The following is a 59260-nucleotide window of genomic DNA, read 5'->3' on the forward strand; positions in this document are numbered from 1 at the left end:
AAGGTTGAAATGAAATGAAACACATGAAAATGATTAAAAAATTAATGCTGAATCCGACAATATTTTATTGATTACATACATATGTACTATTGAAATAAAAATGAAAATGGCGTGGCTCAATGCCATCCCTTCGCCACAACTGGGGACGCTACTTCCAAATGAGGCATTCCGGGAAGCATGCGCCCTTCGTCTTGGTTGCGACGTTTGCCACCCTCACAAATGTCCATGCGGAGCTAGCGTGACATCAAAAGGCTATCATGGCCTGAAATGAAAAAGTAGTGCCGGTCGTCATTCTCGACACACTGCTGCCAATGACGTGATTTGGAGAGCACTCCGCACTGCTGGAGCCCCCGCTATCAAAGAGCCACCAGGGTGCTCTCGCCAAGACGGAAAGCGCCCAGACGGCCTAACATTAGTACCGTGGGCAAGAGGGAGACCCCTTGTATGGGACTTCACATGTTCGGATACCTTTGCACCGTCTTACCTCCCTCAAACGTGAGTTCATCCTGGTGCGGCAGCCGAAAAGGCGGAGGACGCAAAGAGGAAAAAATACGAATTCCTCCAGGATCGATTCATCTTTGTACCCGTAGCCATCGAAACAATGGGAGTGTGGGGTAAGGAGGGTCTGTCCCTTATCAAGGAAATCGGATCGAGGATCACGATCCTCACTGGGGAGTCCTCATACAAAGGATGAGTATGGCAGTGCAGCGTGGAAATGTTGCTGCAATTTTGGGATCTCTTCCAGCCGGACGAGAGCTGGATGAGATTTTTTTACTGTAGGACTACGAAAAAGTTTTTTTTATATTTCGGATAGGGCAATTTTGTGAAGCGCTGGGCGTTTAGACTTTTCTCAAAAGGAATAATTGTACACATACATACATCTCTGCGAATATAATCTATACTAAAATGAATAAATTAGAATAAAAATAAACCGTAGTAACGTTAGAAGTAGCTCACCCTGTAATAATGATTTGGTTATAACTTGCCCCAAAGGTGCAGAAAAATGCAACAAAATAGATACATAATTTTTATACAATTATGCACCAATGGTGCAGAAAAATCCAACAAAGAAGATCAATAATGTTTACGCAATATTGCACCAATGGTGCAGAAAAATTAAACAAAATAGATCAATAATTATTATGCATCGAGGAAAGTCCAAAAATTGTGCATCACTGGTGCAGAATTACCTACCAATGATCAACGATAATTTTGAAAAATTTATGACAAAATTGCCTAATAAAATCCGCCGAGTAGTATGCATTATTGGTGCGTTATGCATCAAAGCCCCCAATTCTTTCGCATCATTTGGTGTTTCCGATTGTCAGATACCAACGGTGCTATTAATTTATGAAAAAATGGACCAGGGACATTTTAATTAGCATCAATTGATGCAAAAAGGTCGTTAACAGACGGACGGACAAGAGGAATTCAATAGCTCCCGTGCTACGCAGGGTGAGCTAATAAGTGTTCCAATTTGCCACATCTTGCCAAAATTAAGCTAAGGGGTTTTCCGGGATTTGATAACCAAAAAAACAAACACCATAACCTATGAAACCAACAGTTTTTGTGTCACAAATTCTCGTGCTGATCGGCTTTGGTAGTTACAGTAAAGTTTAATACAGTCAACAGTAATACAGACACGCAATCGTGCAATAACATTCATTGATAAAATTTGTAAGTTTAGAAATAGCTTCAAAAATTACTGAATGATTTGAATCCAGAACAAAGTTTGAATAAATTAAATAAGTAAAATTGGGCTATTAATTTTCGTTACTTAAATTAATTTTTATATTTATTTGTCTGTACATGTACTAAAATAAATACATATGTATACCTTATATCAAAACCAATACATACATACCAATAAACTTGTACATATCATTGCGTATGCAGTAAAACTGCCAATTATCACCTATCGGTCACATACTATTCCAATGCATCATTTAGTCAGGTGGTAATATTTCTTCAAATTAATTTATACTTTTCTGTCTGCGTAATTTTGCTACATTATAATTTATACTTAAGGACGAGTAACGAAGCGGTTTGCGTTGCGCAAAATTGTTGAAATACGAGCGGTGTCAAAGCATCCACAAAGTTATTTCCGAACTGAACCTTGACGGGTTGAAGGGATTTCACAATCCTTCTGTGCGTTTTGCTTTGCCCTGGGGACAGCTGAGACACCCACTTTCCCGTTTTGACAAACATGTTAGCGGCAAAGCTCAAAATCAGCATTGTGACACCAAGACACTCCAAATAGAAGATAAAAAACATTGCAGAACTGATAACTTTGCTATCTTTAAGCAGAATGACGAACACCAAGCAACTCAAAATTTGCGAAACTGGTAAAACGAGAATTATCGCGGGAAGGATGCGTTCCCGAAGCGCGCTATTTAAAATTTTCTCCAACACTTGTAATTCCCTATAATTCCGCAACCATTTTTCGACACTGTTAAGTCTTCGATCCAAGAAGAAGGATTTGCATTCCGTGTGCAAAATTAGAATTCCGGTGACCAAGCTAAATGCAGAGTATTGGAAGGTCCCCATGAAAATCGAGCATGCAATGATGTACTCAATCAGAGCTACGACAAGTGTGCTTATTGTTGACACCATTTTCTGGTTACAGATTAGCATCGGTCCCAATAAGGGGGTCCTGCAGGGAATGAAAACGATCAGAATGGCGATAAATAAGGGATCCAGAATGCAGGACAATCCAAAGAAGTTACACAAGTGTTTAATGGCCATCTCAAACTTTGCGGGAATGCGCTCACTTACCTCTGCAAAAAAAAATTTGTTTCATTTATTGCAATTTTTGGGATTCGCAAAATATGGCTTCGTAAATCTCGCCAATCGAATCTTGCAAATCTACTAAAAACAACTATTTTGATGTTGACTCCTGTTTCCATGGGTTTCTGCAATTTCTCTTGCTGGTGATGGTGAGGATGAGCTTGCGAAATAATTTTGCGAATAAGAACATGCCAAATTGGGTATTCGCTTAAAAAAAGTCCGAGGGTTTTCCAGCAAAACTTTAGTGAAATCTCGCAAATCTCACAAACCCTCTCAAGCGATGTTGTAATTTAATGCTCAATATGCGAAGTTTGACGTGAACGAATATTCTCGAAAATACCGCTACGACCAGGGTTCGCCACCCCGGGTTTTTGTGGGTTGGGGTTTTTGGGGTTTTTGTGGGTAGGGGTTTTTGGGGTTTTTGAGGGTTTTTGGGGTATCAAATCTCCGGAAAAACCCTAATGCTTAAAGGGGTTTTTGCGGGTTTTCGTGGGTTTTTGTGGTTTTGTCCGGGGGTTTTGTAGGATTTTGAGGCAGATTGAAACAAAATCCCTTAAACTACAACGTAGATCAATGCTAATTAAATTTTCTGAGTCATCATGAAATTTTGAGAATTTTCTTGTGCGACTTGAATTTCCAAATATCATTACATATTTCCCTGTAACACTCCAAGTCAATGATAAGTTATCATTTTAACCGTTATCATTGATAACGGTTAAAATTGCATGTTGAATTCGTATATTAGATTAGTTTTTCTCTAATACATAATTTTAGGAATTCTGGTTCAACCTGCCCCAAAATCTACAAGAACCCACAAAAACCCACAAAAACCCAAGAACCCACAAAAACCCTAAAAACCCCGGAAGAACCCACGGGGTTGGGTTTTTCTACAAAAACCCCGGGGTTTTCCGAACCCTGGACACGACCGTTGATTGACGCAACCAATCATATGCAAATATTTTTCAACGGAAATGTGATACTGACTAAAATCTAAATATATGATGAATACCTCTCCCGAAAGCGTCATAATTTTGCGAAATCGACCTGTTGTTTAATTCCATCGGGACGAGGTCAATATAGGTCTCAAATCGTAAAATGAGACATAAGATGTAAAGGCCAAGGATCATTCCGGCACTGGACTTTTCGACCAGATCAAATTCTCCGAAGCAAATTAGCAGGGTTTGCAGAACAACATAAACAATGTGCAGGAGCAGCCAGGCCTTAACTTTACCATGGTGTTTGACATCTCGAAGTACGATTTTCCCTTTGTTTTCGTCCCATTCGAAGTATGACGCGGAAAATCTTTTCGCTAGGTTAAGGTACCGTTTCAGAAGGGGAATTAATACTCGAACGATCATATTTCAAATAATTCTTGAAATTATGTTGAACAAAGTTTGGAGCGTAAAGTTTAACTAACGTTATTTACTCAGTTTAACTAGCTTAACTGAAATTATAAGTGTTTTTCCGAAGTTGTCTTGCCAGGAAGACGGTCGAAGCAGAAATTAATTATTAATATTTCTCTGAAAATATTAATAAATACAACCTTGTTTGGCAATTCACTCGATACATTTGTTGAGTTTGTGTTAGCGACGAGTGCTTGTACCCGTCAGCTTTGGTATTGTTTCGGAAATAAATAGGATCAGTAATCGGACAATCATGTTTGGAATATTACTGCACTCTTAGAAAACTGGTATTAAATTGTTATTGACCGGAGTACATTGGTGACTCCACCAGCACGGTAATAATGGGTATTACCGTTTAATAATGTTATGGTACTGAAAAATTTACCACTCAGAAACCAACTATGTATTACCAATCGGGTAGGAAATTAATGACTACAAAATCAATGCCAATATGAAGTACATACCTACTTGATAACTCAGATTTTTAACAGTGTGCTGAAATTTATTTATGTCAGAATGACAAGAGGTTTAAACTGACGTCACTTGTTTATCTGAGGTTGCTTTGTCGCGATGGCTTCGAAATCGTAATTTATTATTGAAAAAGTAGATAGTTAAGCATGTTTAGAAAGCTAAATATTAATTTAGTGTACATGTTGTGTTGCAAAAACATACATACTTACATTGGCTGCCTGTGTGTTAACGACTGGTGATTAAAGCTTGCATTACAGAGTAGCAAGCTGGTAATTTTGTGTCCTAGCAGGATGTATTAAATAATTTTAGATTTCCTCATTTGACGAAATTCAGATTGTTAAATACATACATACAATCGATTGCGACTCATCTGCATATTGATGTACCTAAGATAAGCTGACCATATATGTAATACTGAAGAATACGTCCTTACAGGAAGTCTACACTATTTTATCATATACGAATTTTTACGTTATATAGGAAATATTTACATATGTATGTACATACTTAGAAACACAATAGATTATCTGGAGTTTGGAGTTTTACGTAAAGCGTGTACTTATATATGCATGCATGAGCCTCATGTCAAATCATAAATTAATCTTGAACAAAACAACAATTACAAATTTGTCGACTTTATTCAGCTGATAAGTATTTATTTATGATTAATATTACACGCTTCAAATTTGGCGTGGATATTTCGCACCCAAGGAGGAATTCTAAAACCAAAGTGTTTATCTTTGCCAGACTTAAGTATCTGATCTGGCACCTTATTTCCGAAACTGCATGAGAATAATAAAAAACGAAAAACTCTGTTGAAACACCTGAAACATTAAATTCAGAATATCATACAGCTTTTAAAATTTCTATTGATTTTGACATTTAGTTAATTACCACGCACCCCCAAAATTAATGGGTTGTTTAACTTTACATAGCTATTGAAGGAAACCTCCGTCGGATGATTTGTCAACAGCTTGGAAATTTCCCGTAACTGAAAAACAAATATGTACAAATTAACGTAATTATAAACGCATGCATGTTTCTGAAAATATGTACGAATTTCTGAGAAAAAAATGGGCATACGCACTTCTTTGGAATAATCTGACCCAAACGGTTCTTGCTCCTGTTTGAGTCCTTCCAAATTAAGTATGGATGCAATCTTTTGTTCCTAAAAGATAAATACCTAATCCAGTTTATCTGTCACCATGGCAACCATTTTATTTGTCACTCACTTCCCTAGTTACCCTCACTGCCATCCAAATCTTCACGTAAAGTCGACTCATTCCGAACGCTGGCAGAATGGAGGTGAACGCCAAAGTGATCAACTCCTCGGTACTGTCGCCCAAGGAGAGATCACTCAGCACGGTAACGAGTACAAAGAATGACGCCGCCGTGGTGTGCATCGTCATTAAAATTGTGACGAGTTGCTGCGTCGCCAAGTAATCGCCACAATATTTCGCGTGCTGTCGAAGTTTGATTAAAAGAAGGTGAATTTTTTTAACAGGTAATTGGCGTCGAGGAGCATCGCTATTTTTCTCGAGGTGACTGCGCATCTTGAAAATAATTAATACATGCGTAATTATTTAAGTATGTGTCATGCTAATTAGTTACTGAAATTGCATACCAGCAGAAATCCGACTTGGAGAGATTTAAGCATTAAAAGTGCCTTGGAATCTTCAACGGCATAACAAATGTGAGGAAGATAGCTGTAAATGAAGCTTATCAAGCAGTGCAGCGGGTATCGGATGTCGAATAGCCAGAGCATATTTAGACTTCCGAAAATCAGTGATGGCACAAATTCAAACAAAGGAATAAAATAGCGGGAAAATGTTGTAATTTTAATTTTATCCCGGTTAAACCCAAGTTGTAGCATCTCGTCCTCAATGACATTCCAGTTATTCAGCCACTCCGCCAACTCCGGATACAGAACTAAAACAACATCCGATATGCAAATATGTTGCCAACTATGACGCATTGTACGTACAAGCTTTTACGCATTAACAAGTTTATTTAGATGTGAGCGAAGTTTGGCTTGGATAGAGTTTTCTATTTCATTTATTCCGCCAAACATTGGAAGCTGGCCTAATTTGCAAATTATTATACTGTGACAGATGTGAAAATTACACAAAATTTACATAATTCTTATTTATTTCAAACTCAATTGTTATCTACACGCTCAATATCTGTTCGAAATTCAAAAGGTGGTTGTGGTTAAGGTAAAAAAAAGCACGTTATGATACATATTTGCGGACAATTTCGTTTTGTCTATACGATTGTAGTTATCATTCAGAACTTGTCTCTTTCTTACAATTAATGAAAACATTTTTTATGCAAAGTGGTTTTTATTGAAAATAAACCATGCAGATGCGCATTCTATTTTCCTTATTTTCACTTACTAACAAGGCCTTAACCGTATAGTCGATTATCGCTTGGTTACATAAGCACACAAATTTTTTGCTTATATTCATCCGCGTTTCTCTCCCTAATCCGACATAGATTTTGATGGGCTTCATGGCTTTTAACCGCTTCCGATGTATTTTTCCCGCCACCGCGCCCACTCTTTGGTCAGCATCACGCATTCAAAACCTGACCAAGTCAGCACTAACAATGGAACCTTTTTTCAAGCTACACGAGATAAGCTTCGTGACATATGCTAAAAAATCAAGCTAAAAATAAGAAATGACGTGGTACTTATCTTTCCGTTGAATGGGCACTTTGAGGTCAAATATTTGAGGGCAAAGTTCACAGTAGCGGCCTGTTTTTTCTCAAGCGGGCGAGCGGAGGAGTGAAAATTTTCTCCTTCGAGGTCACTCCGCTCCCTTCACTGTCGCGTTAGTTTCGTTACTAGTATGCATTTCCAAAAATATACAACGAAATGTGGCAATAAAAATAAGTCAACTTTAAGGATTATGATTTCTAATTAATTAATACATTAATTAAATAATTAGACGCAGTTATAATTTTTAGTAGTCATCTCTGCGAGGATAATATTCGATTTATAATTTTAATTTATAATATAAATAATAATATAGATATATCATCAAAAAGATGGAGTACCAATGGGGTCACCAGTCTCACCAATTTTTGCGGAACTTTTCATGGAAAGTCTTGAAGATGAAATCTTACCGAATCCTTTCATCCAATTTTGGAAAAGATTTGTAGACGATACATTCGCAATAATCAAAGGAAGAAAATCTCGGGATATTTTACAGAAATTAAACACGTTTCATGAAAATATCAAATTTACTACAAAATTAGAAGAAAACAACAAGATAACTTTCCTTGATGTGTGTCTTGAAGTCCAAATCGGATGGAACATTGAGTCGAGAAGTTCATCGTAAATCTACACACACCAACAGATACTTACATTTTACATCTTATCACCACATGTCACACAAAGTATCGGTTGTAGATGCACTAATCTACCGCGCATTAAAAATTTGCGATCAAACATCTCTGGAGGCGGAATTGTCATTTGTAAAGAAGGTTTTACAAAACAATGGATATCCGTCAACCCTGATTCAAAGAAGATCCGAAAAAATGAAACAAAAAATTCAAACAAATTGTTGTACTCAAACCAGTCCAACCCCAAGATTCATACTACCATTCACAGGGCCTACTACAAGTCGATTAACAGACTTTCTCAGACGAAAAACCCAATTTGAGTTTGGATATACACCAGGAATCAAACTTCGGCATTTGTTAAGTAGACATAAAGATATTAAAATTAAACCCTCTTGTGGAGTTTACAGAATACCATGTAATGACTGCCCAGAGAAATATATTGGAGAAACCGGTAGAACACTGGAGATTCGCATCAAGGAACACAACCGAGATATTCGCATGATGAAGGATACATCTGCTGTTGCACAGCATATTGCTAACAATCCAACTCACACAATAAATTTTAAGGAGGCGAAAATAATTCATCATGAACCGAAGTATTTTGCGAGGAAATTCAAAGAAGGACTGTACATCAACGCTGAACAGCGTCCCATGAATTTAAACGATGGAATGCAACTTAATCCGATCTGGACCCCTACTCTCGTCCCTTTACTTTAAAAAATCTCCATAGGATTTATTTAAATAACAACTAAAATGGTGATATTTTTCTTGTCCACTTGTATTTTGATTTAAATTTCAATATCGCTCCCTGAAGAAGATAGCAGCTCGCTGTCGAAAGCTCGGAACAATAAAACATTTAAAATGTCATCCATGATTCCCGTTCAAAACTCATTACATAAATAATAATAACTTATTGAACCTATCGGCACTTTTTTATTACGGATCGGTGGATAGTAGGATTTTAAACAGAAAATATAAAATTAGATGAATGTATACACCAATTTACGAGATTGTGAAATTTTGTCAAAAATAATATGCATTGAATGAAGTGCGAGCGTGCGAGAGTGACCTCGAAGGAGAAAATTTTCACTCCTCCGCTCACCCGCTTGAGAAAAAAACCTGCCGCTACTGTGACCTTTGCCCTCAAATATTTGACCTCCAAGTGCCCATTCAACGGAAAGATAAGTACCACGTCATTTCTAATTTTTAGCTTGATTTTTTAGCATATGTCACGAAGCTTATCTCGTGTAGCTTGAAAAAAGGTTCCATTGTAAGTTCTGTACATTGAGCTGCAAATCTCAACGCAGTGTTGAAGTTGGTTGTGAGTAGGACGACTAGAAATGGAAATACTGGGTATAAGCTTATCGGCAGATAAGTCCTCATCCGTACGGTGACCACGTTACAGACAATTATTGCGAATCCACACGCGACGAGCAAAAACAGTGCAATGACGGCAAGGTATGGACCGAATCGGGCGAATCCGATGGCAATCGTGTTATACATAATTATGTAAATCCTATACGAAAAGAATGGTAAATATTAAATTCAATTAAATCTCCTTATTTTACAATAATTGTTATTAAGTAGCTCCTTATTGCAATCGTTTTGTCCGTCCGTCTATTCATAAGCAGTTTATGTATCTATCTACAGAACGAGTCAACATAATTAAATGAGGCTTACACCATTGTGCTTCTAATTCTTTGTTCTCGGTAGGTTTCGAAAATGTGGCCAATCGACACAAACCCCACAGCGCCAAGGGATGTGGTCCAAAAAATTAAATTTAACCCTAATTTTCGTATGGGGGGTCATTTTGTAGAATATTTCTCAACGAACTCAACGCCGTCAATAATTTCGACCTCATGACCGGGAGGGTTAGGTCAAGGTCAAAAATCATTATTGTCATGTTTGATGTTTGATGTTCTCATAGGAAATTTCAGTCGGCCTGACGCTAATTTTGGTATTGGTTTGTAAGGGTTTATTTCGTTAATTCCCATACCAATTTTTTAAAATTTGTGGGAATTTTGGGTGTAGTAGAGTATTAATTAAAATTTAAGAGTATCATTAAAATGCTCGATCATGCCATCCATATGAAGCAGAGGCCGATCAGGCCGACCGAGGCGACTGGCGGGGTCGCAGCCGGTATCGACCTCTTGGATTCATAAGTACTTATATACATAAAAATGTCCACATATGCCTCACCTGACATTCCGGATCCAAACTACCCCCTCACTCCCAACGACGTCATAATCCTTCCGCAACATTCGAATATTATGCTGCAAGAACCACGCCGAAAAGGTCAATATGCACGCTACCGCGAGCCATATCTTACTCGCAGATATCACCGCGGCCGTCACCATGACCATGGAGAAAGCCTTGAACCCTAAAAACCAGACGAGTTGATACCTTCTCCAGTCAGGCCTGAAATATCCATCCACCACAAAAGTGAGAGGATCTAAACCATTGACAACTGCAAAAATTGCAACTACTGGCGCCAAGTAGAGCCCAAACAGTGGAACGTATCCTAAAACCTTTGCAAGCAATGCCTCTTTTGAGGTCAATTTATCCCGATAGTTTTCTGCTCTGTGGTGTAAAATATTTTCACGAGTGACTAAAACCTCCTCCATGTTATATAGCAAATTTCCAGTGTGTACGATTTCCCTGTTAAAGAGGAGGCCGAAAAATGAAGTTGGAATGACCCCACCACATCCGAGAATAGCTGCGGCGATGGACAAGAGTTGGGTCGGGGTGGAAAATTCATCTTGAGCAGGATAGCGACCAAGTTGCAAATATTTTTGCACGATGTAGATAAATTGGGCGAATTTTGGAACAACCACAAACAATCCCAGGATAAAAACGCATTCGATTCCCCATCCTATGAGGTCTTTAAAGGTACGCACGGCAACGATGCGGTGGGTCTGTCGGCTCCAAATTATTGGGAGTTTTGGGAATTTCTCGAAAGTTTCGTAGTATGAGTCGACAATTTGGTGAATGACTTGTGCCATTTTGTGGGGAGAATAGTTTTCATGTCAATAATGAATAAATGAATGTGACCATGGGACATGATATGCTACAGTGCCATTGCTTCGAAGAAAAAAGGTTGATAAGCTAATTCTAATACGTAAATTGGGAGTTTGCCTCGTTCTAATTCATAGCTTAAATTTAGGGTGAGCTTTTCTCTGGTAATTGTAGATACGATTCGTATGATAGAATGTTTGAATTTTGTGAGACAATAGAGAAGTTGATTCGCTTTATCTCAATGTGTATTCGATATATTTTATAAGAATTTAGCATTTGAATTAAAGTTTCGGGTATAATTCACCGTTGCAGACTAGAATTATATATTTATCGGTACGTATGATTCGTTTATGTACATATTAAGAATTTCAAGCATAACCAGGTTTTAAGAAAGCCTATTAAAGATTTAGTTAATTATCGTAAGAAGAATAATAAAATAAGTATGTATATGTAAGTAGATTCAGTTGCATAGAGGTACAGGTCATAAATTAAGTTAAAATTCTGACGGGCGATTTTATATTTGTATGTATGTAAATTAGTTGGGCGAAGGTTCCAATTTTCATATCCACTGGCCCATGGGACGCCACCATGGGTTCCCATGGATTACTTTTGGTGGGGTTAAGAATATAAATTAATTAATCACGATTTTCTAATGCAAAATTCGTATTGCACAAAAAAGTCCTTTATTGTATGTGTACATCAGTCAGTACAAGTTTTATTTAAATAATTCACTTAAAAATGTGGACACAAAATGTGGTATAGTGTCACACGTAGGTATTGATTGCTCATTATTAAACTTTCTACCGCTTGGTTGTCAAAATAACACCGTCCTTAAAAAATTTGCTATGAATATAATAAAACCTTAATACCGAGGTATGCACCTATTAGTACACGGCATTACTTATTAATACTTATTACTTATTACTTGGTAGAGTCATATTTGTATGAATATCGACTGCTTGATATTATTTTAATATTGTATTGTATTGTATTGCTTTATTTCAGCACTCATTCAGGCCAACCGGCCCATAGAGCACGACAAAAATTTTTACATCATTTAACAGTAAAACTGGTTACAAATCAAATTCTAATTTTTCAAAAACAACAGATATTACGAATTTCGATTCATGAATTAACTAACCAATTTGACAGGTTTTAACATTCTGTTCAAGTTACATAGCAAGATGATTACCATTACAGTTTACATGACAAATTTCCTACAGTTACAGATCTTAATATGTTATAACATTACAACGTAATATCTAACATCGTAACCGGAGACATGTGCTTTAAAATACCAAAAGTGCAATTCATATTCTCAACAAATTTTTGTGGTGGTGCGAAGTTGCTCATAATGTCAGTACAAATCACGTTTTGCAAAAATACATAATCAAGTAAAGTAAGTATCCAGTTGTGGGCATCATCCACAAGTCGCACTCGGCATATCCCAATACAGGCTAAATACATACAATGCTTAATTCTCAAAACGAGAGCAGTTCGGTCGTTTGTAATTCGTTGTACGAGTACAATGAGCAAAAATGCAGACGGTGTCAGGTTTAACATTCCAGGCATGGTGAGGTCAGAATCCCAATATAGTAATCATGGTAATGGACCACCCCCAGCAACCGAAAGAAATGATGGATGTCAGGTTCCATGGGTGCGACCGGGCGTCCCCAGAGACCCGATGGTTCCCAACGGATGACCCTTTGAGCGTCCCCTCTAGGTCGAGGTGCGGAAGGCAAGGCGTCCCTATCCCCGCCACACCCTAAAATTCACTGCAGTTTGGTTGAGTGGCAGCCAGGGAAGATTGACATAATACAACGTACAATAATACTTCGTCACAATGCAACAATTATAACAATGACGTTCTATTACAATTACAAAGATTCATGTAAAAATACTCAACGCAGCTTTTCATGGGATAAATTTCTCACCAAAATATAAGTTTCGTGTCCAATATTTTGTAACAAAGTTGCTTAACAATTTCACATGTCACTATTTAGTAGTATATGATCGACAAGATAACATTTCTAAAATTCCAAAATAGTAATTCTTTTCGTAATTAATTAAATAAATTAACTAAATACGCCCACTTCTGTAGTCAAGTAAGAGAGTCGGAGAGAGAGCAACCTCACACCACCACGTCTCGCACACGTCTCTATTTTAATATTGGATTTATATATAAGAGCACATGAATAAGCCTGATTTAAAGTGAAGTATAAGTAGACAAGTTATTAAACACGTAAGTAATAAGCTGGATAAAATTCACCACATCTAGAACCAGTGAAAATGGGCGTTGTTGGATTGTAACGGGGATCATTTTCAAAGGGGTGGATTTGAGGGGAAGTACGAGCTCCATGAGGCAAAATGGATTAATAAAAAAGAGCAAAACTTATTTTTATAAGTACCATATTCTGGCTTGGGATAAGAATGTGCTTTGCTATTTGGCAAACTAGATACTTTCTGAATGCTATGGCAATAGTAAAAGTTGGGAATTCCAACTTGACTTATTAATATTTCTACCAAGTTTTGTTTTCCGCACCGAAATCATGGAGATGCGCATTCTACCGTACTTTCATTATGTTCAACTTAAATTGTAACAAAGCCTTCACCGTGTAATCGATTATCGTTTGGTTATATAAGCACACAAATTCTTTGCTTATATCCATCCGCGTTTGTCTCCCTAATCCGACATATAATTTGATGGGTTGCATAGCTTTTAACCGTTTCCGATGTATTTTCCCCGCCACCGCTCCCACTCTTTGGTCAGCATCACACATCCAAAACCTGATCAAGTTAGCACTAATTTCTGTACATTCAGCTGCAAATCTTAACACTGTGTTTAGCACGATAGTTAGTATAACGACTAAAAGTGGAAATAGTGGATACAAAGTTATCGGTAGATAACTCCTCATCCGCACGGTGACGACGTTGCAGACAGTTATTGCGAATCCACACGCGACGAGCATGAACAATGCAATGACGGCGAGGTAAGGACCGAGTCGGGCGAATCCGATGACAATCGTGTTATACATAATTATGTAAATCCTACGAAAAAAGTGACAAATAAATATTAGAGTTAATTAAATTTCCTACTTTTATAATATTGGTTTTTTCGTCAATCAGTCATTTTCCGTGTACGTATGTAGTTTTTAATGTTGTTCAATTTGCGGTACAGTAGACTAATAGCCCGCATCAAACGCGCACATTAGGATGTAGCTTCAGCGAGTATTTGAGGACAATTTATGCGCGAATTCAGTTACATATATCTAAACATTTAATGTGCCCAAACATTTAGTTTCACTCCAATTACCGATTTTGCTTCGTCTCACTTCACCCCAACCATCGATTTTATTTGATCTCATTTCAACCCAGTCATCGATTTTGTTTTATCTCATTTCATCCCAACTTATGGTCCTATGTACATATTTTTTGGCCACCTCAGTTTGAAAGCTCAACTCTTTAGAAACAACATTTACTATGGAACTTGAGAAGATGCTCGAAATTAAGAGAATTAGGGGAACCGCAAGTTCGAGAAAAAATTCGGTTTTCCCGAGGGATCAACGCAGTAGACGTCAAAACTGCCGTTGCAAAGCACAGAATCTGGTCGAAAAGTCGAAAACTCGCGAACTTGCTCCCATCCGAATTTTGTGCCGCACTACTGTTGTTTCTAAATACATACTTATTACATTGATCATCTTTCAAACTAAAGGTAAAAAATAATCTGGGTTGAACATGGTTTGCGTCCCCACGCATTACATATATACTCACCTAACATTCCGGATCCAAACTATCCCCTCACTCCCATAGAATATTATACGGCAAGAACCACGCCGGACAGGTGAATATGCACGCCACCGCGAGCCATATCTTACTCGCAGAGATCACCGCGGCCGTCACCATGATCAAGGAAAAAGCCTTAAACCCTAAAAACCAGGCGAGTTGATACCTTTCCCAGTCCGGTCGGAAATATCCATCCATCACAAAAGTGAGTGGATCCAGACCTTTGGCAACTGCAAAAATCCCAAGCGCTGGCGCCACGTAGAGCGCAAATAGTGGAACATATCCTAATATCTGAGCAAACAGTGCTTCTTTTGGGGTCAACTTATCCCGATAGTTTTCTGCCCTGTTGTGTAAAATGTTTCCACGAGTTACTAAAACCTGCTCCATGTCATATATCGAATTTACAGTTTGCACGATTTCTCTTTTAAACAGGAGGCCAAAAGATGAAGCTACGATGGCTCCACCACCTCCGATGGAGGACACGGCGACGGACAAGAGTTGAATTGGCTCTTTGGTCGGCATCACACATCCAAAACCTTATCAAATCAGCACTAAGTTCGGTACACTCAGCTGCAAATTTTAGTGCGCCGTTTACCAATATTTTGTGATTAGAACGACTAGAAGTGGAAATATGGGATACAAACTTATCGGCAGATAAGTCCTCATCCGCACGATGACGACGTTACAAACAGTTATTGCGAATCCACACGCAACGAGCACAAACAGTATAATGACAGCAAGATATGGACCAAATCGGGTGAATCCGATGACAATCGTGTTATACATAATTATGTAAATTCTGTACGAAAAGAATGATAAATATTAAACTCAATTAGATTTAAATACTAATTTTATAATAACCACCGTACGTAGGTTTTAAATTAGCTGAAATTCGCAGTTTGATAGACTAATAAACCGTTAAAACAAATGTAACCAAGGGATGAAAGCTGTTTTATCGGTCAAACTGGACGCAATTGCGTTTGCCCGTACAAAATCTGTTAAAACTTACATGTCTGACGTGCTTTTCACAATTCTGACATATGTATGAATCAAAGTTAACAGTTTAGGAGCTCAAAAACGGAGCTCACCATTGAATTCGGGGTTTAATTTAAGTTCAAATTGATATATTTATGCAATTTGATCTATAAGTGACATTTCTTGACCTTTTCTGACTTTGAAGGGTATGACCTACAGTGTCCATCTTAGGACTCTCCCTTTGCGTTAGAAGATTACGTTCAAAATTTCAAATCTTTACCTCTTTTCGTTCGAAAGTTATCGGACCAAAGGATAGAAGGACGGACATGACGATCGTATAAAGGTACATGGACTCACTTTTTTGCATCAACTTTTGTCCGCCCACTTGCTTAAAGATTTTGAAGGGTCAAGAGCTTTTCATGAAATGTAATTATGATTTGTGGAAGCCTGATTAAAATTACTATAAAATGCAACATCTACCTTTAAACTTATGTACCAAGTGTTGCAACCTTTAACATATCGTAGTAATAGGGAGGACTCTCCACATTAGACTCACCTGACATTCCGGATCCAAACCACCCCCTGATTTCCAAAGACCTCATAATCCTTCCCCAACATTCGAATAGTATGCTGCAAGAACCACGCCGGACAGGTGAATAAACACGCCACCCCGAGCAACATCTTACTCGCAGAGATCACCGCAGACGTCAACATGATCAAGGAGAAAGCCTTAAATCCTAAAAACCAGACGAGTTGATACCTTCTCCAGTCAGGCCGGAAATATCCATCCACTACAAAAGTGAGTGGATCCAGACCGTTGGCAACTGCAAAAATTGCAATCGCTGGCGCAAAATAGAACGCAAATAGTGGAACGTGTCCTACAACCTTTGCAATTAAGGCTTCTTTTGGGGTCAACTTATCCCGATGGTTTTCTGCTCTGTTGTGTAAAATGTTCCCACGAGTTACCAAAAGCTGCTCCACATCAAATAGCGAATTTAATGTTTGAACGATTTCTCTGTTAAATAGGAGGCCAAAAAATGAGATCGAGATGGCGACACCACTCCCGAGGATAGCTACGGCAATGGACAAGAGTTGTATTGGGCTGGCAAATTCATCCTGATCAGGATAGTGGCCAAGTTGCAAATATTTTTGCACAATGTAGATAAATTGGGCGAATTTTGGGATTAAGACACACAATCCCAGGAGAAAAATGCATTCGCTTCCCCATCCTGTGAGGTCTTTAAAATTACGAACGGCAAGGAGGCGGTGGGTCTGTCGGCTCCAAATTAATGGAAGTTTTGGGAATTTTTCGAAAGTTTTGTAGTACGAGTCGACAATTTGGTAAATGACTTGTGCCATTTTATGACAGGAATGGTTTTCATGTGAATAACTATATGGGCGAGTAACTGTGTTTGTATAAATTTCTCCAAGTCTGTAATCATGGGATACATAAGATACAATGTGTGTCGTTGGCAACGACACACATTGCATCGAAGCAACGACTCGTTGCTTCGATGCAAAATATGTAGTTTCATAAGTTAATGCTATTTAATACGTAGATAAATTGGGAGATTGTTCTAACATTTAAATTAAGGTACTTTTCCCTGATAATTGCGATATACGAATGTTCGAATTTTGTGGGCAATCCAATCGCTTTCTCCAAATGAGTATTCCATAAAATTTATAAGAATTTTGCAATTCAACGTTTCGGGCATATCTTTATCGTGATGTGATAGAGTAAAATTAAATATTTACATATATATTTAAGTATTTAGGTCGGTGAAGGTACTTACATATGTACATTTGGTAAGTACATAGATAACTTACTGGATTGGACATGTTTACGAAGTCTTAAGTCTGTGACCAAAAATATGTGTACATAGTTTGATAAGTTAATGGTAATACGTAAATTGGGAAATTGGACTTGCTCTAATGCATAGTTTAAATTTAGGCCCTAAATTTTAGGGTGAATTTTCCCCTGGTAGTTATAGACACTAATGTACGGATTTTGCGAAACAACCAACTCGCTTTCTTTAAATGAGTATGTATTCGGTAAAATGTATAAGAACTTGGCATTTGAAAGTTTGAGGCATAAATATATTTATGTATGTATTTATCTTTATAGGCTAAAATTTAATATTTATGTATTTGTGTAGGTACATATCTGTGGTAAGTAGGTATAACTTATTGGATTGGACGTTGACAGACTCATTTACTAAGAATTTCAAGCATACAGTAAGCAGGTTTTTAAGAAAGATTATTAACGAATTACGAAAATTATGATTAGAAAAATAATATAATATAAGTAAATTCAGTTGCATAGAGGTGCAATCCCCAAATGGCTTTTACATATATGCTCATACTTATTAAGTTAATTTCTGATTTAGGATTTCTTATTTTTGTAAAAATTAGTTGGATTAGGAATACATATTTGCACCTGTCTACATACTTGTTTTTATTCGTAAGTAAATTCTTATGAGGTGTGCGAGTTGTAAATTCACGTTGGTTAATTTATGAGTGTGTGTATGTTAAGTGTAGCGCAACTTGAATTAGTGTGCACCAGTTTCTTAGCATAAAGCTCTATGGTTGTGTAAATGATTTCGTAGTTAACTTCAATTGGTTAATTTTATATTAATATTAACTGGTTTATTTATGTTTCAATTAATTAGTACATACAAACTGTGTATGATATTATTTCTATTAGTTGATTTGGGGTAATGTGATACAACTATTTCTGATAGGTAACTTGATACAACTACTTTGATGGGTAATTTGATACAAGTAATTTGCAATCTCAATTTCCCATTTGGGGCAATCTGAGATTTGCGATTCACTCTTGTGCAGAACAACCCTCTGTTACAAAAAGATTAAATGGGCGTTACGCGGGCTTTGGTCCGTGGCTAGCTTTATACTGCAGAGCGGACGGAAAAGCACCCGTGTATGCTAAATCTCATAGTTCATTCCAGCTAAAATAAGTCTATTTCCGCATTATATACATAAACACAATAGTTTGTTCATCATTGGAACAAATGCATGCATACATTACATACTACCATTTCTACCTGTTTAGCAAACTACAAAGCTGGACAACTCAGTCTGCATAAGATGAGTTTGCACTCTGCTTGACATCACTGCCAGTGTTCTGTGTTGCAAAACATTGATTTGCATGCTTCGGTTTGCTTCTACTGCAAAACCAATGTAAATTGCGTTCAATCTGCATCTTAAATGCAAACTGAACACAAAATGCAAACTACACATTACAACTCCAATTGCATTCATATTCCTACATATTAGGAATCTGAACAATACTTAATCTTGGATACATTTCTCCCTCCTTCGTCAGCCAGGTAAATAAATTATTTAGTAGACATTGCTCCCATGCAGATTGGTGAGGTTCTGCCCGTGCAATTACATATTTACATAGTAGAATCTGACGACATTGCGAAGTCGTCACGAGGCACGAGACAGTCGTGAACTTTGAGAAGTGCATTTTAGATGTTACGTAAACTGGTCAAGTTTTCCTGAACAAAGGATTTCTTCGCAGCGTGACACTCCAGTTTTTCCTCAAGATTACGCTGTCCAATTAAACACTCGTGAAATATTTTTACTAGTTCCCGTCAATCGGGAAGAAGAAATTAAAGTAAATTTTTCAGTTGAATTTTTGTTAATTGTCGGAATGGCTGTTCAAGTACGGAACGGTTTTAAAAAATATGGGCGTGGGGAATTCGTACTTAACAACTTAAACGTTAACATCGGTCGGGGGGAAATGTGAGAAATATAAATAAATTAATAAATAGTAACAATTGTATCCAGATTAATGAAATCTATTAATTTTGAAACGATTCTAGCTTTGGATTACTCGGAGCGAGCGGTTGCGGGTAATCGATAATTATTTTACTTTGGTATCCATTGTATTTTTTGAAAAATGACAGGAAAGGACAGGATTTCTCAACAGTTGTGTACACTTTACATGCATATTTCGATATTGAAACTGATTTAAATTATCATCATTTGTTAATCGAATTGTGGGCGTTCTCAGGTCAAAATCTTGGCAAATATGTGGCATCGCAACTCACTTAGCGAAACTTATGAAGCAAAAAAAAATTCTATTATTTTCAATTTCTACAGCGTTTAATAGAGAGGATGAGTTTGTGAAATAATCTTGCGAGATAAAAACATGCCCAATTGCTAGAGAAATTTTGCGAAATCTAACAAATTTCCCAACTTTCTAAGTTATGTTGTGGTATGCTCAATTTTCGAAATACAAAAATATATGCGCGATAGTGGAAAGTTAACATGTGTATGCTATGCGTGTATATTATACAAGCGTGAATGCCAATAAATGGGCATGCACTCGTCGAATTTCGAAATGTATGTAATTAAAATACAAAGAAGTAGTAAAAACTTTAACTACTCATGATTTACGCCAACACTCGATTCGTAAAAAATATTCTTGTAGTTTCTTATTTTTTCTCTTCGAGCTAATTGTAAGATTGGGCTTACGTGTGACTTTGCAAATCGAAATTACCCAGGGAATGTTTAGTTCCTGCGAGGACTCTAACTGAACACAGTTAGAGTTCCTAGAAAGTGTATTTGAAAAACAGCCACCGCAAAACAGAAAAAAAAGTGAGATTTTGGGAGCACACACGATTTCGTGCATTTTCTGCCAAACGTGGTGGCTGCAACTCTCACCGTCACCACCGCTCATGTCCATATATCCTGGCATCAAAAAATTACGTTTGCAGCACATAGGTGGCGTCCGCACCCCTATTTGGACATATTCTCTCCAATTTCGCCAATTTCGGAGTCGCGTCTCCCCAAATTTGATGCTCTAAATGGCGGTGCCGACGCCACCTAGGTGCTTCCAACGTAATTTTTTGTGGATATGAGCGGTGGTGCACCACCATCGTGGGGCGAAGCACACACTGCTTGGGCGTGCAGCAGCCACACGCGCTGCGTTAATACTACCAATAGGGGGTCAGAAATCGTACCTCTATCGTGGCGTTTTTCCTTATGGACTTTCCACGAACCCTTTCTGGCTCACTCCAAATAAAAAAAGCCAGCTGGGTTCGTCGCGGGAACTAGGGAATGTTTACAAAGTTACGAAATTAATTTTTTCTAATCCTACAAATGAGGAGTGTATACCCACCCAGGTGAGTGCATGTATTTATGGTTATGTTTGTCAGATTAGGCAAACTATGTATGTGCCCGAATCCATGATAACATTTTGCAAAATTGCCTCTGCATTGTCATACTATATACCTAGTTTGCCACGAATTCTTTTGACAAACGTTTTGTAGTATATAAAAATAACGGGGTAATAATTTTTATTTACAATTTTCCACATGGATGCATAATATACCTGTATATATTATAAAAATACAGGGTTTCAAAATTTTATCTTCTGGAGTACATAAACTTAAAAAATCTGACGGGCGGCCGATCGCTTGGAGCACGCACGGTTTCCAATGGAAATTTGTCACACGCCTTGAGTTAAATTTTTTTGAGAACTTCTGCACCAGTGGAAGTTTTAGTCCAGGCTTTGGTCTCAGTTTTAAGCCATAAGTCGTAATTCAGATGATTAAGGTCTGTCATTGCCGATAAAATTCTTCTGACCAAATTAAATCGATGAAATGAGCTCATAGCTAATTTTTGACAACTTTTGCACCTTATTACTCAGCAGTGACCTGTTTTGAAATCCAAGTTCCATTTTTGAATAGGTCGGACGTCAAAGGTTTTTCAGTGGGTTTGGAAGCTTTGTCCGTATAACTCTTCACTGTAACCCTTTCTGGAACAAAACAGCGTCTCGCGTTCTCCTGCCCACTTGTTCTAATCCAAGCCATCACAGAGCTAGGGGGATGAGATCTTCGACATTGTCCTACTCCCAGGGGTATGTATGAATTTTGCCATGTGCAAATTCTGCCACTTTCCTTCCTAAATTTACGCAGAGCTGACGATAAATCTGCAAGGGAAACCATGCGTGCTCCAAGCGACCGGCCGCCTATCAGATTTTATAAGTTTCTACACTCCAGAAGAGGAAATTTTGAAACTTTGTATTTTTATAATATATACAGGTATATTATGCATCCATGTGGAAAATTTTAAATAAAAATTATTACCCGTTATTTTTATATACTAAAAAATGTTTGTCAAAAGAATTCGTGGCAGACTAGGTATGTAGCTCACGTATTTAATTAATTCCCAATTTATTTAATCCTTAATTATTGCAACGTCAATTGGTATTTACATAGCAATAAATGTGTAGGAAGACCACCTTGCTGTCCTGCATAGTCGGGCTTCGTGAACTGGACATGGGGGAAATTACCATTTTTCCTCGTGGAAACAACCTTGCTCAAATTCTGGGATACATGCCACAGGTTTTATAATCTGAGAATCTTTACGAGCTTATTATTTACTTAAATAATTCCCACAGGAAACGGCGCTTCTGAACTTGTTGACAATCGTAGAATCGCTGCGGTATTTTGGAATTATTTATGGCATGGATGAATCTGTAATCAAGAAACGAGTCGATTTTCTAACAAGTTTCCTTGATCTGCGTAAAACAAATAATTTAGTGCATACTCTGAGGTGGGGAAAATTTCCAAAACTGTTAAGAAAAGTGTATTCATGACGTGTGTATAAACGTAATTTATTGACTGATACATAAATATGTAAATAAATATGTATGACAAATGATGCAGCGGTGGACAGAAAAAGCGGGTGTCACTGGCCATTGCGATGATTCATAATCCACGAATTCTTGTCCTCGATGAGCCTTGCGTTGGATTGGATCCTTTGTTAAGACAGAGGTGCATACAATGATTAGCTTATTAGATAAGCACTAGATAAGTATCTATAGGTTCATTATCTTACAGGATTTGGGGATATTTATCTGATATTTCAAAAAATTATGAGGTCACCATAATTGTCTCGACACATTATGTAGAAGAAACTCGACACTGCGATACGGTTAGAAATGCGTATGAAAATTAACGTCAACTTGACATAAATTTGTAATGTAAATTACAGGTCGGTTTAATGCGAGGAGGTCGATTACTGGAAGAAGATAACCCTAAATCATTATTAAGCAAATACAAAGTTGCAACCATGCTAGATGCGGTTTTGAACTTGTGTAGACAAGACGAGAGCAATTTATTAGATGGAAAAATTGAATCTCAAAATGTCACCAAATCGATCTTGAGTGCTAGATTGAATCGTAAAGCATCGAGATTTAATGATCTCAACGCCATGTGCTCACCACGTGCTAAACCAAACAACGCTAAAATTATTCACGCTCTTAGCGTCAAATGGTGGACTCGGCATCGTCGAGATTGGAGGTTAATAAATATTTGTCAAATACTTGTAATTATTAATATCTGTAAGTTAACTTATTGGGGCAATTGATGCGGGGCTTAGTAACATTGCAAAATCTGTAAATGCTGCATGTAAAATTACTCATTTTTGTTGTTTCTAAGGAAAGTTAACTTTTGAATTTAGCATTTGCATGCAAATTTTTGCATGCTCAGATCATCTGAGTAAGTTTGCAAAACGTTTTGCAAAAAAACCCCCTGAAAAACGCCCCTGACCTGAGTCAGATCAGGGCGTCTTTTTATTTTGTACAAGTTTATAGAATTATTTTATAAAACTTACGGATTTTACAAGTTACCAATGATTACGTGAATTGACTAATTGTTTTTACACACATCAGGTTATTATTTGGAGAGCTGGTTATTCCAATCTTGGTTGCGCTAACGTTTGAAATTATCGCGGGAACGGAACCACACGGAGTAAAATTTGGGATAATCCACAATGATCCCAGTTTCAACATAGATGATCCAACTTGTAACTACAATAACGAGACAAAATGTTTCGAGAACGTGGGCATTTGCGACTTTCTGCAGAACTTTGACACTAATAAGTTTTCCTGGGTAAAAAAACATTGCTTGTCGAGTATTGAATTTTAACTAATGTACGAAATTTATAGATCCATGTAAACTCACACCAAGATGGCATGAGTTTAGTGGAAAGGGGGAGAATTCTTGGGATGCTGGAGTTTCCCGGGAACTTTACCATGCACATGCAAAATAGAGTGTTACAGCGCAATTTTGCCGATAATGAGGCGATTGATGGATCCACGATTTCAGTTCGGATGGACGAGTCAAGTAAACCTCTTTGATTTTACGACAAAAACAATTGCTTAATTGCACAAATATAAATGAATTTACATGTTATGTATTTATGTTCTCAGACAAAATATTGTCTTTTTGGGCAAGGAAAATCATAATCGACAAATATCTCACTTTCGTCGAAAGTATTGTTGCGGCTTGTTCTTTCAACGTGAGCATTGCTCAACCAGGGCTGAAGGTTAGCGATACCAAACCGGCGATAATCATTCTACTTTAGAGTAATAAAATATACTTAATTTAATTCAGTTTACCGCAATTTATGGAAGTATCGAACTGTTTGACGTCATCTCCTATATCAAACCTGGTGTAATACTTCTGTAAGTAAATTCTGTAGGTAAATTTCACAAGTTTTGCAAGTTTTTTGGGAATATTCCAATCTAATTTATTGTTGTCTCGCTGTTGACAGACACATGTTCATTTTGCTAATGGCACTCGTCGTGATTTCGATGGAAGACCGAGTCGCTGGCTTCGAGGGGAGAGAATTTATTTCCGGAGTGCACCTCTGGCACCGAATTATTTCCGCTATTTTGACTCAAAGTTGCACGATTTTGATACAAATTGGGATATTTCTGGGGGTCATGTACAATTTTTATGGTGTCGAGATCAAAGGTTCGTGGGTACTTGGAGTGAGTCTGATTTACTCTTGTGCCATTACCGGGTTGATGTTGGGTACGTAACTTGAAGTTATTTAAATTTAAGAGTGGATTATGTATGTTTCAAGGTATGATTTTCAGGTGTTATGATTGGGGCATTGTGTGACAAGATACTTGACGTTATTTTCATGCTAATTCTGGTTCTTCAGGGTCAGTTACTTGCGGCAGGTAATTATGACCTTATCCATTTTCGTACAATGTGCATAGGAAGCGCGACCTATAGACAGAGATTCTTTGAAGTTGGTGATGATTTTTTAACCGCAAAACAATAATTGTCCGCAGAATCAACTTATTTAATTCCCCTGCCTGAACAATCATTTGAAAAGCGACGACTAGTAAGAAATCATTACCAAAGGTTGGCATTATGTGACAGCGTATATAAATAATGATTATTGTACCTGAAACACAGGAGCCATGTGGCCACCCGAAATGGCGCAGTGGATTGTACGTCAACTCTTTGTGTTCGTACCTATCACTCAAATGATTAAGGCGCTGAGATCAATTTGTACGAGAGGATGGGGGATTACGAATCCTGTCGTGGCCATGGGCTTCCTACCCGTTCTTGGCTGGATAACAATTTCGTTGGTTGTAATTGTGCTTGCAGAGCGACGGAAATATAAATAAGTAGGTGGATTAACATGTACACATTTTATGCAGGAATGAATTAAGACGATTTGGCAAGCTAAATTGGCCTGAAAGCTTATTTCTGACAAAATTATGTTTAAACTACCGGAATTAATTAAAACAAGTGAAATAAGTATTGTCTTCCACATCCGAAATCCATCCGAAATTATGGAGATTTGAAAATTCTACTTTGTTTATTTTCACCTTAAAACTTAAACTGTAATAAAGCTTTTACAGTGTAATCGATTATCGTTTGGTTGTATAAACACACAAATTCTTTGCTTATATCCATCCGCGTTTGTCTCCCTAATCCGACATATAATTTGATGGGTTGCATAGCTTTTAACCGTTTCCGATGTATTTTCCCCGCCACCGCTCCCACTCTTTGGTCAGCATCACACATCCAAAACCTGATCAAGTTAGCACTAATTTCTGTACATTCAGCTGCAAATCTTAACACTGTGTTTAGCACGATAGTTAGTATAACGACTAAAAGTGGAAATAGTGGATACAAAGTTATCGGTAGATAACTCCTCATCCGCACGGTGACGACGTTGCAGACAGTTATTGCGAATCCACACGCGACGAGCATGAACAATGCAATGACGGCGAGGTAAGGACCGAGTCGGGCGAATCCGATGACAATCGTGTTATACATAATTATGTAAATCCTACGAAAAAAGTGACAAATAAATATTAGAGTTAATTAAATTTCCTACTTTTATAATATTGGTTTTTTCGTCAATCAGTCATTTTCCGTGTACGTATGTAGTTTTTAATGTTGTTCAATTTGCGGTACAGTAGACTAATAGCCCGCATCAAACGCGCACATTAGGATGTAGCTTCAGCGAGTATTTGAGGACAATTTATGCGCGAATTCAGTTACATATATCTAAACATTTAATGTGCCCAAACATTTAGTTTCACTCCAATTACCGATTTTGCTTCGTCTCACTTCACCCCAACCATCGATTTTATTTGATCTCATTTCAACCCAGTCATCGATTTTGTTTTATCTCATTTCATCCCAACTTATGGTCCTATGTACATATTTTTTGGCCACCTCAGTTTGAAAGCTCAACTCTTTAGAAACAACATTTACTATGGAACTTGAGAAGATGCTCGAAATTAAGAGAATTAGGGGAACCGCAAGTTCGAGAAAAAATTCGGTTTTCCCGAGGGATCAACGCAGTAGACGTCAAAACTGCCGTTGCAAAGCACAGAATCTGGTCGAAAAGTCGAAAACTCGCGAACTTGCTCCCATCCGAATTTTGTGCCGCACTACTGTTGTTTCTAAATACATACTTATTACATTGATCATCTTTCAAACTAAAGGTAAAAAATAATCTGGGTTGAACATGGTTTGCGTCCCCACGCATTACATATATACTCACCTAACATTCCGGATCCAAACTATCCCCTCACTCCCAATGGCGTCATAATCCTTCCCCAACATTCGAATATTATACGGCAAGAACCACGCCGGACAGGTGAATATGCACGCCACCGCGAGCCATATCTTACTCGCAGAGATCACCGCGGCCGTCACCATGATCAAGGAAAAAGCCTTAAACCCTAAAAACCAGGCGAGTTGATACCTTTCCCAGTCCGGTCGGAAATATCCATCCATCACAAAAGTGAGTGGATCCAGACCTTTGGCAACTGCAAAAATCCCAAGCGCTGGCGCCACGTAGAGCGCAAATAGTGGAACATATCCTAATATCTGAGCAAACAGTGCTTCTTTTGGGGTCAACTTATCCCGATAGTTTTCTGCCCTGTTGTGTAAAATGTTTCCACGAGTTACTAAAACCTGCTCCATGTCATATATCGAATTTACAGTTTGCACGATTTCTCTTTTAAACAGGAGGCCAAAAGATGAAGCTACGATGGCTCCACCACCTCCGATGGAGGACACTGCGACGGACAAGAGTTGAATTGGGCTAGAAAATTCATCCTGATAAGGATAGTGGCCAAGTTGCAAATATTTTCGCACGATGTAGATAAATTGGACCAATTTTGGGATTGATACACATAATCCCAGGATAAAAACGCATTCGATTCCCCAACCTATGAGGTCTTTAAAATTAAGAACGACAATGACACGGTGGGTCTGTCGGCTCCAAATTAATGGAAGTTTTGGGAATTTTTCGAACGTTTTGTAGTACGAGTCGACAATTTGGTAAACGACTTGTGCCATTTCATGAAAGGAATGGTTTACATATGAGTAACGAGTATGGGCGAGTAACCGTGAAAATTTTCACCAGTCTGTGACCATGGCATAAGAGACATATACCACGCACAATGTGCGTCGTTGCTTTGAAGCAAGATATGTAGTTTTATAAGTTAATGCTATTAATAGCTAAATTGGGAGATTGTGACTTCTTCTAACCTTTAAATTAAGGGTGAACTTTTCCTTGATAATACGAATGTTCGAATTTTGTGAGCAATCCAATCGCTTTCTCCAAATGAGTATTCCATAAAATTTATAAGAATTTTGTAATTCAACGTTTTGGGGCATATGTTTATCGTGATAGACTAAAATTAAATATTTATATGTATATTTAAGTATTTTAGGTCTGTTAACTTACTGCATTGGACATTTACAGATTCGTTTACTAGTCCCAAGAATTTTAAGCATTACCAGGTTTTTGCTCATGCTCACAAATTGTAAATGCTCACATTACCGATAATCCTAACAACGAGGAGGTGTGAGGTGGTTATCGCCGATATCCACCGGACTAATTTTAAATTGTTCACGCTCAAAAATAAGTGGACCCGTATTTTTTCGTTTTCCTGAATTGGCATGTTTACGCCCTTGGAGGGATTTTCAAAAAAAATTCAGCCAAAATCAGGATTTTTAAAAATGTTGTAACTTTTCGAATTTTAACCGGATTTCAAAAAATAAACCCAATTTTTGTTCAGAATCACATCCCTGATAATATTTTTTTTAAACTTTTAATTTAAAAAAATATCGTTTTTTGGGTTTCTAAAAATTCAGAAATAGCATGAAAATATCAAATTTTAAAAATTTTTAAATGAATTTTTATTATCATGGATGTATTTCTGAACAAAAATTGGGTTTATTTTTTGAAATCGGGTTAAAATTCGAAAAGTTACAACATTTTTAAAAATTCTGATTTTGGCTGAATTTTTTTTGAAAATTCCACAAGTGGCGTAAACATGCCAATTCAGGAAAACGAAAAAATACGGGTCTACTAATTTTTGAGCGTGAAAAAATTAAAATTAGTTCGATGGATATCGGCGATAACCACCTAACACCATCGCATTGTAAGTTATATAAATTCTGATGGACGATTTTATATTTGTATGTACCTATGCATTTATTTAGATTAGTTGGATTAAGAGAATGGATAAACCATGATTTTCTGATGTGAATATACATACATATTCCACACAAAATCCATTGAAATTTGTATAAGGGTTTTAAAATATATTTGGTTTCCACAATTGGAAACTGATCTTTATTACATTTTTAAAACATTTAACTTCATCCTAACAAACTGCAGAAAGTCAGTTAGTTAAAGGTATGTAAATATCCTGTAAATCTTTCAAAAATTAAGTGGAATTTAAATTAATTTGCATGATTCTGTAAGGGGAATATAATTTCCCAACTTCTCATTTATCTGAAGACGTTATTATTTTATGGTTGTTGAAAATTCGCACAATAAAAACCCGAGTCTGAATCTTTTCCTGTAATAAGTACTTACTGTTTTAATCATTTTTTAAGTAAGCAGTAAAACTCAAATACATGTTTGCTTGGGTAAACACAATACTGGTTAGGTGGATAATTAGACAGAAAATTTCCAATTTAAATTACGAAATAATCAAATTTCCACGTATGCAAATATTTACCAGATAAAGAGGCATATCACAAATCTAGAGTTGGGGGAGGTTAACGCCATCACTTATCAACCCTTCTCGTTCATGGGTCGGGGTTCATTTATGCAATACATAATATCGCATAAATAAGGTAAGTACATATATACATAGATGCATGGGTACATATGTAATACTTGCGTTTACACTGTAAGAAATCAGATAGTCACGCAGGTATTGATTTCTCGGTATTAAAGTTGCTGGTATTACTGTTGGATATTAAAATTATACCGGTTCGTATGAATTTGGTACCGATATGGTAAAACTTCAATACCGGGCTCTTACCACACGGTAGTACTTAATAATACAAATCTGGTACCTTAGAGTCACATATGAATATCGCTAGGTATTATTTTAATACTGGATTTCTACCAGAGTCTCCTATGTAAATACCAGTAAAATTTACTAACTTTTGCATAAAAAATATGTCTAAACTCTCTAAAGTGATATTTTCAAATGTGCATATAGAATTCCCAGCAATAAAATATCTGGACTAGTTATATTTATCTGCGTCGTAAAATTATAAATCTATTGTTTAAAAACAATATTAACCATGAATGAGCCTGAGCTAAAGTGAAGTAAAAGAAAATACGTATAAAAATGATACGCTAAGTTAGAAACAAATTATAAACTTGATAAAATTTAATAGAACCAGTTCATCGAGCACAAATACATTAATGCAATAATAACAATCCGAGGATAAACTTAGACATTTCATAACAATGAAATGTTACACACTTGCATATGTTTGTACCTATACATATTTTCCTTGCGAACATCTCTCCCTCCTTCGTCTGCCAAGTAAATTAATTAGTAGTCATTGCTCCCCTGGAGATTGGCGAGGTTATACCCGTGCAATTATTTAATAGAATCATTCTGACGACATTGTGCAGTCGTCACGAGTCACGAGTCAGTCGTGAACTTTGAGAAGAGCATTTTAGATATTTTACTTATGCAACTGGTTAAGTTTCCCTGAACAAAGGATTTCTTCGTAGCGTGACACTCCCAACCTGTTTTTGGACAAGATCACGCTCTCCAATTAAACACTCGTGAAATATTTTTTACCATTTTTCATCAATCGGGAAGAAGTAATTAGTAAATGTGGATTGTGTAAATTTTACAGTTGAATATTAGTTAATTGTCGGAAATGGCTATCCAAGTACGGAACGGTTTTAAAAAATATGGAGGTGCAAAATTCGTACTTAACAACTTAAACGTTAACGTCGGTCAGGGGGAAATGTGAGAAAAATAAAACAATTAATAAATAGTATCAATTTCTTGTAGAGGTTAATTGAATTCATTGATTTTGTGACAACTTTAGCTATGGACTACTCGGAGCGAGCGGTTGTGGGTAATTGCAAATTAATATTTTACTTTACATGCTGTACATATTTTTACAAGCTATGTACTTATTAGTCATGATTCCTCAATAATTGTGCGCACTTTTGCATGTATATTTAGTGTATGTATTTGAATAATTTACATTTTGTTGATCGAATAGTGAGCGTACTCACTACAAGTATACGTAATTTAGGATCGAAACTTATTTTCAAAGATTTTTTGCCGAGCATGAGGCAATTCGCAAACTATGATTTCACAAATCTGTACAAACATTTCTGCTATACTATTTTAATTTATTTCTACATGGGCTGCATGGCATGCATGTGCAATCAATAAAGCATTTAGTGGAGAGGATAAGTGCTATATTCCAAAAAAAAAGATTGTTTCCGGCTCTGATTTTGTGAAAATGAAAATGAAAATTTTATTTTATTTATTAAATTTTTAAAATTACATAAAAAACAGAAAACTTAAACATTAGGTAGTCTAACCTGAAAAGTAATTGTATGAGTGTAAGGTATGAATTCTGTGAATGGCGTATGATGCTGGTTTTGTTGACAGTCAGTCCGAGGACCTTACTATCGGTCAGTATTACAAGTACTCGGTGAACCCTGAGTCAATACTGACACCGTTTACTTGAATCCCTTCGCCTTTTATAGGGGTCTTGACCCCACTCTTTCAGTGCTGGACACCAACAGTAAATATGTACAACACTGCCTATGTATATAAAATAACACTAACACTTCTTATATATATGGAATAATGCTAACACTGCTTATATATATATGGAATATAACATAACTAGGGGGTACACGAATTAAAATTATTGCAAATAATTTTAATTACAACACTTTTAATTATTATTATTCAGTCTTTGCTTTAAGATGTTTTGATAACACTCATAACCAAAATCTTGGAGGTGGTTAGTATAATCTGGAACTACAGTTTCTTCTCCTTCTGATTCTTCAAAGTCAGATCCGTCGCTTGGTTCTTGCTTCACATCGAGTTGATTTTTGATTATTGTGGACAATTCTTCATCTATTTTGATGTCATCTTCTTCATCCGAAATATATAAATCATCATCGAGGAGATTACAGTATGAGGGCGTGGATGGGAGGGTTTCAAGTCGATCCACTTGGTTCCAGGGAGAAGCTGATGGTGGGATTGGTGGGGTGAAAGTCTCAAGTGTAGGGAAAGTAGGTAATGTAGGAATTTGTGGCATTGCTGGGATAAAATTTTGAGCAGTTGTTGGCAAGATTGGTAAAACGGGAATTGGTCGATTCAAGGAAATAGGAATTTGAGTTGTTGGTTGAGGTGCAGAGAATGTCTGGAGTTTATGAATTTTAGGAATTTTAGGAAGTTTTGTAGTAGAAATATGGTTTTGCAACTTGACAATTTCTTGCTGTTTATTCTGAATTTGTTCATTGATCTTAGTCAAATCCTCCTTCTGAATGGTTTTGGGTTGTCGGATGCAAGCATGAAAGAGGTTGGCCATTTTCGCTACTTTTTCGGATTCGGGTTTACGGAGAGGTATTTTCGCCTTTGGAGGTGGGTTGTTGCATTGAAATAAGGGTTGAGATTTTGTGGGTTTGGGATCAGATTTCTTGAGCTGTTGTTGGGTTGAGGGTTGGTGTGATTTTTTAGCTTTTCCGGTGTGATCAGCGTGATGTAGAGTGAGGGTAAATTTTGCTCGTGCTGCTGATTGCGATTCCTCAATTACTCGGACTCTGGTTCTTTGAAATTGGGTTTCCTCATATTCTTGTTTCGCTTTATCTGCCTTGATTTTTCCTATCGTCAGTTTTTCTTCACTTTTATCGCAATTGTTGATGGGTTAACTTCTGGATCGGTTGGGTTGGAGGAGAAGGGTTAGGTAAAGGATAGAACATAGTTTCAGGATTAGATAATGAGGTTATAGGCAGAATTTCGTTCGTGTCTTTGAAAATTTCTTTTTGGAAAAAAGTCAATATGGTTGGTAAGATCCTGAAGTAGGTTTTTTGATATTTCGTTTTCCATAGGTTGAGCTCTTTATTTTGGTTTATGGAAATGTAACGATCAACTCCATGTTGCAGAGTATTGGTGAGACCATTAGGTTGACGCAGGAACTCTTATTAAGTATTTTCTTTTCAGGTTTCTCTTAATCTACATATGAAAGTATTTATATTGCTAAAAAATTTATTATTACTCTTATTTCAAGCTGATGGACTGTACAGTAAGATTAGAGAGTCAGAGGAGCAAAAGATTTAAAGAGTTTTTTGTTTTTGCGTTTAGAGAAGAAGTTTAACTTTAAGTTAGTTTCTATATCTTTGTAGTTGGAGTGCCATTGTGGGGTAAATAATTGTTTGCGTAGTAGGATGGGTTTGTGAAATTGGTGTTTCATAGGTGGAATTTTCTTGCTTTTGGGTGGACAGTTCCTTCTCTGCTGGAAATGATTGATTCTCCATTTGCGGTGCTGAAATATTAATTGATGCGTCCTCCATATTCAGCGTCGTTTGATCAGTCATGGAACTCGGGGGAATTGGTCTGAGAGGAAGTAACGTGTAAAACGGTTCTTTCTTCTGTAAGTATTTCCCAATTACTGGAATTCTTGTGAGGGAAGGAAATTTCATCCCCAGCTGGAATCTCTTCCATTTAATCAAATGATACAATATGTACAAAATTAGCAGAATTATTAGCATACTTATTGTGTTCCGGAAGTAAGCTTCATAGGGATTGAAAATTATATTTCCCAGAACTGATGCTAGTTCTAGTTGCGCTGCTGTAAGTTCATAGTTCTTTGTCTTGTCATCGATCATTTTATCTATTCTTGCTTGCTTTTGTATTTGCTTCATCATTTCCAGGAATGTATTTTCTTGTGACATCTCCTTAATTGTGTAAATTCCTTGCTGATTGAAGGAAATATCGGGTAAGTAGTGGGGATCGTTGTGCTCCGAGGGTGAGGGTAAATATGGCAAATGTTGGGCCGGAATGGAGTGATTGCTTAATGTGATAACCGTGTATCCAATATCGTACATGAAGACTGGAGCGGGGCAATTGGTTATCGTTGGTGTCTGGGTGATCTCGTGACTGAGTCCTTGGAGGTAACCTTGTTGTTGTTGATGTTTGTACATATATTTAACAGGGTACTCCTTGGTGCAATTTACTTGCGGTAAAAATACGTATTCATAAATTTCTGTACATTTATACACTGATAGAGCATCGCCTCTCAGTACGCTGCGATAAGTTCCATCTGCCATCAGAGCTCTGACCGTAATAGATGACATTCCGGTTTCTGCCATTGATCTGAGCATTTCCATGGCGATCTGATGTGCTCTGCATGTCTCTTTATGGATGGTCTGGATTTGATAATTTGAATTTTGTTGTATTGTGTCATATAGATACTGCAATTGACCATTGATCATAGTGGAAGGGTTAAATTTCACTTCTTCAAGTGCTGGTTTAAAACTTTGTCTAAAATCCTCTACAGCATCTCTTCTCGTTCGTTCTGGAAAATCAATTCTGCTTTGTTGTTCTATATCTTCAGTTAAATTCTCGTTTCTTAAAAGGTGTAAAAATGATTCCTTGGTCGCTAAATCCCATCATGTGGTTGCATAAATTGATTGCTGGGGGTTGATCAAAGCTAAATTTGCTTCTGGACATGAAATATGTTTCCCTGTCACAATGCAAGTTGTTGTTGCTCCTTGCTTGAATCTGCACTTTGAGGTTGATTGTGGTGTCCATGTAATCACTCCTTCTTCCGTGGGACAATAACCACGACTCGCCTTGACCATGACTCTGTGGTTTTTGACATGGTAATGATTGTGTCGTCCTCATTATTTACGCTGATTTGGATGGAAGTATAGTAATAGTTGGTGACATCTAGGGTTTTCGTTTTCGGCCATGAATATTCCAAATCCGTGCTATGGTCGGTCGCGAAAATTCCATCGCTTTTCATTTTCATCAGTGATCCATCTGGTGCTCGCCCCGTAATTTGCATATCTTTGCATTGACGTTCAGTTATTGGATATTGGGTAGAGGAAGAGTCTTGGGAATAACTGCCCAGAAAGAAGTAACTTTTTCGCTTAATTGTTCTGACTTTGAAGCATTCATATACTGGGATTGTTTCCTTTGTAATATCTTGCCACCAGAATGTTAATTCTACTGTGCTTGACGGTAAGGAGGTATTGGTAAGAGGACAGCTAATTGGTGGTGGAATTCTCCAAAGTACTCCTTCTCCGGATCCTTGGCACAGGTAAATGGGGACATCCTTCGCGTTCATGTTGAGAAAGTACTCCTTGACATCTACGAGGCTTTTCACCGAAGATATTAGTACTAAAACTAGGAATAGCGAGGTCTGCATGCTTATTTTTATATATTTAGAATTAATTAATTATTTTAAGAGTTATTGAATTATTTTAAGAGGGTGAATATCTTATTGGTGGTTTTATCGTCCGCTTAGATCGTCGTACAGGAATTCTTGATTGTTGATTAATGTCATCATCAGAGTCGGAAACTGTTTGAATAGTTGCGCCGTGGGAAAATTCTTTGCTCACGTCGTCAAAAATCTTCGTCAGCTCTTCTCGATTTACTTTAAATTTAGTTAATTCTATTAGAACGTTTAATAAATGTGGATATAAAAATTTTTCCGTTTGTCTCATTATAGAAAATTTGAATAAAAATTCAAAAGATAAAGGTCATGTGATTAGGAGTGTTGTTTTGAGTTGTAAAATTTTTATGAAAGTTAAAGCTTTCTCATTAATTTGAGGTAAAGATATAAGCGTTAATTTTGTTGGTTGTGTGAGTGTTACAATGGAATTTTGTGTGGAAGAAAGTTCACCAGCAAAATGCGATAGGTTAAGCACCCCTGCGAATAAAATGACAACTATTTTGTTCGAAATTAAGATATCATTCTCCAATGAGTCCAAAAGCTCTATGTAGTATATATCAAATGGTAGATAAGAAAAGAAAATTTGGTGTTGTGGCTGTGATTCATTTATTTGAAGACTTTGTAATGTTTCAAAAAATTTCTCTGGTTGATTGAAATCTTCTATGAAATCATTGAAAGGGACAAATTTAATTATGTCTTCATCTTCTATTCGAAAATCCTGCAAAAGTCTCATCCGTTCTACATTTGCTTTAATCTCCCTACCTGTCCTTAAATTTTTGACCAAATACGTTAAATCATTAAGCTTTTTTAGTACCTCGTGCTTGCCTACGTAATGAGGAATGAATTTTTTCGATTGGCCCCTAAGAACTTTCTTGGGATATTTCAGCAAAATTATTTCACCAATTTTAAATTCAACTGGTTTCCTATGTTTATCTTCGCGAGTTTGATAGGTCAGTTTCTCTTGTTCCAAGCGTTGCCTAACTTGTTCTCGTAATTTACCGATATCTTGGATCACGTTTGGCTGTTTATCGATTTCTTGGAATTGAAATGGAAAAGTCGGATCTTGTCCATATACTATCTTATATGGAGTTTCTCTGGTTGATTTTTGTACCGAAGAGTTGTAAGCCCATTGTAATTGGATTAAATTTTCATCCCAATTATCATGCCTATCATTTACATAGTGTGCAATCATTTTAGATGTTGTGGAGTGAAGTCTCTCACTTAGCCCATTCGCCTTGCTATTATATGGGGTAATGAACCTATGAGTGACTCCAAATAATTTAGTATGCACTGCTAACACTTTTGATATTTAATTGGATCCATTGTCCGATAATAAATATTTTGGGCAAGCGTGTCGGCAAAAAATTTCTTGAAAAAATGTAGCTAAAGTTTCGGCTAATTGGTTGGGAATTGCTTTCAATTCAACCCATTTTGAATAAAGACAAATAGCATTAATTATGTATTTATTTCCGGCTTTTGTCTCCGGGAACGGGCCAACGATATCACTGGCTATCATTTCAAAAGGTTTAGTGGGAGTTGGAATAGAATGAAGTAAACCGTATTTTTTGCCGTAGTGTCGTTTATGGGTTTGGCAAGAATAGCAACTCTTAATATGTAAATATAAATCCGTTTTCATATTTGGCCAGTAAAATCGTTGTGTAAGTTTTGCATAACAGCAAGAATATCCCATATGTCCCGACATCGGTATTGAATGATTTTCCGTGAGTATGTCTCTTCTCATTACTTTTGGAATAAACGGTCGTGAATAGCCAGTTGCCCGATTATAAAGAATGTTATTTTCAATCTTAAATTTTTTATGAAATGAACTATGAAGTAAAATTTTAGGGTAGTCCTCGTCTAGTTTTTGCAAGTCTTCTAATAAATTTAGGTCTACTAAATTACATATCTCATCCTTTATTTCAGGGAGAGGATTTCTGCTTAAAGTGTCGGCTACTACATTTAATGGACCTTCCTTATAAATTAACTCATAATCATGTTCTTGTAACATTAATGCCCAGGTGGTTAGTTTATTCGACATTTTCGTAGTATTTTTACCAAATTTGAGACCTACTAATGGTTTATGATCTGTGTAAATTTTAAATTTCTGCCCATAGATGTAACAATGAAAAATTTTAAGTGCGTAAATAATTGCGAGAAACTCCCTTTCTGTCGTGCTTAGTTTTGATTCAGCCTTATTTAAAGTTCTGCTACCATATGCGACTGGTCTTAATTTACCGTCGTCGTCCTCTTGGAGTAAGGCGCAGCCAACGCCAACTCCTGAAGCATCCGTGAAAATCGTAATTGATTTAGAAAGTGAGGGGTCGAAATGGCGAAGAATTGGCGGTTGTGTTATTTCCATTTTCAATAAATCAAACGCTGCTTGTTGCTCATCGTCCCATTTCCACGGTTGGTCTTTACGCGTGAGGATAGACAAAGGTTTGGCTTTAATGGCGTAGTTGTCAATAAATTTCCTAAACCAATTGAAACATCCTAAAATCCGTTGTATTTCTTTGACATTTTTCGGAGCTGATAATTTTGTAATCGCCTCAGTGCCCTTGCTGTCAGTGGTGATACCGTGTTTTGTTATAACGTGACCTAATAAATGTAGTGCCTGCTTCAAAAAATGCGACTTATTTACACTCAATTTTACGCCATACTTGCGGAATCTTTGCAAAGTTTGTTCCAAATTATAAACATGCGATTCAATTGTGTTATCCGCCAGAATAATATCATCAATGAAATTTAATACGCTATTCCAAAGCAAGCCAGTTAAAACTATAGAAATGGCACGACTATAAGCTGCACTTCCATTTTTTGCCCCCATCGGAAGCCGCACCCACTCAAATAATCCGCAGCTAGAAGAAATGAAGGCAGTCAGAGGAATTGATTCTTCAGAAAGTGGTATACCCCAAAAGCCCTTTTTTACGTCGGTCACTGACATAAATTTATTCCGGCGTCCGACCCATTCTAAAACCGTTTGAATGTTGGGTATTGGGAAGCTATCTGATTCCGTGACCTTATTAAGGGGGCGTAGGTCAACCACGACCCTATAAGAAGGTTTTTCTACTCCTCCCCCTTTGTGACCTGCTTCCACTAAGACCACTCCCAAACCCCAAGGGCTGGAGGAGTGTCGGATGATACCTTTCTCTAACAATTCTGCTATCGTCTTACGTTCGAATTCCTCCATGTGAGCTGGCTTCCTATAAGGAGGTCGTCGAACAGGTTGTGCGCCCGGTAATAGTTTAATGGTGTGCTTGTAACAATTGATAAGACCTATCTCCTTGGAGAAGACGTCGTGGTACTTGGTCAAAATGGGTATTATTTTCTCCTGGTCGTCTTTGGCAGATTTGGGGTCAATTCTACTGACAATATTTTTGATGTGGTCTTCAACACTGATCTGTGGCTTATCAGGGTCAGGTTTTGATGGTGGTAATGTCGCTAAATCGATTTCCTCTACCGGAAGTTCATCCAACTTAATTATGTTAGCAATTTCCGTATTTTTTCGTAACTTGATTCTATGTGAATTGGGATTTATGAGTGGTAGTTCTAGATTTTCGGAATATTCTTTTCGTAGTAAACTGTCCGGAAGGTAAGCTAATTTTTTAGAAAGAGCATCAGAAGCTTCTAAAATATTTAACGAATGTAAGCTGGTAGAGAAATGAACAGGGACCCGTGTAACAGTGTTGGGCTCTAAGTACATACTACGACTGAGCATTATTTTGGCTGGTTTGGGATCATGAATTTCTGACTGAGGTTCTGAGCTATTTTCTTGAATTTCTGAATGAGTTTCTTGAGATTCTGTGTGATTTTGTTGAGATTTTGAATGATTTTGTTGAGGTTCTGCGCAATGCCATTGATACTCTGAATGATTTACTGGAGGTTCTGACAGATTTTCTGAAATTTCGGTATGCTTTTCTGAAATTTCTGACTGATTTTCAGGAATTTCAGTAGGATTTTCTTGAGGTTGTGAGTGATTTTCTTGAGGTTGTGAGTGATTTTCTTGAAATTTTAAATAACTATCTGAATTATTGTTCTGAGGTTCTGAGTTGAAAATTGGATTTACGTGAGTTTCTGGAATTTCTTGGGAATTTGCATCTATACTATTTGAATCTAATTTACGATTTATTGGACCTTGTGTATTTATTTGCTCTAGCTTAAGATTAGAATTGCTGATTTGTAAAGTATTATTTGAAAATTTGAGGTCAGATTTATAAAAGGTGAAATAATCTGTCCCTAATAATAAATCATATTTAAAATTTTGAAGAACATGGACATTGTAGTTGAGAGGAGAGGAAAGTCCTGGCAGTATTATATCAATTTTTGAAGAAGAATTGATATACAAAGAATCATTTGTAACACCTATTACTTTAACGTTATATTCTAAGGGAATTGTTTGAGTTACAAAACTGGCATTAACGATAGAAATGGATGAACAGCTATCTAAAAGAATTGTGGCTGGTTTGTTATTTGTAAGTCCTTTGATTCTCGTGAGACCGGAAACTGGAGTTTTGTGGTGGACAGCATAGGTATTTACCGTTGGAGACGAGGTGCAGGAGGTGGTGTTGATCTGTTCGGCGGTGGACCTTTGTGGGGATGTAACATGGTTCCGCCCTTGGAAGTTTCCCTGGTTGAACGCCGGTTGCTGATCTGGTAGTGAGTTTTGGAATTGATTTCGCCAGGCTCTCTTTCGGCATTCTGCGATAACGTGTCCAAATTTCTTGCAGTAGTTACAAACTTTATCATAATTTGGGTTGGTTGGATGAGGAGCAAATTGAGGACGAGGCATCGGGTGAGGCTGCTGCTGATACGGTTGTTGATGCTGAGGTGGTAGCTGATGATACTGCTGAGGTGGGGGATAAAAATATGGTGGTTGATACTGCTGAAAATTAGGGAATTGATTTTGAGCTTGAAAATTCGGATTTTTATCCCTCTTTTGTGGTACATTTTTCTTGAGCATGTCTGTCTGTGCGTTCAATGCGTTCAAAAATGCTTCATTTTGTTTCGCCAGAATTTTAGTAAATTGTTGAAATTGGTTGGAAGCCAAGGCAGTCTGAGTGGCGAAAGTAGCTTCGCCTTGCTGAGCTAAAAGAAATTGCGTGTCTGAGATTTTGCGAATAGCAGTCAGAATTTGGTCAATTGTAGTGGGATTTAAGAGATTTATTTTTTCTAAATAAGATGGTCGCAGTCCTCGAATGATATATCTAATTTGGGTCTCGGTTGTCAGTTTCTCGTCAAAATTCATGGAGCAAGTCTATCATTGAGTATACGTAATCTTCGGCCGATTCACCAATTTGTTGTTTCCGGGAGAGCAATTTTTCTTCAGCCACTTCCTTCGAATTAACGGTGGTAAAAGCCTGCTGCAGTGCTTTGGTCAATGCCGTCCACGTTAGAGCTGGTGGTGGTGCTGTCGAGCCACCGGATGCTGCTGCTGCCGCGGTGAGGGTCGCCCTGTCTCGCGCAAAAGCATGATACCAGAGAAGTGCGGTGTCAATAAGGTAATTGGGTAATGCTGTTAATTTAATGGCCTCGGTCCAGTGATTAAACTCTGCTGCCAACTCAAACTTCTGGAGGTATTTGTACGGGTCTTCTGTAGACTTGCCCGAGAATTTGGGGGGTACTATAGCTAATTTAGTAGGTTTAGACCTTTTTTATGGATGACGTAAGAAATTATTTTTCAAATTAAATTATAAGTTGTGATTTATTATCAATCGCTATCACTATCGCTACTAGTTAAAATATCCTCATGTAAGTAATAATGTTCGTTGCCAATGATGATCGAGATAGGTGTTACGGGAGAGTCCTTTTTTGGGGGTTCCAGTTCTTCGTCGTCAGAAATGGTGATAAGGATCGGTTTTTGGGTCGTTTGGTGGGTCTTGCAGGAATACAGTGGTGGTGGTGCCAGAAGAGCTGCTGGTGTTGTTAGCAGGAGAGAAGGAGATACAGATCTAGGCGGAAGTTGGTATTTACGATGAGGGTCTTCTGGATCTGCGTCCAACGTAATAGTGACGATTTTCTCCTTCTAAGAAGGAAGAGAATTATGAGGAAATGTGGATGAAGGAAAGAGTAAGAATTATAAAAAATTTCCGAAAATTGTCATAATTGTTAACACCAAAATGTGGAATTCCCTACTTTCTTAGGTTTAGGAGTTTTTGGTTTGTCTAAAAAAGAAGAAAGATCAATGGTTTCCCATTTTTCGGAATTTTGGGTAGCAGAAGTATTTCCAGAATTTTGGGAATTATTTTTAGTGGGTGGTGATTTGGAAGTGTCGTTAGTGGAGGCGGTTTTATCGGTTTTTCGAAACATTTTATTATTAGTTCTTTCTATTGCTGTTCGACTCGGTGGAGGAGGTAAAATTTAGTTCAACTTTTTCATAGCCTTGTTTCACATAACCAGTTTGCTCCTTAATATTTATGACAATTTTGGGCGGTGGGTTAGCTAGTTTGTCAGATTTTTCAGATTTTTTCGAAAATAGTTTTGAAAACATAGCGAACGTTTGAAATTTGTTGAAACATTTGTATATGTGTCATTGCATAATTTCATATCCTCGAGTCCTCATTTGGTAGGTTTGTATTGCATTGTACGTGCATATGAGACGAGAAAGCGTGCTTAGAGTATTACGAGGCTGTTAATGCAGAAGAGAGGTTATTTTCGAGAGTGGTGGTGTATGCAGAAAGCTGTGAAAGAAAAGGTTGCGTTGGCCGGCGAGTTTATGGCTGTTGTAAACGGTTGACCTACTTTCGGAAAAAGGCTTCCTTTGGGCAGAAAAAGGATATTTTTGAGAGCTCGACTTTTTGGGCAGAAAAACAGGATGCGTAATAATATTGAAAGGAGAGAGACTCGATTTCCGGAAACTTATTTTTAAATTTTGGAAATTTAAACGGAAATTTTTGAGCTGACCTTTTTATCGACGACTGCCACGTTGGGCGCCATTGCTATATTCCAAAAAAAAAGATTGTTTCCGGCTCTGATTTTGTGAAAATGAAAATGAATATTTTATTTTATTTATTAAATTTTTAAAATTACATAAAAAACAGAAAACTTAAACATTAGGTAGTCTAACCTGAAAAGCAATTGTATGAGTGTAAGGTATGAATTCTGTGAATGGCGTATGATGCTGGTTTTGTTGACAGTCAGTCCGAGGACCTTACTATCGGTCAGTATTACAAGTACTCGGTGAACCCTGAGTCAATACTGACACCGTTTACTTGAATCCCTTCGCCTTTTATAGGGGTCTTGACCCCACTCTTTCAGTGCTGGACACCAACAGTAAATATGTACAACACTGCCTATGTATATAAAATAACACTAACACTTCTTATATATATGGAATAATGCTAACACTGCTTATATATATATGGAATATAACAATAAGTTAGGGTATTTGGCTTGTTTTTGTTGTGCACTTATGTGCTTTTAGAATTACAAAGCGAGTGCACTTACAATGGAACCTTTTTTCAAGCTACACGAGATACGCTTAGAGACTCATACCAAAAAATTAAGCTAAAAATTAGAAATGACGTGGTACTTATCTTTCCGTTGAATGGACACTTGGAGGTCAAATATTTGAGGGCAAAGTTCACCCCAGCGGCCTGTTTTTTTCTCAAGCGGGCGAGCGGAGGAGTGAAAATTTTCTCCTTCGAGGTCACTCCACTGCCTTCACTCTCGCGCTAATTTCGCTACAAGTATGCAATCAATATGCATTTCCAAAAACATACAACGAAATGTGGCAAAAAAAATTCAATTTTAAGAATTATGATTTCTAATCAATTAATACAATAATTAATTAGACGCACTTATAATTTTTAGTAGACATCTCTGCGGTTTTGGAGGATAATATTCGATTTATAATTTTAATTTATAATATAAATAATAATAATTTATTGAACCTATCGTCACTTTTTTATTACGGATCGGGGGATAGCAGGATTTTAAAAAGAAAATATAAAATTAGATGAATGTATGCACCAGATTGTGAAATTTTGTCAAAAATAATATGCATTGAATAAAGTGCGAGCGTGCGAGAGTGAAGGGAGTGGAGTGACCTCGAAGGAGAAAATTTTCACTCCTCCGCTCGCCCGCTTGAGAAAAAAACAGGCCGCTACTGTGAACTTTGCCCTCAAATATTTGACCTCCAAGTGCCCATTCAACGGAAAGATAAGTACCACGTCATTTCTAATTTTTAACTTGATTTTTTAGCATATGTCACTAAGCTTATCTCGTGTAGCTTGAAAAAAGGTTCCATTGTTAGATACGTGGTTTTAAAATTAAGATGAGACTGCGCTTACGTGGTTTTAGAATTACTCCGACGATATGTAACGAAACCCCAATACCCCAAAAACCTGGTGTAGCATACCCTGGGATTAGGGGACGTAAACTTCATAATTACGCAAATTTTTGGTTTTCTGGACACCCACCCCCTTTTAACATGTGTCACATAGGCACGATATCATTGGGCTCTGACCCACCACCCATCCCTCTTACGAAGTTTACGAACGTCCCCTTAACAAACATGTTTTGAAGTAAATAGCCCGAAATATATGAATATCAGAGTACAAAAGTAATTCCATTCTCGACGAATGCATATTTCATGCAATGTCATGCAAATATTATGCACAATATCATGTATGTAGCAATGTAAATATTCGATTCACGTTGTATAGCGTGATAAAGTAATTATTGCCGTTGTTAGCATCTGTCTTCACGTTTATTAATTTCTGACATTTGCAAAGTAGGTACATATATCTGTAATCTTTGTTTCTAGTAATGTAACAAGGAAATGAGAATAAATGTCAAGCAATGGAATTCTCCAACTGGATTTTAAAGCCTTGATGAGAAACAGTGAATCAGAATCTGATTCCAACTTGACCCACCAATATTTCTTCGAAGTATTATATCGGCACCAAAATTATGTAGAAATTCGTTCTACTGTGCTTGCATTATTTTCAACTTAAATTGTAACAAAGCCTTCATCGTGTAATCGATTATCGATTGGTTATACAAGCACACAAATTTTTTGTTTATATTCATCCGCGTTTCTCTCCCTAATCCGACATAAATTTGGAAAGGTTTCATAGCCTTTAATCGTTTCCGATGAATTTTACCCGCTACCGCCCCCACTCTTTGGTCAGCATCGCTCATCCAAAACCTGATCAAGTCAGCACTAAATTCTGTACACTCAGCTCCAAATCTTAACACGGTGTTTAAGTTGGTTAAATCCAATTAAATCCACACGCAGCGAGGGAAAACAGTCCAATGACGGCAATGTATGGACCTAGTCGGGCGAATCCGATGACAATCGTGTTATACATGATTACGTAAATCCTATGAAGTAAATGTTAGAGTTAATTAAATTTCCTACTTTTATAAAGCAGATACTCATTACGAGTCCACATGGCGACAGAATTTTTACGGTGGTTTTTATTTATTTCCCATAAGTGAGACATGGGAGGCCATGGACCTGGGCTCTAGTGTTTCACTTATGGTAAGCGGCCAAAAACCAAAAATGTTCCCTGAATGGCGATACCTTACGTGCACACCGTAATGTACATACACATATCATTTACGCAAATATAGTTAACATGCAGGTCGTGATATCTTATGAATATTCAATGTAATTGAGTACCAAATGAGTACCGCATTAGACTCACCTAACATTCCGGATCCAAACTACCCGCACCCTCCCAATGGCGTTATAATCCTTCCCCAACATTCGAATATTATGCTGCAGGAAGCAGGCCGTAAAGGTGAATGAACAGGCCAACGCGAGACATATTCTAGTCGCAGAGATCACCGCAGCCGTCATCATGATCAAGGAGAAAACTTTAAATCCTAAAAACCAGAGGATTTTATACCTCCTCCAATCAGGCCTGAAATATCCATCCACCACAAAAGTGAGTGGATCTAGACCGTTGACAACGGCAAAAATTGCCATCGCTGGGGTCAAGTAGAGCCCAAAGAGTGGAACGTATCCTAAAACCTGAGCAAACGATGCCTCTTTCGGGGTCAATTTATCTCGATGGTTTTCTGCTCTGTGATGAATGATGTTCTCACGAGTGACTAAAATCTGCTCCATCTCAAACAAAGAATTTACAGTATACACAATTTCTCTGTCGAATAGGAGGCTAGAAAATGAAGCTGAGATGGCGCTACCAGATCCGATTATAGCCAAGGCGACGGATAATAGCTGAATCGGGGTAACAAATTCATCTTGGTCAGGAAAATGTCCAAATTGCAAATATTTTCGCACGATGTAGACAAATTGAATAAATTTTGGGATTAAGACACACAACCCCAGCGTAAAAACGCATTCGATTAACCATCCTGTGAGGTCTTTCCAGTTATGAACGGCAACGAGACGGTGGGTCTGTCGGCTAAACATTACGGGAAGTTTTGGAAATTTTTCGAAAGTTTTGTAGTACGAGTCGACAATTTCGAAAACGACTTGTGCCATTTCATGACAATGTGAATAACGAATACGGGCGAGTAACCGTATTTATGAAAATTTCCACCAATCTGTGACCATGGGGTAAGATAATGCTACACAATGTGTGTCGTTGCTTCGAAGAAAAATAAATATATGTAGTTTGATAAGTTAATGTTAATACGTATGTAAATTTGGAAATTTGTTCTAATACATGGCTTAAATTCAAGGTGAGTTTTCCCCTTGTAATTTTAGACACTAATGTTCAAATTTTGCGAGACCATCCAATCGCTTTATTTAAATGAGTGTTCGATAAAATTTATACGAACTTGGCATTTGAAAGTTTTGGGTATATATATGTAGGTATTTTTCGTTATAGACTAAAATTAAATATTTATGTATTTATGTAGGTTTGTGAAAGTACACATACTGTGATAATTATGTAGATAACTGGATTGGACATTTACAGACTCATTTTCTAAGAACTTCAAACATACAGTAAGCAGGTTTTTAAGAAAGATTATTAAAGATTTATGAAATTATCATTAGAAATTCTAATTTAGAATAATAATATAATGTACCTAAGTAGATTTAGTTCCATAGACGTACACTACACAAATATTACGAATTTGAATTCTGCCACGTACATGCTCACATTATGTTAAATTCTGATGGACGATTGTATGTTTGTAGGTATTTAGATTAGTTGGATTAAGAATAGGGATAAATACCTAGTTAATCATGATTTTCTGATGTGAATACATATTGCACAAAATCCATCGGTATTTATATAAGACTTTTATAATCTATTTAGTCTCCACAATTGGAAACTGATCATTACATTGACCTATTTTTCCAAAATTTAATTTCAGCCTACCAAACTGCTGAAAGTCAGTTAGTAATACTATATTACTAATTCAGGTATTTAAATATACTTTAAAAATTAATGTGGAATATAAATTAATTTTCATGATGCTGCAAGGGGAATACAATTTTCCAACTTCTTCTTGGACTTTATTATTTTATGGTGGTTGATAATTCCCACAGATTAAAAAACCCGAGCCTGTTTTTCTTCCTGTAATATTTAAGGAATAGTACATACTGTTTTAATTATTTTTTTAAGTAAGCAGTAAAACTCAAATACGTATATACATGTTTACGTGAGTAAACCCAATACTGGTTAGGTGGATAATTAGCCAAGAAGTTTCCACGTACGCAAATATTTACCACACCTTTTATCACTTATTATTCGCGATATAAAAAGACTCTGGGTAAGAAATCTACACGTTACAAACCTAGCGAGGTTAACCCCATCACTTATCAATCCGTCTCGTTCATCCTTCATATGTGTATCAATGTATGTATGTATATAGAAAAATAACGCAGTGAATTATGCACTGTTAAGAATCAGGTAGCCAGGAAGCATTGATTTCTCAATTATAAAGCTGCTAACACCTGGTATTAAAGTTACGCCGGTCCTGGTAAAAATTTGCTACCAGTGTGGTAAAAACCTTAATACCAAGCACATTTTTTCCATCACAAAAAATATGTTCAATGGATTATTTTGAAATAAAGAAAATTCCCAACAATAAAATTTCAAGACTGGTTCTGTTTAGCTGCGTCGTAAAATTAATAAAATTTTTATTCAAAACAGTAAGTAGCATGAATGATCCTGATTTAAAGTGAGGTAAAAGTAGATAAATTGTTAAACAATTATTTGCATAATAAACTGAATAAAAGTTAATAGAACCAGTTCATTGTGCACAAATAACTACTTATTTAATATAAAAATGGGAAGCCGGGGATAAACTTAGACATTGCAAAAAGTTTCTTGATAAAAATATATGTATGTTGGTATACATTTTCATTTGCATACATACATCTCTTCGTCAGCCAGGTAAATTAGTTGGTAGTCAATGACTAGTCATTGTTCCCCTTCAGATTGGTGAGGTTCTGCCCTTGCAATTATTTCATAGAATCTGACGACATTGCACTCGTCGTCACGAGTCACGAGACGGTCGTGAACTTGGAGAAAAGCATTGTACATATTACGAAAACTGGTTAAGTTTACCTGAACAAAGGATTTCTTCGTAGCGTGGAACTCCCAACCAGTTTTTGGGCAAGATCCACGCTCTCTAATTAAACACTCGTGAAATATTTTTACCAGTTCGCGTCAATCGGGAGGAAGAAATAAGTGTCAACTTTACCGTTCAATTTTTGTTAATCTTCGGAAATGTCGGCTGTTCAAGTACGGAACGGTTTTAAAAAATATGGAGGTGGAAAATTCATACTGCAAAACTTAAACGTTAACGTCGGTCGGGGGGAAATGTGAGAAAAATAAAACAATTAATAAATAGTATCAATTTTAAGGGGATTAATTGAATCCACTAATTTTGAAACGATTCCAGCTATGGATTACTCGGAGCGAGCGGTTGTGGGTAATTGGCAATTAATATTTTGTCCTATTGTGTTTTTTGCAAAATGTTAGACAGGATTTCTCAATCATTATGTGCAATTTTACATGCATATTGGAAATCTATATTATAAGCTGGAAATGTCTGTTGGCAACGGAAGTGAAAGTAAATGTTCCGCAACGGAAGTGAAAGTAGAGAAAGTCAAGTTTCGAATGGCGCGAAAATTCAAAAATCTTAATTTTAGAAATAAATATGAGAAGATGGGGTTATCGGGTCGTTGATGCCTTATGGTGGTTATACATGGTGTGGCGGCCTGATGGTGGTTATCAAGGTGTGGCAGTTTGATGGCGGTTATCGGGGTGTGGCGGCCTGGTGGTGGTTATCGGAGTGTGGCGGCCTAATGGCGGTTATGTTGGGAGTGGTTATCTGATTTTGGTTATCTTGGGGGCTATTTATTGGTGGTTATCAGGGTGTGGCTGCCTCACGGTGGTTATCTGGGAGTGGTTATTTGATGGATTGTCGATTGGGTGTGGTTGCCAATGTAGATCATTGCCAATGGCGGACTAGGCTGGCAGAGCCGAGTGGGTGCCAGACAAACTGCCAGAGGTACTGCCATTGCCAATGGCAGACTAGGCTGGCAGTGATGACAGAGCCAAGTGGGTGACATTTATTTGTCCATTTTAACTTGCGTTGCAAATTGCTTTCACTTACGTTCGCGTCAAATTGTTTTTTTAATAAATATCTACAAAATATTTGACTGGTGAAATTTTGATAACCTAATCATCTCTTGCCCGGCGGCAGACGGGCTTATACGCTAGTTATTTATATGTATATGTAATTTTCGCATGTGTCATTTTACTTATTATTCGAGAAATACATTTTATTACTCGAACAATTTGTTCCGTGCAGTGCATAAGGAGATTCACGAAAATTTGATTTCACAAATCTGTACACACTTCTGTTCTGTTCACCTATTTTAATTTGGTTTCTCCTTTGGTTACGGGCTCATTCCAGCTGAACCCACACGATCGTCGTCGCACCCATATTTGATATCTTGTCCACAATCTTATCATAGATGCATAATATAAAATACAACATATAAAAATCAAAATTTGAAAATTAATTTTTTTCGCAAAGATATAGCAGTTCAAAGAAAATTTGCAAATGCATTGAAAATGCTTTCGCCGCCAAAGTGTTGGTTCAAAGGGGTAGGTTACATTTGCAGATTTCATTCATTGATCATTCATTGATAGGAAAAATTTTCAAAAATTCAAAAATTCAAAAAAATTAGAAATTTAAAATGTATTGAAAAACTCGATTATCGAGAAGACGGACAAGAATCGCTCATAGAGAGATAAGCCAATCGATGCCTTTGGGCCTGAGGAAACAAAAAAGTTTAAAACCCCACGCGATTTTTGTCCGTCTTGGAGTTTTGGCGATTTTTCGAAAAGGTAAAATTAACATGGGCTGCTTGTGTAGACAGTAGTAAATAATTCTGTGTTCCTACGTGGCCGGAAACATTGACAAAGCATAAGTTGTGTGGTGTTCTCATATCAAAGAGAGGAAAATACATGGTCAGGCAGCCACCACCAGCGAGCAGGGTTTAGCACCTCTATTTCCTGGTACTCGATCAAACGTGTTGCTTACAAATGGAATGAGCCTATGATAAAACTAGCGTATAAGCCCGTCTCCCGCCGGGCGAGAGTGGATTTGATTTTCAAAATTCCACCAATTAAAATATTTTAAAGATATTTATTAGCTTATACTGTTTGAAGTCAACAGAAGTGAAATGATTTTATAACAGTTGGAAAATTAAAAATTTAGAAAAAATCTACAGACAAATTTTCATGCTATGCTAATTGTGCGGGGAAATAAAGCCGAGCTGAGCTGCGGCCTAGTACTACTTGCTATCTAACCAGGGCTTGGGCTAGGGCCCGGCCGGGCCGGGCCGAGCAGGGCTGCACCAAGTACTACTCGCTACCTTACTCTAAGGAGTGATTGGGCTAGGGCTGGGCTGGGCTTGGGCACAGTACTACTCGCTACTTCACTCTAAGGAGTGATTGGGCTAGGGCTGGGCTTGGGCTGGGCTTGGGCACAGTACTACTCGCTACTTCGCTTATCGTACCTAAATAACCACCACCCCTCAGATAACCACCATCCCTCAGATAACCACCACCCCCAGATAACCACCACACCCAGATAACCACCATACCCAGATAACCACCACCCCCAGATAACTACCACCCCGAGATAACCACCATCCCTAAATAACCACCACCCTCATAAGCCCATACAAAGAGTACCACACCTTCTGGTATTTAATTTTTTGAATTTAATTTATTTTGAATTTTCGCGCCATTCGAAACTTAACTTTCTCCACTTTCACTTCCGTTTCGGAAAATCACTTTCACTTCCGTTGCCGACAGACATTTCCAGCTTATAATATAATATAGATATTTATGATTAGGAAATTTTTACCATTAGTTACATAGTTTTTGTGTCCAAGCTAATCCTAAGACTACCCTATCGTGTGAGCTCGCAAGTCGAAATGATTATGAGCTTATGAAGTGAATTTTTTGTAATTATACAAATAGGGGATGAGTACCCACGTGCAATATATGTATGTATGGTTGTTAATTAGATCTGATAAACTATGTAAATATGTACCCGAATCCATGGGAACAGTTTGCCAAACTGCTGCTACAATTAGTTCCATCTTTAATCGATTTATAATTTATCTGATTACTAATCAGTGCAACGCTAATTTGTAACTATTTCCTTATGTGTAGGAAGACCACCTTGCTCTCCTGCATAGTCGGCCTTCGTGAACTGGACATGGGGGAAATTATCTTTTTTGACCAACCTCGTCCAGACAACCTGGCGCAAATGCTGGGATACATGCCACAGGTAAATTAATTGGAGAAACTTAATTCAATTATTACTTACTTAAATAATTCCCATAGGAAACCGCACTTCTCAACTTATTAACAATCGTGGAATCGCTGCGGTATTTTGCAATGATTTATGGCATGGATGAATCTGAGATTAAGAAACGGATCGATTTTCTAACAACTTTTCTTGATCTGCGTCAAATAAGTAATTTAGTGCATACCTTGAGGTGAGGAAAATTGCTATGGAAAACGATTCATATCATCAAGATAAACCAAATTTCTTGACTGATACATAAATATGTGTACCAATGACGCAGCGGTGGACAGAGAAAGCGTGTTTCACTGGCCATTGCGATGATTCATAATCCACGAATTCTTGTCCTCGATGAGCCTTGCGTTGGGCTGGATCCTTTGTTGAGACAGAGGTACGTAATGATTTGCATATCATGAAAGATAAGCACCAACCCTCAAGTATCCATGATCTCACAGGATTTGGGGATATCTATCTGACCTTTCACGTAATTTTGGGGTCACCATAATTGTCTCCACACATTATATGGAAGGAACTAAACACTGCGACACGGTAACAAATTCCTATGAAATGTATGTGTTAAGCCTTGCATACATATTATTCACTTTGAATTACAGGTCGGGTTGATGCGTGGAGGTCGACTACTGGAAGAGGATAACCAGTGTTTCTGCTGTTAAAAAACAGCTGCACAAAATTAGTGCATAATAATGTTTTTATGCGTTTAATAACACCCACCTAGAAGTGCACAAAATGCACAAAAATGCACAAAAATAATTTTAATGCCCACAATGCAATAATGTTACATACTTAGTTTATTAGACCAATACTAACGTATGTACTACATGTTCTCATCGCTATTAATACTATCAAACCATTTCCGCTTCCTTGAAGTCGGAACTTTTTCCTCCCCAGTTTTGTGTAGCGTCTGATTTACTCTACATAGTTTCGATGCTTTCTCTACGCCAAGGCGATTGCGCTTCTTTGTCAGGATATTTCCAAGGGATGAGAAATTCCTCTCTAAAGACGCCGTCCCTGCCGGAAGATTAAATAGGGACACAGCAAATTCCGTAAACCCTTTTGGTAATTTGTTTTGATTTGCAGCTCTCCACCATTTTTGTGGTGGAATCGACCTCGTAGAACTTTCAAGTAGCATTGTTTCCGAGAAAACTGATGCATCAGAATTATGCAAATCCATTGCGGCTAATAAATATAAAGTTCCTTTCTTGTTCAGGATTTTACGACCTTTTTCTTTCTCAACTTCGGTTAGTCCGTCCCCTAGTTCAAATATTATTATAAATATTACTTTTTAGCCTATCAACAAAATTTAGGATTTGAAAAATATATTGCCTTTAAAATGAGGATGTAGCATATGCGCCGTAATTGCTATATCGGTCATTGCCATTTTCATTTTCTCCTGGAAATAATTGTCGTTCGCGTATTTGAGAGGAATTTCCTCCCGAACTGTGATCCACTGTTGACACATATCCGCCAGATTTGCGTCCTCGCGTTGCAACTAAAGTTGGAAATAAGAAATTTTTGTTTGGTTTTGCAAATTTTAAAATCTTGATTAAAAGTTTAAGAATACTTACACTATCAATCGCCTTAACCACAGAACTAAACAACTTTATCATTTGCTCCACTGAATCATACAAACTCGTATCCGATATTATGGCATACACAGAATCGTCTTCATCACGCTCCGATTTCGTTCTTTCTGACGTGTTCGTCAGAAAGAACGGACGGATGATCGGACGGAAAAGCCGGAAACGGACGGAAAAGCACGGATGATCTCTAGGTATTTGCCGTTATTTTCTAAATAAGACAAACAACAGTCGGTTTGAGAGTTCCAACGTACGGGCATAGGTAGAACTGGACGTTTCCCCTTTGAAGATTTCAAATCGGCTCTGGCGTAGTAATGATTCCGAAAATATTTCTGAACTTGTATAACTTTGTCCATCAACTCTTTGTTGGTATAGTGCTGGCCAACTAGATTTAGCAAATGGGGCGAGCATCCGTAAACAATTACATTGGGGTTATTTTTCTTGACCAGGTTCTGCAGCGCTAGCATTGTATTACAATTATCAGTGACCAGTCCTACAACCTCGCAATTAATCGTTTCAAGCTGCTTCAATTGTTTTTCGAATAATGAGTAACAAAATTCAGCAGTCTTCGGATAACCACCTGTCGCCTCTGCACCCAAGAAAAAGGATTGTCCATTACAAATTGCGCTATGCGCAATCACCGGTTCTTGCTGGATAGTGCTCCACCCATCCTGAGCGAGGACCACTTTCTGATTTTCCAATTGCTTTGTTAATTCCAATTCTGTTCGCTTAAATTCATTATCAAGTAGAAAACCACCGACGGTTTCATGTTTGGGCAATACATAGCTTGGATTAAGGAGTCCAACAAATTTGCAAAAATACTCGTTTTCTACAACATTGAATGGTAAATTTGCCGAGTAGATAAATTTTCCAAGGGATTCGTCCAATTTGTCTTTTGTTCTGGGAAGCATTTTGTACATAAAATTGGTGATCTTTGTGGTTGCAGCTGATTCTTTTCCAACAGGCGGACTGATTGGGGTAGGGAGTCCTTGGGAGACTGGAGTTTTATTAAACTTCCTGCACTTTTTCAAGTGATTTTCCATTCGACTTGATTGAGCGCTTACTTGTTCCTTACAGTGTTTGCATTTATTTGAAATAAAATTCTTTCCTCTTGTTACGGTGATGAATTCCAGCCACACCTGATTTTGAGGTCGACCTCTTGACCGTTTTCTTCCGGTTCCAGATTTGGGAGTATTTGTGACAATTTCAACATTGTCTTGATTCCGATTCTCTGACAGGCTAGCTTCGACTTCAGAATCTGATCCAGGCTGGTAATTAGGATCCTGGCTTAATGAAGATGACTCTAAAGATAGAGATATATTGGATTTTATGGGTTGTGATTTAATGAAATTTCAAATTCATTCATACCGTCTTCGTCTTCGTCTGGAACCATCTGTTCGTTCTCGTGTTCACTGGGTCGGAATAGATCTAAAATTGATAATAATCTATATATTTATAATCGTCTAAAAGTAATTCGAACTATTATTCGAATTATTAGTAGTACGATAATGACAATATGCTTACCAATACTTTCCATGTAAGTTAATTTCGAATCAGTTTCGTTTTCTGCAATTTATTAAAAAATAATATAAATAAACACACGTTGAGTTGCCCATGAATATCGAATTTCGTAAAATAATTAATATTTTTTTTATTTACCTGAATTGTCCAACATGTCCCTAATCTCCTGAGAATCCATTGAAACCAATCGATAAGATTGTGCCATTGTCCTCGAGGAAAACGCGCCTTATATAACTTTTTACAATAGCTTTTACAGTTTTTAATCCTGGAAAATTCTACTGAGTTGAGTGGATATGAAAGATAATTTCCCGGCACTCTGCCTTTGTTTGCATTTTTATGCATTTTTGTGCATTTTTGTGCATATTATGCATTTTGTGCATATTATGCACTATGCATGCACAAAAATAATATTATGCGCACAAAAAGAAACACTGAGGATAACCCTAGCTCGTTACTACGTAAATGCAAAGCTGTAACCATGCAAGACGCGGTTTTGTACTTGTGCCGACAAGACGAGGTTAATTTATCCCATGAAAAATTTGAGTCTCAAAATGCAACGAAATCAATTTCAAGTACCAGAATGAATCGTAAAGCATCGAGATTTAATGATCTCAACGCCATGTGCTCACCACGTGTTAAACCAAACAACGCTAAAATTATTCACGCTCTTAGCGTCAAATGGTGGACTCGGCATTGTCGAGATTGGAGGTAATATTAGTTGTAAAATACATACCTTCACAAACTCGAAGACATTTTAAATATATGACAGTTAACTTATTGCCGCAATTCGCACTATCCTTGGTAACATTGTAAAATTCGTAAATTCTTTCAAAATTTTACACATATTTCTGATAAAAATTCGTTAATAAATTTTGTAACCTTACTCAGATCAAGGGGTCTTATATTTTGTAAAAGTTTGTAAAATTATTTTACAAAACTTACGGATTTTACAAGTCACCCAGAACTACGTGAATTGACCAATTGTTTACACACATCAGGTTATTATTTGGAGAGCTGGGTATTCCAATTTTGGTTGCGTTGACGTTTGAAATTATCGCGGGAACGGAACCAAGCGGGGTAAAATTTGGGATAATCCATAATGATCCAGGTTTCAATATAAGCGATGCAACTTGTAATTACAATAATGCGACACGATGTTTCGAGAATGTGGGAATTTGCGACTTCCTGAAAAACTTTGAAACTGATAAGTTTTCCTGGGTACGAAACACATCTTCCCGAGTAATGAATTGTAAAATTGTAATTAATGTGCGAAATTTGTAGATTCATGTAAACTCATTCCAAGATGGCGTTAGTTTATTAGAAGGTGGAAGAGTTCTTGGGATGTTGGAGTTTCCCGCGAACTTTAGCCTGCACATGCAAAATAGAATGTTACAGCGCAATTTTGCTAATAATGAGACGATAGATGGATCCACGATTTCAGTCAGAATGGACGAGTCAAGTATGAAAATTTAATTTATTTTATAACTTATTGAGGCAAATCACGAGTTCTTGGTAACATTGTAAAATCTTTTACCATGTGCTTTCTAAGGAAAATTAACGTAAGCATTTTTGTAAATAAATAAACTTATTCGGGTTAAACACATCTTTTAATTTTGGAAAATTATTTTACAAAATTGCAAATTTTACAAAGACTGCGTGAATTGCCTCGATATTTAACTACACAAATCTAAAAATAAGTATGCATATTTATGTACACATGTTCCTCAGATAAAATATTGACTTTTTGGGCAAGGAAAATTATAATCGACAAATACCTCAAGTTCATTGAAAGCATAGCTTTCGCTTGTTCTTTCAACGGGAACATTGCTCAACCAGGGCTCCAGGTTAGCTAAATATATAAAAGGAACGATAATACTTTTTGACTAATAAAAAAATGCACTTATTTTAATTCAGTTTACCGCGATTTATGGAAGCATCGAACTATTTGATGTCCTCTCTTATATGAAACCTGGTATAATAATTCTGTAAGTAAATTCCCTAAGTTTTGTATTTACCATTTAGTTAGGACTTTAATTTATTGAAGTCTTGATGTTGACAGCCACATGTTTCTGTTGCCAATGTCAATCGTCCTGATTTCGACGGAAGACCGAGTCGTTGGCGTTGAGGGGAGAGAATTTATTTCCGGAGTGCACTTCCGGCACCGACTTATTTCAGCAATTTTGACTCAAAGTTGCATGATTTTGGTACAAATTGGGATATTTCTGGGGGTAATGTACACTTTTTATGGCACAGTGATCAAGGGTTCGTGGGTACTTGCAGTGAGTCTAATTTACTCTTGTGCCATAACCGGGTTGATGTTTGGTACGTATGCAAATAACGTGAAGTTTGGTTCAATTCAAAGGTAGATTATCAAGCTTTGCTTTTCAGGTGCTATGATTGGGGCATTGTGTGACAAGATACTTGACGTTATATTCATACTAATGCTAGTTGTTCTGGGACAATTATTTGCCACAGGTATTAGCTGTTTACAACGGGTACATATTTATGACCTTATCAATTTTCGTACAATGTGCATAGCACGGTACCAAAATTGTTACGACCTGTCTTTGAAGCCTCTTATCCGAGTCTTTGTTTACCGAAGTTGCCTGGTAACGATTTTTTAACAGCAAAACAATAATTATCTGCATAATCGATTTCGCTTGGACAATCACTTCAAATTTTACTTCTGGTAAAAAATCGTTACCAAGGTGTCGTTTTGTGTCAAACGTGACTACGATATTTATTCTTGTTGTTGAAATAAAGGAATGTTTCCTCTGGAAATGGCGCCATGGATTGTTCGTCAACTATTTGTGTTCTTACCGATAACACAAATGACTAAGGCGCTGAGATCAATTTGCACGAAAGGATGGGGCATTACGAATCCGGTCGTGGTCACGGGCTTCCTACCCGTGCTTGGCTGGATAGCGGTTTCCTTGGTCGTTATAGTGCTAGCAGAGCGACGAAGATACAAATAAGTAGATGAACATGTACACATTTTACGTAGGCATTAATTACTAAAATATATTTAAATTAAATAGATCTGAAAGCTTACATGTTTCTTACAAAATTGTATTTAAATTAACTAAATTAATTGCAAGAAAAATCAAACATATGTACATACGTGTTAGGTTTGTTTTGAAAAAAGTTTGCGGAACAAATAGGTCAATTTTGTCAAAATATTTGGAATCAAATACATGTACACATCAATTTGTAATACACGCCAAGTAATTAAATTTGTAAATATATACAACTGTATTAAATATAGGTAAACTTTAATTTAGCCAGATTTATGTATCTATCTTTATAATTGTGACGTATAAAATTGAATTATCTGAACCACGATATGTTCATTATATATGTATTTAAAAATGAATTCCACCTTCAAGTGTCGCAATTATGCGTTTGAATCAATTTTCATGAATGTTTGAATGCCTGCGTGTCTTACTCTGGCATTTTGTGATAGTGGTTTTCCTAGCTCTCCATCCTAGCTAGGTTTTCCCACTATTCCTCTGACTACTCTCTACATTACATTTACGATTACATTCACATTTACATATCTAACTCTGTAATATTTAAAGTTGATGAGGGCTGCTGGCCATATATCAATAAATACTATACTATACTACTCTGGCATTTAATCATGTTCAAAGATCGATTTCTATTGTCATTTTGCACACAACAAATCTAATTGCTGACACAACTAATCATAAATTTAATAAATATCTGTACTAAATATCTGTAATAAATAACTTAATTCATAACAGATTTATGTAAAACTCAAACAGGGTATTATGTCACTGTCACGATCATGACATTCGTTGTGGGGATGATCTGTCAAAAAAATGCAGATATGTATGTATGTAAATCGTTTCAGTCAAAAAATCGAAAATGAACGGCGTAGTTGGTTTGATGGCTCTTCTATTTGCGACGGTCGAAGGACAGGTGAGATTTTTTTAAATTATACAATTTTTAATATAATACTCAACATTATTTCAATAAGTTTTAATTTTGTTTAGATCAACCAAACTTTAGTCGCATCATGTAAGTAAAACTTAGACTTGGGTAAATATTTCTGCAGCAATCATGCATTTTATACCGATTGCAGCCACGTCTCATCCCCATACGACTGAAGAAACATTAACTTCTTCAAAATCGCATCAGCCAATAATCAAATCAACGACGCCTCCAACAATTTTGACTACAACAACACCACAAATATTTACCACACTTCCACCCAAACTTCTACCACAAGCGACGACAATACCGCAAAACACAGTAAAATCAACATCGACAACCATACCCCCACTTTTTACAACAATTGTGCAGCATCTTGTCCAGAAAATGACCCCCTTCACATCACCACGTCCAACAATTCAATCAGACTGGCCTCCTCGAATTATTAGAACCTTAGCAACAACCAGTCTTCCAGATTTTCTCGAAAGACGAGCCACCTCACCGTCCCCTCAAAATACAGAAGGCATCCCACATTCCCCCATTATTCGGGCTAAACCGAGTACCAAGAAGAAGAGTGGAAATTCCGCAAATTCTAAGGCGACCAATCGAAAAGCTGCGACCAATGCAAAAGCCTCTACCAAGAAACCCGCGAACAACAAGAAGAAAAAACCAGGAGGTAAGAAACGCGCCCCGAATCGTGGCGGGGGACAAGTCGGCGGGAGAAATAATAACGCTAGAAACCAGGCTGGCGTAACTTTAACCGCCACTGTGAAACCGAAAGCGAACGGGGGAGGGAGTCAGTTGCAGGTGTCGGTTAAAAATAACCAAAATAAGGGACGTCAACCCATCGTGGTGGTCGTCGTGCTGGGCGACGGGAATAAGAAGATTGTCAAAGCGAAGGGAAATGTGCCAATTAAGGTGAAACAAGGTTGATGAAGAGGTACACATTTTGCGGGATTATGACGAGGATTTGTTATTTATGATAAAATTTAAGAAATAAATAAGTACTTATTTTGGAGAAAGTATTTGTATTTTATTTCAAACATTTAGTAAATATTTGTAAACTTTGTAGCTTCATCTTTAAATTAAGCGTCTACTGTAAATCAATTCAAAAGCATTATAAACTAAAGGTATTAATTTGTAAAGATCTGTACTTACAAATATTTACATATGCACGTATGCAAATATGTGCAAATACTTATGTTGCAAATGTAGATACTCTAGAAAATCTGGGTAGTCACAGTATGTCTGCTGTCTCTTGGAGTCTCAGATTAATCAGGAAATAAATATATTAGGAAACTTACTTCATAACCAAATTTACAAGCAATTCAAAATAGGTATGTCTATGCACTATTTACACTCATATGAGATGATTTGCATCGAATATGTAAGCATTAAGTCCGTTCTGCATGGCATGGCGACATGAAATTGATATTGCATTGTTATCAGATTTTCATCCTCGTACATACATAACACCTGACTTAACAATAAAAAATAGTGTTATATAATTTCTAGAAAAACACACGCATCTCATCTTCCCTATTAAACCAATTTGGTTTAACCAAATTAAATAGGACAACAGACATCT

General features: G+C 37.1%; 4 protein-coding genes across 6 annotated transcripts; all 4 read left to right on the top strand.

The window, feature by feature from the left end:
- The first annotated feature begins 19264 nt into the window (after positions 1–19264).
- LOC118435832 (linearmycin resistance ATP-binding protein LnrL-like) lies at positions 19265–22539 on the top strand. The gene is made up of 4 exons (XM_035852287.1): positions 19265–19547; positions 19628–19657; positions 22045–22156; positions 22213–22539. Exons 1-4 carry the CDS (start codon positions 19456–19458, stop codon positions 22408–22410), a joined length of 432 nt encoding a protein of 143 aa, XP_035708180.1. The 5' UTR covers positions 19265–19455; the 3' UTR covers positions 22411–22539.
- Positions 22540–22816: 277 nt separating this feature from the next.
- On the top strand, positions 22817–57356 carry LOC118435705 (ABC transporter G family member 23-like). Of its 3 annotated transcripts, none has more exons than XM_035852096.1 (8): positions 22817–23116; positions 54717–54936; positions 55000–55177; positions 55447–55562; positions 55633–55703; positions 55778–56040; positions 56107–56193; positions 56482–57356. In XM_035852096.1, the coding sequence occupies exons 1-8, from the start codon at positions 22818–22820 to the stop codon at positions 56691–56693; spliced, it is 1446 nt and encodes a 481-aa protein (XP_035707989.1). In that variant the 5' UTR covers position 22817; the 3' UTR covers positions 56694–57356. The 3 variants fall into 3 exon arrangements, with proteins under 3 accessions (XP_035707989.1, XP_035707988.1, XP_035707990.1); XM_035852095.1 differs by lacking the exon at positions 22817–23116 and adding an exon at positions 54083–54426; XM_035852097.1 differs by lacking the exon at positions 22817–23116 and adding an exon at positions 54303–54426 and having other exon boundaries at positions 54827–54936.
- LOC110850319 lies at positions 23778–25438 on the top strand. The gene is made up of 7 exons (XM_035852098.1): positions 23778–23941; positions 24028–24143; positions 24212–24282; positions 24372–24634; positions 24700–24786; positions 24901–24953; positions 25028–25438. The coding sequence occupies exons 1-7, from the start codon at positions 23791–23793 to the stop codon at positions 25100–25102; spliced, it is 816 nt and encodes a 271-aa protein (XP_035707991.1). The 5' UTR covers positions 23778–23790; the 3' UTR covers positions 25103–25438.
- Positions 57357–57500: 144 nt separating the features above from the next.
- On the top strand, positions 57501–58983 carry LOC118435702 (soluble scavenger receptor cysteine-rich domain-containing protein SSC5D-like). The gene is made up of 3 exons (XM_035852087.1): positions 57501–57660; positions 57735–57759; positions 57824–58983. Exons 1-3 carry the CDS (start codon positions 57607–57609, stop codon positions 58603–58605), a joined length of 861 nt encoding a protein of 286 aa, XP_035707980.1. The 5' UTR covers positions 57501–57606; the 3' UTR covers positions 58606–58983.
- The last annotated feature ends 277 nt before the right edge of the window (positions 58984–59260 follow it).

The sequence above is a fragment of the Folsomia candida genome, unplaced genomic scaffold (genome assembly GCF_002217175.1).
Source record: "Folsomia candida strain VU population unplaced genomic scaffold, ASM221717v1 Fcan01_Sc005, whole genome shotgun sequence".
NCBI lineage: Eukaryota > Metazoa > Arthropoda > Collembola > Entomobryomorpha > Isotomidae > Folsomia > Folsomia candida.

Coding starts and splice junctions, on each gene's coding strand:
- LOC118435702 (XM_035852087.1), top strand. CDS start 57,607: ATGAACGGCGTAGTTGGTTTGATGGCTCTTCTATTTGCGACGGTCGAA. Junction 57,661..57,734: donor TTGCGACGGTCGAAGGACAG/GTGAGATTTTTT, acceptor AATTTTGTTTAG/ATCAACCAAACTTTAGTCGC. Junction 57,760..57,823: donor CCAAACTTTAGTCGCATCAT/GTAAGTAAAACT, acceptor TACCGATTGCAG/CCACGTCTCATCCCCATACG.
- LOC118435832 (XM_035852287.1), top strand. CDS start 19,456: ATGGCTGTTCAAGTACGGAACGGTTTTAAAAAATATGGGCGTGGGGAA. Junction 19,658..22,044: donor CTCGGAGCGAGCGGTTGCGG/GTAATCGATAAT, acceptor ATAAATGTGTAG/GAAGACCACCTTGCTGTCCT. Junction 22,157..22,212: donor TTCTGGGATACATGCCACAG/GTTTTATAATCT, acceptor TAATTCCCACAG/GAAACGGCGCTTCTGAACTT.
- LOC118435705 (XM_035852095.1), top strand. CDS start 54,113: ATGCACAAAAATAATATTATGCGCACAAAAAGAAACACTGAGGATAAC. Junction 55,178..55,446: donor AGTCAGAATGGACGAGTCAA/GTATGAAAATTT, acceptor CATGTTCCTCAG/ATAAAATATTGACTTTTTGG. Junction 56,041..56,106: donor CATAACCGGGTTGATGTTTG/GTACGTATGCAA, acceptor TTTGCTTTTCAG/GTGCTATGATTGGGGCATTG.
- LOC110850319 (XM_035852098.1), top strand. CDS start 23,791: ATGAGTTTAGTGGAAAGGGGGAGAATTCTTGGGATGCTGGAGTTTCCC. Junction 23,942..24,027: donor AGTTCGGATGGACGAGTCAA/GTAAACCTCTTT, acceptor TTATGTTCTCAG/ACAAAATATTGTCTTTTTGG. Junction 24,954..25,027: donor CATTTGAAAAGCGACGACTA/GTAAGAAATCAT, acceptor CCTGAAACACAG/GAGCCATGTGGCCACCCGAA.